Raw genomic sequence first — 69,305 nt, forward strand, 5'->3', positions numbered from 1 at the left:
TTGTTCTTGTGTCTGAGGTTTTCCTTAAAACCTCAGAGCAGACTGTTCTGCTCATATGTAAGAGTGGGGACTAAAAAGATATTTGGAGTCTCTAAGCACATGACTGGGTTTTCACTGAAGGTGGTGTGGCTGAGCCATTTCCTGGGAGAACCTTCCAAGTCAGTGTCCTGGCGTCTTTCCTCCTGGACTGGCCACACTGTCCAGGAACAAGAGAGAAGCCTGTCCGGGGCGCTGCCTGGTTCTAGAAGCTGGATCAGGAAGAAGGCTAGGGCTGTCGATGTTCAGTCTGTCTGTTCAAATGCCCTGTTTTCTGGACATCCCTCCCTGCTCAGGGGGCCCGGGACCCTCCTTCTATTCCCTCTTGTTTCCGCTGGGGTCAGGGGATGGGAAACGGGAATGGTCGGCCTCTTAATGCTTCCAGAAGGACCCGTGGTACCGTCCATTCCAAAGCCAGTTCCCAATCCCAATGCTGACTTAGAGCTACTTTCTTGAGGGCAGGTCTCACCTGTCCATCTGGTTTTCCGGCTTCCAAACTAGAGACGTGCGTCCTTTCCCATATTCCCCACTCCTCGTACACACATGTGTTTTTAAAATTCCTCTTCCCAATCTTGCGTAGGGAAGAAGTAGATGTAGGAGGGAGGAAGCCAAAGTAGATGCATCCCCATCTCTCCCTAGAAGCCATCATTGTCTTGATCATTGACATGGAGGTCCCCGCTGGCCTCAGAAGTCGCACACCTGAGGGGAACATGGATATTCAGGGTGAGGGACGGAGCCGGGATTTATTCCAGGGTTATCTGTCATCCAGGTCCAGCTCCTGGCTCCCAGAGTGGCCTCTCCTCCCCGCCTGAAACTCGGGGCAAGCCAGAGTGCTGGGGTCAACTCCCAGAATCCCAGGGTCAGGGAGGCAGGAGGCAGGCCCAGGCACTGGACAAACAGATCAAAGGTGAGACACGGTGCGGCTCCAGACCGGGCCTGGCCAGGGGGACAGGTTCACAATGAGGTGAGTGGGAGCCCCCCACGGTCTCCCCAGCAGGGGCGAGGGGTCAGAACAGGACCCTCACCTGCCCCTCTGCTGCTGCTCTCAGGCTGCTGGTCTTCCTGGGCTTGCTGTGGGGCTCGGCCGCCACACCCCCGGGCCCACAGTGGCCTGAGCCGGTGTTTGGACGCCTGGTGTCCCCTGGCTTCCCCGGGGAGTATGCCAACAACCAGGAGCGGCGCTGGACGCTGACCGCGCCCCCCGGCTACCATCTGCGCCTCTACTTCACCCACTTCCACCTGGAGCTCTCCTACCTCTGCGAGTATGACTACGTCAAGGTGCCACAAGCATGGGGGAGACTGGGACCTTCTCGAGGGCAGTGGGACGGGGACCTCTGGGAGCAGGGTCTGGCCTCGGAGGGAGGGGAGGCAGGCCTTGCGTCTCGCCCTCTCTTCCTGTGACTCCAACCTACAGCTGAGCTCAGGGACCCAGGTGCTGGCCACGCTGTGCGGGCAGGAGAGCACGGACACGGAGCGCGCCCCTGGGAATGACACCTTCTACTCACCGGCCTCCAGCCTAGACGTGACCTTCCGCTCCGACTACTCCAACGAGAGGCCGTTCACGGGCTTTGAGGCCTTCTATGCAGCAGAGGGTGAGGCAAGAGGAGGCCGGGGTGGGGAGACACGACATGGACCGTCTACCCATGGGAGTGACTCAGTCTTAGGTCAGGCCAACTCTCCCTTCAGTCCCACACCTCCCTGAGGCTGGGTTCCTGCCAAACTAGCGGGCAAGGAGTCCACACCTCTGTCCACCACCAGCCCCAGGGCAAATATCAGTAATGGCCATGACCGTGCCCCCCTCCGGCTGAGCCCGATGGTGTGCGGAGGTGCTGAGCGGGGGACAGGCTAAGCCTGGGATGTACTCCTAGGGCGCCCCCCCGACTCCCATGACGCTAGGGCCCATGACGCTAGGGCCCAGTGAGTCCACCTCTGGATGGGAAGGTCAGCCCCACCCGCCTGAGCCCCACTGAGAACCTGCAGCCTGGTGTTCCCCATGTGTGGTTCTCCCCATGAGTGGTGCTCCCCGTACACGGGCTTCGAGTGGAACACTTGATGTCAGATAGGGGCTCCTGCAGGGACCAGCTGTGTGACCTTGGGCAGGGGGCCGCACCTCTCTGCGCTCCTCAGGAGTCAGCAGCAGGGTTTGCTGGAACACGGGTCACAGCCCTGCTTGTCGGGTGCGACAGCCGGCGGCACCTGCAGGGTAACTTTGAGCAGGACACTTAACCCATCACTCGTTCGAAAAAGGGGGTAGTGACATCTACCTCCAGGCGTTCTGAGGAGGTTATCATGACCCTAGGCCTGTCCAATACTCGGCCGGGCCCCAGCCACCTCCAAAAATGGGGCTCCTCTTGGGTCAGCCTCGTGGCTGTCGGCTCCCAGGCCCCCAGACCGCCTCGTCTCCCGCCCTCTGACCACCTGCCTGACCCGCCCCTTCCCCAGACATTGACGAGTGCCAGGTCGCCCCAGGACAGGCTGCTCCCTGCGACCACCACTGCCACAACCACCTGGGTGGCTTCTACTGCTCCTGCCGCCGGGGCTACGTCCTCCACGAGAACAAGCGCACCTGCTCAGGTGAGCGGGGCCAGGGAAGGTATGGGGCAGACACCGTGCCCAGCCCAGCACCCCCCTGGCCCAGAATACAGCCAGCTCCTAAAAGCCATAAGTGTTCTGCCCAGGGGTTGGAGGGACGGCCCTTGGCCTACTGGGCCCCGTCCCCTCCTGCCATCCGTCCACCCATGCACATCCATACTCCCTTCCCCTCCCCCGTTTCATCCTGGGCTCCCTCTCTCCGGTCTTCAGCCCATCACTTGGATCACCTGTGCTGGGCCCCCACTATGTACCTCCCTGTCTGGGCTCTGGGCGCCTGCTACAGGCATCTTGCCCTCCTGGGGCTCCCAGGTTGGAGGAACGGGGAGCATAGGCCGGGCTCACACAGGCTTCCCAGCATGAAACTTCCCGGCAGGGGCAGGGCGTGCTCAGAGTGGCTGGATCCCCAGCAGGCCGACCCCTTTGGCCTCTACTTCCCGCCTCCTCCGAGCTCCTGCCAGGTGCCAAGTACCCAGATGGGAAACCCAAGGGTGCCCTGGGGAGTGGGCAGCCCCAAGGCTCAGTGCTGCCCCTGCCTCCCCCTGCCCGGCGTCTCTCCCCCAGTGGCTCTCCCTGTCTCTCTGTTCTCTCTTCCAGAGCAGAGCCCCTAGCCTCATCTCTGGCTCCGGTCTGGGTCAGGCCAAGACGGCCACTGCCTGCCACCCCCAGTCCACCCCATCTGCCCCTCCGTGGACCTAACAATAAATCTGCCTCCACCTCCACCTACTGCTTCGTGTCTCTTGGGTGGCACGGTGGGGGGAGGGCAGCGGTGTGCCCCCTGGCCTCCTCCCCTCCCTCCCTCCCCTCATCACAGCCCGGATGAACCCTAGCTGGTGGGAACCCCCTCCATGGGGCCACTGGCCCTTTTGCCAAAAAGCTTGCCCACCACCTCCCATCCATTCTGAAGATGGGGCACTGAGGCCCAGAGAGGGACGAGGGCTTGGCCGGGTTCACACAGGGAGACCGAGCTCTCTCACTCCCCCACCGGCTCCCCAGGGGCTGAGCTGGGAGAATCCTTGGACAGCTCCTGTTCAGGGGACCACTCATGTCCCAGGTGTGCTGGGCTGGAGGAGCCTGACCCAGAGCAGAGAGGCCCAGGGAGACAGCTGTTGATGGGCACGCTGGCCCCCCACATCCGGGGGCCGTTCCCTCTGCCCCGTGGGGAGCAGCGCACGAAGGAAGGCAGGCTGTGCTGGGACCCCTCACTTCTGGAAGCCTCCCAGCTCAAATGTCCTCTGCAGCCTAGGGAGGGGATGGGCCGGTGTCTCCCGGGGCTGATGCGGAAGCTCGCTCTGCAAGGGCACGACCAGCTGGCCTGGCAGGGAAAGAGGGCACCAGACATGCTTTTGATAAGTGTGAACTTGAATTTCCCTCAACTAACCCCCAGGGCAGTGCCCGGACCCAGGGTAGGAGGGAAAGTGGACCAAGGGAGGCCCCTCTGTTCCCCGTGGGGACCCAGGGAAGGCTGGACTACTCCCAGCTGGTGTGGGTGGGAGCCCCGTGGTGGATGAATGTGGGAGTTGTCAGGGTCCAGGCTGGCTGAGGGACCCCCTCTTCTCCTTCCCCCTCGGCAGAATCTAACGTTGCTCGCTTCGTCACCCCCAGAGTCCTGACTCTGGCCCAGGACTCCCCAGGTTCAGGAGCCCCTGGGAGTGTGGGTGGGGCCTGGAGGCTGTGTGCCCAAGTGCCACCTGTTTCAGCCAAAGCCAGGAAGCCCAAGAAACTCTAGATTGTTCCTTCAGCCCTGAGGTGGGGTGTTCCATCTGACTGGGCCAGAGGGCAGTGAGGGCAGCCAGGGAGCGGAGCCCGGCTGCTGGGTCCCCTTCACAGTGACCCGTCCTCTCTTAGCCCTGTGTTCAGGTCAGGTCTTTGCCGACCGGTCGGGAGTGCTCAGCAGCCCTGAATACCCACAGCCGTACCCCAAACTCTCCAGTTGCACCTACGGCATCCACCTGGAGGAAGGATTCAGCATCATCCTGGACTTTGTGGGGTCCTTTGATGTGGAGACGCACCCGGACACCCAGTGCCCCTACGCCTCCCTCAAGGTCTGGTTCCTGGGATCTAGACCTCCTCTGGCTCTGGCATGTCCTGAGGTGACAGGGCGCCTTCTGCTTTCAGATTCAAACAGACAAGGAGGAATATGGCCCATTTTGTGGGACAACGTTGCCCCCTAGGATTGAAACTAAAAGCAATGCCGTGACCATCATCTTTGTCACTGATGAGTCGGGGGACCACACAGGCTGGAAGATCCACTACACCAGCACAGGTGAGGGCGAGTGGGTCTTGGATCCTGACAAGAAGCTCTTCCTGGAGTGCCAAGGAGTTACATAGGATGGGACTCTTCCTGGCGAGGCCCGGGAAGTGTAGGGGAGGAGAAAATTTCCTCAGCCCTCTAGGGTTCCTGGCCGAGGCTGAAAAGTAAACTGACAAAGACAGATCAACAGGAAAAAATCAGGGGCGCCTGGGTGGCTCAGTGGGTTAAAGCCTCTGCCTTCGGCTCAGGTCATGATCCCAGAGTCCTGGGATGGAGCCCCGCATCAGGCTCTCTGCTCGGCAGGGAGCGTGCTTCCCTCCCTCTCTCTCTCTGCCTTCCTCTCTGCCTACTTACGATCTCTGTCTGTCAAATAAATAAATAAAATCTTAAAAAAAAAAAAAAACAGGAGAAAATCATCCACACTTACGTAATGTGAGGTCTACATGGCATGGGAGACTTCAAAAGAAAGGAAAGACCCAGAGGAACAGTTAGGCTTGTGTGGGGGTTTTGTAGAAGAGGAGACAGTCATGGGGGAAAATGACAGGTTAAAGCAAGTGTTGTAAATGGGGGAAACTTAGCAAAGCCTCTTTCTTTGGCTTCTTCTTGGCTCCCTTTGTCCTTGGAGATAAGGATGCTCCTTCCCTCCAGGTATAGGGAGGGCACCTGTCACGTGGCCGTACACAAGGGTCTTCTGACTGTGATGGGGAAGAAGGGTGAGGGAGGGGGTGGAGGTCCAAGGGACCCCTTGTTTCTGTTTTCTCAGACTCCTTCAGCTTAAAATATTCAACATGCCAGGTGCCATATTTAGGGGTCGTGTGTCCTGAACTCCTTCAGAAGACAAACGAGGTTGGAGTGGGGGTGGTCTGTGAGACAGTGGTCCCCAAGGGGAAATGCCACCCCACCCATCCCTATCCCTCTCTTCACCCCTCCTTCCCTCCCTCCCTCCCTTCTTCCATGCACCCATCCACTCAACTGGCCCTCCTTCTATCTGTAGGAGAGGAAAAAACAATTTTCCCTCAGCCCTCCTCAATCCTTGGCTAGGACCAAGAGACAGATTGACAGGAGAAAAACAAGCACGTTTGTTAAGGTGTATGTCTCATGCATGCATGGGAGATTACCCACGGGAGAATGGGAACTTAGAACTCAAGACATCAGTACCATCTTCAGTTAAATACAAAAGAGAGGAGGGCCTGGGGGAAGGCAGTATGGGGAGGTGCTGAGAAAACTACAGTAAACAAAAAATGGTTTGTTATACAGATGAAAGACATGCCTTCTCCAGGGACGAGTTTCTAGTGATTTAGTTGTCTTTATCTGGAAGAGAAGGGGAGACACTCTTAATGGACATTTCTTTTGTGAATATAAAGTTCTCTTACAGAAGGAAAACTTCTACTCTGTTTTCAGAGCTTCTCCTTTGTCTGCTATTTCTTTCTTTTATTTTTTTAAGATTTTATTTACTTATTTGACAGACAGAGATCACAAGTAGGCAGAGAGGCAGGCAGAGAGAGAGGGGGAAGCAGGCTCCCTGCCAAGCAGAAAGCCTGACATGGGGCTCCATCCCAGAACACTGGGATCATGACCTGAGCCGGAGGCAGAGGCTTTGACCCACTGAGCCACCCAGGCACCCCCTTTGTCTGCTATTTCTGAAAATAATCAGCTCAAAATAATCCTCATGCCGAAGAAGCATATTCTGGAGGGCCATATTCTCCCACCCTTCATATCCAACCATCAGAAACAAAATCCCACTGAGTAAACTTGAAGATCTAATCTGCTTTATTAAATGATTCATTAGTTGGGCAGCATCCCATCTACAGGTGGAGGGGAGCTCTGAAGGGAGTTGTACAAAATGGAGGGTTTTCATGGAAGGAAGGTGGAACAAGAAAGATAATAAGCAAAAGGAAAGATTGTTTTAGGTAAGATCACCTTCTCCTAGGGGAAGAGCCTATCTCCCTACTTCTCCTGCCTTGGCTTCCTTCTTCTTTCCATCCATCCATCCATCCATCCATCCATCCATCCATCCATCCATCCTTCCATCTGTCCATCCATCCAACCTTCCTTCCTTCCATCCATCTTTCCTTCCTTCTATCCATCCTTTCTTCCTTCCAAAACCCACCTTTCCTCCCTCCCTTCTTTCCTTCCTTCCATCCTTCTACCCATCCTTCCTTCCATCCATCCATCCTTCCTTCCTTCCATCTATCCTTTCATCCATCCATCCTTCCTCCCACCCTTCCTTCCTTCCTTCCACCCATCCATCCATCCATCCACCCACCCATCCATCCACCCACTTATTCAACCATCCATCCAATCATCCACCCATCCATCCATCCATCCTTCTCAACCATCTATCCAGGAAGCTCAGAGCTCAGGTTTGAATGTTGGACTGCCTAGATTTACGCCCAGGCACAAACCTGTTTCCCGGCTATGTGACACTGAACCTCTCACATAACTTTTCTGAACCTTAATGTCCCAATTATTTCAATTAAGGACAATGTCTCCTTCAAAAGGTGTCCATTCGTGGGCTAATGTAGGGAAAGCATTGGGTGCAAGGTGTGGCATAGCGGAAGTGGTAATTGGATTATAGAGATTGGGGTAGTTTTTTAAATTAAAAAATTGGATTAGAAAAGATTAAGCCTTGGGCCACCTCTGTTAGAAAGGTGGGAAGGGGCAAGACTGGTTGGGAGGAGGGAGCCCAGCGCTATGAGAACAATTTGTCTCCCATTCATTTTTGAAAGTCTTTCATTTTCCTGTAGGTCAAAGTAATAAAACTTGTGCAACTGAAGTGCTGGTTTTAGAGCCACTCAAAGGGGGTCTCAGGTCTTCCAGGCTGGTGGGGGCAGGGCCAGGACAGAATGTTGAGGCTTGTGCGAAGGAGGGAGGGTGCCAGCCAGCGGCCAGGGCTTTCCCTGGAGGTGGGGACTTTGGGCCTGCAGGGGACTGAGAGCTGCTCTGGGACACAGAGTCCAGCACCTGGAGGGAGAAGGGGACTCAGCAGGAGACTGGCGCAGGCTGAGTGGTAGCAGTGGGGGGTGGGCTGAAGGCTTGGGGTGACGTCAGGCCAGGGTTTGGGGGCCGGAGTGGAGGGCGGTCTTCCTGGAGGCCTAAGGCCTAAGGGCGGGGTCACCTGTGCCCACTCTTGCCCAGCGCTCAGCCAAGCACCAGCCAAGTGCTTTACATCTGGTGTTCGGACAGCCCTGGAGGGTGAGTGACTCTTCTCACCTCCCCATCTTACCGGGGAGGAAACAGGCACAGAGAGTTGAAAATAACCGCTGGGAATGCGGTCTAGCTCTCCTCCTCCGGCGGACGCTGTAGCTTGGTTTGCGGCAGCGCAGGGCAGACGCTGCCCTGCAGGGTGTGGTGGCCGCTCTGGCTCCGGGTGTGCCTGCCTTTCTGGGAGCTTCGGCTGAGACCCAGGCCCGGCTACAAACCCTAATTTGTGCAGTAAGCGACCCAGTGCAATCTTGCCTTTGGTTTTAAATCTGAGCAACTCTATCCGACTTGCGGCGAGCTCTGCCCCTGTGTTAAGGGTTCCGTGAGTCAATCAGGACCTTTCGGTGGCTAAATTCAGAGCGGCCTCCTGGAGACAGCGTCAAAACCCCTCGCTCAGCCCGGCCTCCCTCTCCGCCCCGCCCCCAACAGCTCAGCCCTGCCCTGGTCCCGTGGCGCCACCTAATGGCCACATCGCGCCGGTGCAAGCCGAGTACATCCTGAAGGACCGCTTGGCCGTCTTCTGCGAGACCGGTTACGAGCTGCTCCAAGTAAGTTCATCACAGCACCGTGAGTACGGCAGGACCGCGGCCGGTCCGATGCGCAGACGTAGAGCTGTCAGCAAAGAAGTTATATGCGAAAGTGGGGAAAGAGCTGGAGTCAGCACGCTGGTTTCTTTGGGCTGTGACCGAACAAAGCAAAGCAAATTCGGTGGAGAAGAGAGATGGCTATGGAGAATTTTTTTTTCTTAAGAATCGTGCCTTTAAACAAAAAGCTTTAGAAAGGAACACTGAAAAGAAGTTTAAAAATAAAAAATTTTTAAAAAGCTTTAAAAAGGCTTTTGACTGAAAGCTGGCGATTCAAATGGGCTTTTCCCTGTTCACACATCACAGCAGCTCTCGAAAAGCGGCTGAAGCAAGTGAAGGATGCATTTGCCGTCCTCGTGCCACCTGCCCTGTGAGACCGCGCCTTGCATTAGATCAGGCCCGTCCCCCTGGCCACGTGATGACCTTTCCTGGCCACCACTCCTGGGCCCACAACAAAATTAAACGGCCCCGGGAAAGAGTATATTCTGCAAAGTTATAAATAGTGACCTCTGTTAAGGGAGAGGGAGGGTAATTTTTTAAAAATGCTTCGTGTGTTGCTTTAGGGGCACAGGTAAGAGATTAACTCGTCCTCTTTATGTTCTTCAAAATTGTCACTGAATCCCAGCGGTAAAAAGTAATAACATTGAAATAATAGCTAGCTATTCAATCCAGTCCTGTGGAGGGACAAATCAAAAGGAAAAAAAAAAAAAAGAGGCACTTTCCCCACCTTGCAAAATTCCCTGGGCAGGCTCTTTCCCCAGCTCCCGGGACTGCAAACCTCTGTTTCTGATCTGGGGCAGAAAAAAATCATCCTGCTCTCCTTGGACGCATAAAGGCTTCTTTCCGCCAAAGTGATCTTTCATAAACTTTAGAAAAATATTTCTCTGCAAACACCACTAGCGATAAAAACTGAGAGCACACATGTGAAACCTATCAAAGTGCTGTTAATAACCGGCCTGTGGTTTACGGCCCCAGGCTAGAAAAATCCAGGCCCACACGCTCCCTGTCGGAGCAGGTTGGTCTTACCCAGATTCCCACCACCACCCTTTGGCACTTTACATAAAGAACTGGTGGCAAATCGGCAGGAACCTGTGAGATCGGACGTGTTCTTTGACTTAAAGGGAAAGCAAGACATATTCCTAAGCTACGCAGAGGCGCACATGGGATTCCTGCGGTGCCAAATGCATCTTAAAAGAGGAGAGCTATCCCCTAGGGGACAAATCCCGCAGAGCTGTTGGGATGTGTCCTGTCAACGTGGGTGTGGAACCCCGCTCCGGGCACCCACCCCCACCCAGAGGAACCGCTGTAGGAGCACAGCCTTGGGGTGTGGTCTCCTGATGTAAACCAGGCAAGTAATATTTGCTGAATTCTTCTTTAGGGAGCTTTGCCCCTGAAATCCTTTGCTGCGCTCTGTCAGAAAGATGGATCTTGGGACCAGCCGATGCCCACGTGCAGCAGTAAGGCCACGTGACCACAGGTCCTGGGACCGCTTCTGCAGCTTTGCCTGGAGTGCTGCTTCCGAAGCGGTTCTCCTTAGCAGGGCCTGAACTCCTAATCTCCTTCTCTTCCCCAGCCTCTCTGTGCATTTGACGGGGTCAAAATGGAACCGAGCTACCAGCAAAATTATTTCCTTTGGGAGAGTGTGATCTTTTAAAAATATTTTTCCAAGTGTAAAATATTCACTGAGGATGGGAAAGAGAGAACGAAACATTTTAATACCCATAATCCCACTGTCCTCATATCCCTCCCATCACACACCTGTCTCACACGTGCGTAAACACCATCTGGAGGGATGGGTGTAGCTGTGTGTGAACACTCCACACGAGACTGCGGTGAGGGGGAACATTGCCATTTTGCAAGCATCACATCTTATTTTAAATATTTTTTCAATTATAAAATACATGTTAATTAGAAAAAGTAAATTTACAAAAGCATAGTGAGACCCCCCCCTCTCTTGCCCAAATCCCCAAACTACCACTGAGGGTTCGGGGCCCTTTCCTTCATTCCTGTGCTGTATACACTATTTCACCATTATATACTTTTCTAAAATTTATTTTTAAGATTTTTAAAAAATTTATTCATTAGACAGACACAAAGAGAGCACAAGCTGGGGGAGAGCGGAGCAGCCCCTTCCCTCGCCCCTGCCCCTGTTCTTTATGTGGGGCTCCATCCCAGGACCCTGGGATCATGACCTGAGCCAAAGGCAGACACTTAACAGACTATTCTATACTTTTTAACCAAAATGGGATGCTAAGTCTGACGGCACTGTGCTTTTTGCCTCCGTACCGTCGGGATCTCTCTCCACAGCAGTCTGAGTATTAGCAGAGCCGCTCGCTCATCCTTGTTAAGGACAGCACGTCGCGCCCACCGCCGTCTCCCAGATTTTCACTGTGACACACACCGCTGCAGTGAACACTCCTGTAAATGTATTTGCGCATACTTTGTGCAAAGGTTTCTACAGAATTCCTGGGGAATTTAAATATCGTTTCCTAAATTTACATTCCCACCAGTGAGACTGTCAATCCTCAGTTCGAAAGCAGTAGAGCTGGGAGTGAGAGGTCTGGATCTGAGTCTCACTTGGGGTGAGGTAGGTGTGGGCACCTCCTCTACAGAGAGGTGGACAAAACTCTTGCCACGGAACCACGCACACAGCTATAAGGTCGCTGAAAACTACTTAAATGTAACCTGTTAAAATACCCAGAGAAATCCATTGGTTGTTTTAGCTCTACTGTGGGAAGCAGGACTTCTAGACTCAGTCACTTGGGCTCCAAACTGGGCAGGGGTTTCACACGTTCTGACCTCACACAGGTGTGCATTCTGATGCAAAGTCCAGGTATTATGACTTGCGGGTCTCCTACACTTTGATGAAAAGGAGCTCAAGAAGCCAGGTCCTTCTTTGTATGGTTCTTTGACCTTTAAGGCCAACGGAGGACCACTTTCCGGGACCCAGCCCGGGCAGGCCCGTGCAGGCTGGGCCGGCAGCTGCTCTGCGACAGACCCTGAGGTTCAAAGTCAGGTGCTGGGCACCTGTGTGGCTCAGCCCGTTAACTATCTGCCTTCAGCTGTGGTCATGACCCCAGGGTCCCAGGACTGATTCCTACATCCGGCTCCCTGCTTCTCCCACTCCCCGCTGCTTGTGCTCTCAAATAAATGAAATCTTTAAAAAAAAGAAGTCAGGGCGCTGAGGAGTCCAGTGGTTTCAAATTCCCTTCCTTTGTGAAGGGAATCGCAGGGCTCCGACGCAGGGGCCTCACCTCACTCCAGCCGTTTAGTCCAGAACAGGCAGGACGGCGAGGCTTTTAAATCACACTAAGGTGATTCCCTCCCTTTGAGAGAGATGGAGGATGTCCACTGAGGCGGCGGGACGGGGCGGGGGGACGTGGGGAGGGGAGAGACACGGATACGGCTTGGAGCCACAGCACCGCAGCACAACCACCTGTCGGTCTCGTCTTCTTACCGTCCGTCCGTACACCCGGACTCCTCCTCCTCCCGTGTTTCCTAGTTGTTGACTGCGGCCCTCCGGATGACCTGCCCACGGGCCGAGTGCAGTACATCACAGGCCCCGAAGTGACCACGCACAGAGCCGTGATTCAGTACCACTGTAACGAGGTCTTCTACACAATGACCCCTAACGACGGTGAGCAGACTCTGCAAAGTTGGGGGTGCGTGCTATCTGGAAAAGAAGCCCTCCCTCGCGATCTGAAAATAAACTTGAGCCGACATTTTTGGCTAAGGCTACACAAAAGATTAAAAGGCACTTCTCCCGCCCGCTAAGTGAAATATTACCGCTGAAGTGACTTTAATGTCAATTTGCAGGAATCTGAAAACAGATCTTATCTAGTAAATGACTACTACAAACACACAATATATTCCAAATGGTTTAATTTAACAAGTCAAAACCTTATCATTAAGCACTTGAGATCTTGATACATATTCAAGTTACACATCTAAAAGGTTTCCACTTTGCAAGCAAACATGGTTAATGCAGAGACCTCCTATTTATGAAATCATGTAAAACGGTTAGACACCTCTCTTTCCCACTGATGCTCAAGAATCAACATTTTTCAAGGGGGTATTCAAGCAAATGACAACCACCTTATACATGCAGTTCAACATTTTTGCTTTTCCAATGATTTGCAGGTAAATACGTGTGTGAGGCTGATGGATTCTGGACGAGCTCCAAAGGAGAAAAATCACTCCCCGTCTGTGAGCCTGGTAATGGATACATTTATACAAGAGATTCGTAATTGATGGAAAGTAGAACTGGGTGGGAGACAATCAGCAGAGCCTTAGCTGTGGTCGGCTGAATTGCAGCTTCAGCACTTGGCTCTTAAACCAAGTGGTTATTTCCAAATAATCCGTTCTCATTATCCCCCTTCTGGACGGACGGAGAGGCTGCTGGGCGCTGACTGCGTCAGTCACTTGGTTATTTCCGACCTTACAACTAGGCGAGCGTAAAAAATTAAATGATTTAAAAAATTATCTTGAAGCATTTATACATTTATAAACTTGAGTTCTGCTGTGGAGTTACTTTTCTTCCCTGTAAAACTGCTATTAAAACCCAAAGCTAATAACTTCATTATTTCCCTAAGCGATTGTTTTCAATGACATCTAGTTTTTAAACATTAACGCAATTTGCCTTTTAAATAGGACTTTTTTTTTTTTTTTTTACCAGAATTGGCTCTGAGGATATGGTTGAGTACAGTGATTTAAAAAATCAGAAAGGTAGTAATATATTCATTACCCCTTTGTTATTTGACTTAAATTGGTTAAAAAAAAACCAACCCCCACATCTTAGCCGACACAACATCGTAGGTTTTAAAGCCGGCGCCCTGCCACAACGGGGACACGGTCGCTACGCTAATGAGCATATACAGTTAGCCACAGAGAGTAAAATTTAGTTTGGAAGAATCAACTAGACCAAAAATAGTAATTTCTGTTCCTGAAGGTTCCTAGCTACAACTGCAACTTTCTGATTTTTAGAACACTTAAATGTTCAAAGGTGAAAAGAATTTTGCAAACCCTGGGACAGTGACCTTAGTTCCTGCTTTCCCAGCACTACGTGGTAAACACCCCATCATCCCAGTAGGAAAAAAGCAGCAACGAAAAGGTCATTTCCTTTCCCTTTCTGATCACATCACCCACTACATCAGCTCAATTTGTTTGCCCTATTAAGTAATCTTCCAAATTGTGTAGGCCAAATTATTGTAGCCGCACAAATCAGTTTCTAAAAGTTAATCTCCTCTCCCCTCATTCTCTGAAGAGCTAATGCCGAGAGGTTTTATTGGGTCTCCGAACTGTGTTTTAAAAGCACCTGCTGGCCTGGGTGGAAGCCCCACCAACCCGACCTGACTTTGGATGACATCACACATTCCGAGCGGTAACAACTGTGGGAAAACCCACCACCGGGTCTCTGTAAAGGCTGTGTGTGTCCGCTTCTTTCCCCAGTGTGTGGAGTATCAACTCGTACCACGGGAGGTCGAATATACGGAGGGCAGAAGGCACAGCTCGGGGACTTCCCCTGGCAAGTGCTGTTACTAGGCCAGACCACAGCTGCGGGCGTGCTCCTGCGGGACAGCTGGATCCTAACGGCGGCGCACGCTGTGTACGCGCAGAAGGAAGCTGCCTCCTCCTTGGACATCAGACTGGGTACCCTGAAGAGGCTGTCGGCTCATTACACACAAGCCTGGGCTGAGGCCATTTTTACACATGAAGGTTATACTCATGGCGCTGGCTTTGATAACGACATAGCACTGATTAAACTGAAGAACAGAGTTGCAATCAACAGCAACATCCTGCCTATCTGCTTGCCAGGAAAGGAGGCCGAATCCTTTATGAGGACAGATGACCTTGGAACTGCATCAGGATGGGGGTTAACCCAGAGGGGTTTTCTTGCCAGAGATCTAATGTTTGTTGACGTACCAATTGTCGACCATCAGAAATGCTCCGCTGCGTACGAGAAGCTGGCCTTTCCGGGGGGGAGGGTGACAGAGAACATGCTCTGCGCTGGCTTAGATGGCGGGGGCAAGGACAGCTGCAGAGGGGACAGTGGGGGGGCGCTAGTGTTTCTGGATAATGAGACACAGAGATGGTTTGTGGGAGGAATAGTGTCCTGGGGTTCCATCAATTGTGGGGAAGCAAATCAATATGGAGTCTACACCAAAGTTATTAACTACATTCCCTGGATCAAGAACATAATTAGTAATTTTTAATTTGTAGGTCTTCAACGATTCCTTAGTTTTAAAAATCCCTGCAAAAGCTCTTAGTAGCCATGTGGCCTGAGAGCCACGAACTTGGCAGTTGTTGCTCTAACCCCAAACCACTGCCACACCACGAATCAGCCTGCCCTTCCCAGCACTTCTCACTCGTCAGTTTTTCACCCCTTACTCTTTGACTCAAGGGGACACAGATGATTAGGCCGGATCACCTTTGCCAATCCAACAGAAACTCACTGGTTAAATATGCATTTAATTACTTACAAGTCCAGTATCTTTTGTACTGTTTCTCTACATTTCTACAGATTGCCTGTTCATGTTCTCTAATTTTCCATTTGGGGGCTTGTTCTTATTGATTTCTAACAGAGCTTTATATATTATAGCAAAGCTGGTTCACGTATAGCCTTGAATCATGATTTTTTTTTTTTGGTAAATAAACTGGACACATGGATACTTTGGCTTAGGTGCTGACTCCCATGTTTAAAAACCAACAGCACAAATGGTGAGATAGAATTTTTCACTTATCAAACTGGCAGACAAAAAGGAACATGGAATAGCACTATTTCACACTGTTGAAGACAATATACATTTCCTAAAGGACAATTTGGAAATATTTGAAAAGCCCTGACAGCATGCATATAGTCTTTGACCTAGTAATTCCAATGTTAAAAATTTAATTTAGCTGTGATGTTCTGGCACTTGGAAATAACCTGAATAATATTCACATATAGAAAAGAGCTGAATCAAATGTGGCATTTTCTTAAGAAGAAATACGTCAGAATTAAGTGGTGGTTTAACAGATAAATCTATAGTTGGTTTTTTCCTTCTCACAATGAACATGGAAATACTTGGGCACACTTAACAAACAACAGATCACATACCATACAATAGCTAAGTACAGAACTCATACACAGTTAAGAGCTACTCACCTAGTACTCAACAACAAATTATTCTAATTATCATGTACATCTTCTTTTTCCAAAGGACACAATTTAAGCCAATTTAACCTTAAAGAGCTAAGGTCGTTTTCACCGGCTGTTCCTCCTTAAGAAGTTCTAATAGGTTAACATTTAACAAAGGGTTTCATTCTAGCCAAATAACTACCACTCGTGTAAAAATTCACTGTTGACTTTTGGCCCAATTTCTCTTGTGTTCATTAAAGGGGGACCTTCTTGAGACTCACTTTTGAACGGTAACTTTCCATCGCCTTTGTCACATATAAAAAAGAAACTGTATTTTTCCAGTAAGACTCCAGACACTAAACTGTGGTGACAACAAATTTTTTATTCAACTGGTTCAAAAAGTTTTGAGAATGAACGCACTGAGATGACCAAACAGACTTTTAAAAACAAATCTTTGTCAAATAGTTTACTTCTAGACTTCGTTTTCTTTGTTTCTCTTTTTTCTAGGGTAGAATTAAATACCCACAGCTCCTGGTACCACAAACATGTTAGCAGAAGGCTGCTCCACATCGAGAGCCTTCTAAGACTGGTAACTAGATTGACAACAAGTGTAAATAAGGGATCAAAACCATGCCATCGACAAGTGAACTTACCCCTGGGCTCCTTGCAGGCTTGACAGTTTAGTCTTTGGAGGTCCCCGAATACCATTTTAAGTGTTACCATGTTACTGCTGCTGAGTAATAGTGCAAGTGCTAAAATGCAAAATTCAGATGGTACAGGGTTTGGAAATCATGCAATTTAGATGCAGAAAAAAAAATTCAAACAATGCAAGATCCTTTTACAGAGGAAACTGAATAGCGAAACAACGTGGCGATCACAAGTCTAAAGGACGACTTCGTTTCTAAAAGTCTCACACACGTAACTTCAGAATGACAGACCTATTTATCATCATCTGACCAGATAAGGGCATCAGGTAAAACTACCGACACAAAACCGTTCACATTCTTCCATCAGAAAACAAGCTCAACTCTCACTGCAGTTACATAAAAAGTACAACAGAGAATCAGTAATTATTGCTTTTACATACTTCACAATGCATCGTCAGAGTCTAATCTGAGTTTGTAAACGATTTTATTCGACCTTACTCTAGTCCCCCACTTGTGGGGCACAAAGCCCATTTCACTTAACACTTCCAGACAGACAACCCACCCTGCTAGTTCTTAAAGCTATCAGGCTCTGTAATGGATTTCAGGCACAAGATAATTTGTGGTTTCTTCTACTTTATCCCTACTGCAATTAATTCCACTTTTGAAATCCCAAACTAGGAAGGTGCTGATATGCCCTTCTTTTCGACTGCTATGCTTTGCTACAAAGCATTTGAAAATAATTAACAGAGTTCTTCCCACTCCCCCAAATAAGAATATTTTTAGAAGGCATGAGTCCCAATGGAGATTTATACAGGCCATGTAAATAGAACATCACCCAAATGCACAGAGGCACTAGTAAAAAGCCGGAGGGTACTGCTTACCATTTTAGGTGCGGTCACCCAGACTTATTAAAAACTAGATTTAAAAAGAAAAAAACAAAAAAACAAAAAAAAAAACCAAAAACAAAAAAAACTTTCACTTTGGACAATGCAAGAACAAATAGCAATTAAGTCTGGGTATCAGGTGTCAATGCATGACAGGTGATGAATCCATTTGACTTGAGACAACTTTTCAAATAAGTTTATTTGAAGCAAAATAAACTATTGCCAAGAAACTTTATGAAAGTTCCATCTCAAAAGGGTCAAAAAAGGGGAATTAACTGCTATGAATTCTTTGCATTCAGGGCTGCAAAACAAAGACACATATTATTTAAATCAGTTTTATTTAAGAATTTCCAACATTGACAACTCTTATAAAAAGCATCCAAGCACAGGACACAAAACTGCATCAAACAGCATTCTTATGGGTAGCTAACAGACATGAGAACTTCCACCCTTCTCTGCGACACCCCGAGCTCACTGGTGAACTCTGCTTCCAAGTACTCCTGCAAAGCACACCACAAGCTCGTCCATGTTCTCACCCCACCAGCTTCAGTTCACGTGACCACACTTACAGATCAGTAACAGAAGAGAACACACACCATACAGCATTCACAGCAGTTGACAAAGGGGTGGGGGAAGTACAAGTAATCGTTTCACTTAACACATTCAGCTAACGTGGGTCATCTAGGAACAAAACTCACTTAGTCTTCCAACAGATGTGGATGTCCTTTGAATGCAAAAAACATTCGTACATTATTTGCTATCATTGCTCTCTGCACACTCTCTCACCAAAGCCACAGGATTGAGAGACACATCTCGCCAAGTTAAAAAATATCCATTATGCACCACCAAGTCTCTGCACGCGCTCTCTCCTTTTCTCGCTCATACTAGCCTTTCATGCCTCGGCACCACCATCAATCCCACACAAGGTTTCAAAAGTTCAAACAGCCTTCTGGATCCATATCACAGCCTTGCGTTCATAGCGTTGATACGACTCCATGAAATAAAGAGTAGCGGATAAAAATGGGACACCCACCGTCAAAGACGCAGCCTGCGCAGCGTGCTGACGAGTTCTTGAGTGAGAAAGCGTGCAGACAGAAGCATTCCTATGGCGGAACATTTACAGCACTACTTTCAATGAAGTGCTTCTTCCATAAACATTTGAAATGAGATGAACTGCAGAGATTAAATGAAGGCTTCATATTGTACTTTTGCATGTGAAGGGAAACAAGTGTTAAAAAAACAAGAACAAAAACAAAAAGAACCAAACACTGTGACACCATCGTCTCCAAGAAGGAGATTTTCCTAAGGGAAAAATCCATATGGCGGGGTTCAAATTAAATCAAGGAGAAAAGAATGTAGTTCTAACCAATGGTTTCCATTTGAACATGCAAAGAATTCACTTGACAAGTCCAGGGATAAAAGATTACAGGAGAAACCTTTTGATATCAATTGTAGTGTGTTGGTTTTTACCCATCAGGCAAACAGCAGTTCACTTTCAAACACTCAATATTTCAACCCTTTATGTAACAAAACTTATAAAATTCCTTTAGCTTTTCCTCTTTTTCTAAAGAAAAATGTCAAAAATACTGCTGAATATACTCCACACTGAACAAACCAATTTTGAAAATTCTTAGTACATATGTATCTTACAATATACTTACCATGTGTTTAGAAAAATCTGAATTCCCACCAGTCTCTACCGCCCCCTCTCTACATCCCCCAGCCAGAAGACTTGGAATCCATACTTGAGCCAAACCCTCCATTAAAACCGCTGCCCGACCCTGCGTTCGATGCGGATCCCCAACCAATGGCTGCGCCGGAATTAGAACCGCTATAGGAGTTATTTCCAGAACCAAAGGCCTGATTTGGCTCCCTCTGCATGTTGCCTTGGCTTTGGTTGTTCCCTGACGGGCCCGACTGGTTCTGCTGACTGGCCAGCATGCCCATCATGCCCCAGCTGCTCTGTAGCGCTGCCTGGGCCGCAGCCATCATCGCTGGATTAATGCTGAAAGCACCGAAGTTCATCCCTCCGCCCATATTACTTCCTTGATTGTTCCCCAGGCCAGCCCCACCCCCTCTACTGTTACCAAACCCACCCTGATTCCCAAAGCCACCTGGATTACCACCGAATCTTCCACTTCTTTCTAACTGTCTATTGCTATTGTGCTTAGGTTCAGCATTGGATATGTGTACGCTGATTCCTTTAATGATCAAGTCCTCTCCGCAAAGAGACTGGGCAACCTGTAAGAAATAAGGGGCGTAGATAAGGGAGATTAAACCACTGACTCACGCGTCAAGGTAGCAATAACACTTAGATTTCAAGCCACTGTCTAAGCGGGCGGACAAATAAGCAACGACCGCTCATTTCACTCAAACCCACAAAACCGCCTTTAGCTCTGGGAAGGCAGCAGGGATCTGCCAGCTTATTCTCAAAAAAACAGAGCTCTCCGAGTTAACTGCCTCACACTGAAAAAGTACCGCAAGGGTTTATCATGACCATCTAGACCCACCTATCCCATAGCTCAGCTAAGGACGGCAACTGGCGGCGTGGGAGAAGTTCAAGACAATTACCTAACAGAGTTGGGACAAAATTATTAAAGAGAAAAATACCTGATCGTCTGCAAACGTAACAAAGGCAAAGGCCCTGAACGGTTTGGGAATGAAGACGTCTACCACTTCCCCGTACTGGCAGAAGAACTGGCGCAGCTCGTCGGCGGTCATGTCCTCCGTGCAGCGCCCGACGAACACCTTCCTGCTTCTCAGAGGCTCATCCGGGCTTTGCTGGGCGAGTCGAAAGAAAAGAAAACTATGAGAAATATTCTACGAGCCAAGAAAAGAGGATCTAACAAAAGTTACCTGCCTTTTCTCTTAGTCATTAACGAAGTAGGTACCTTCTCAGTTTTCTGCACCAGCACATCTTTTGAAAACTTCGGTGAGGAAAAACATTTTATTTTTTAAAAAAACCTAATTTTTAAGTTTTCTCTGCACCCAGCACGGGGCTTGAATTCACAACTCTCAGATCAAGAGTCACACACTCTACCAACTGAGCCTGCCAGTGGCCCCCACATTTTAAAGTTTGAAGTTCACGACTATCTATTTGGATTAAGGAAAGCCAATGACAGAAATGCCCTGGCAAAGACGCTGACTCTCCTAGTCAGTCCTGCTTGTCCGAAACCAGTCAGGCCTTCATGATAAGATTAAGGTATTCTGACTGTCCTTGCGTTTTAATGTGTATCTACGTAAGAAACTGTTCACTCACTAAAAATAACAAGAAAAAGAATAAAACAAAAAACTTTTAGTTTAGAGGGATGATAAACCAAAGATTTCAAACAAAATATTCAGCACACATGCAGGTACTAAGGCTTTAACAAGGCAAAAGGTTTCAGGAATCCACCAGCCACCACCTTTTCCAAGTGCATTTTATGTGTCATTTTACAATGTCTTCTAAGGGAGTTTGTCAGCAAAAAGTCCCAAAGCACAGGGAAAAAAGAGCAAAGTACCTTAGAATTAGGAAGTTTACAGTCACACCACCGTCCATCTATCATATGCCGCTGTGACATTACTTTAACCTGGGTTTCATATTCCGTAAAACGAACAAAGCCAAACCCCTTTGAATGACCAGTTTTAATATCCTTCTTGACCTAGGGAGAAAAAAAAACCCCAAAAACCAATGAAATTGACTAGACCCCCCCCCCCAAATCAGTTCCTTGGTAATTTGAATGGATTCACTTTGACGGGAGTTGCTCAATTAAAATTTAAACCAAGTCGTTCAAGTGTCTGCCTTCAGCTCAGGTCATGATGGAATTGAGCCCCAGGTTGGGCTCCCTACTCAGCAGGAGGCCTGTTTCTTCCTCTCCCACTCCCCCTGCTTGTGTTCCCTATCAAATGACTAAATAAAATCTTAAAAAATAAATAAATAAATAAAACAAAGTAAAACTTACACCAAATTATTCTTGAGGTAAAAAAGAGGAGGATAAACATTGAATCTAGACCATATTAACAGTTAATCATGTCACAAAACAGAATTTTAACAAAATGTTTTAGAATGCAAAGATATATTAGATCTAATATTTACAAATCCTAAGTGGGAAAAGCAGAAAAAAAGTATTTTTCTTTTTAGAGTTTATTTTAGTAATCTCGCTACCCAATGTGGGGTTCCATCTCACAACCCTGAGATCAAGAGTCACATGCTCCCCCAAATGAACCAGCCAAGTCCCCCCACCTTTAAAAATAAGTGCTTTTTGGTCTCCCAGCAATGTAAGTTACAAAGAAATAGGCTATGGGCACCTGGGTGGCTCAGTCAGTTAAACACCTGTCTTCAGCCCAGGTTATAATCTCAGGGTTGTGGTATCAAGCCCTGCATTGGGCTCCCTGCTCAGTGGGGAGTCTGCTTCTCCCTCTCCCCTTGCCCCTACCCCCACTCTTGTGCATGCTCTGTCTCGAAAAATTAAAATCTTAAAAAAAAGAAAAACAGGCCCTTGAGCCTTTATGCAGCAGGATTTTATAACATCAAAGGCAAAAATATAGGCTATATGCATAATGGGAAATAGTATAACCCAAGTTTGGTTTTTGTTTAAGTAGGCTCTAGGCCCAACATGGGGCTTGAACTCACAACCCTGAGATCAAGAGTTGTGTACTCTATCCACTGAGCCCGCCAGGCATCGCAACCCGTATTTCTTTTCGGCCTCCCTTATGTATGCATGTAATAAACACAAAAATACTGTCTGCTGGGCACGAAGGGCAGGCAGTGTCACCAAACGATAGGAATTCTGGATGTTCATTCATGGGAAGAGAAAAATCGTTCTATGAAATCAAAGTTTACCTGAACCATGAGAACTTCTCCAAAGGTACTAAAATATTCTTTTAGATCCTGTTCAGTCGTTTTCCATGGAAGACCCAACACTATTAAATCAGACGTTTTCTGGACAGCTCTTTTCACTTTCACTGCTGATGAAGCATCTGTCTCATCCATTTTTCTTTTGTTATCTAAACAAAATGAGCAAAAACCTTTCAGAACTCCTCACTTAACATGTCTTAAAACACATCAGCTCCTACACCTAACAACAATAAGCAAAAAGATTCTAAGAATAAGATATTGAAAACTTTCGCAGAGTGACGTCAGCTCTCCCAGACAGACGGAGGAACTGGGGAAGTGGCTGAGGGGCTTTGCTGGTGCGAAGGCACCTCTGGTTTTGTGTGATCTTAAGATTATGATGGTTTGTTCTCCCCACTCAAAAGGCACAGCAAAACAAAAATAATCCTACTTCACTCTGACTCTAAAAACATAGTAAGGGGGAAAAAACAGGCTAAAAAGGCATGCTACACTTTGTGCCTATTAGAGTTGCTTAATTACTTTAATGCCTACAACTTTAAAAAGTTATATACCAAAAAACGATCCAACTTTTATCTCCAGCTGTGTATTCAAGGGTGACTTCAATTTTCTTTTTCTTTCTTTTCTAAGCATTCAACCATGAACTCATGTTGATTTTGTATTAAAAAAAAAGTCTTAGGTTATTTTTAAAAAACAGTATTCAGAAAGGAAGTGGAAGAACTGAATGAATTTTAAGAAATAGACTATCTTTAATTTTACAGATTTTTTCATTTTCATTTTTTTTTTTTTTTTTTTTTTTTTTTTTTTGAGAGAGAGTGAACGCACACGCGCACAGTGGGAGAGTGAGAGGGAGAAGCAGACTCCCCACTGACCAGAGAGCCTGATGCTGGGCTCCATCCCAGGGCCTGGAGATCACAACTTGAGCTGAAGGCAGACGCCCAACAGATTGAGCCACCCAGGCAACCCTAGACTTTATTTTTTAGAGCAGTTTTAAGTCCAGAGCAAAGTGGAAAGGAAGGCAGAGATCTCCCACACCTCCCCTTTTACCTCCACAGGTGCACAACTTCCCCCATGATCATGATATTCCTGCCCCATCCATGACGGTACATTTGTTACAACTGATGAACCCACACAGACCTATCTGGATCTAAACAACATTTCAGATTTGGGTAACAGCATACTAAAGAAAAACTAACTTGATACTGTTAAAAATGTTCTCAAAGTGAAAGGCAAAGTCTTGTATACTAATCAAACAGGAAACTTTTTGCAACACCGAGTTATAATAAAAGTAACACTGCAAAAGTAACTAAAGCAAATTCTTACTACCAAAATGTACCTGTTTCCTCCACAAACTTAATGCTTTTTTTTTTTTAGATCTAGAACACCAGTGTTAAGTGGCAATGAGAATAAGACCAAAACCCCAAATTAAAAGTGCACTAATTCAAGATTTGGATTCCTGCAACTGATTATCCTTTAAGGAGGGAAAAATCAGATTAACTGAACCAATGATATAAGCTTGCAAGGACAAAAACCAGAACTAAGTATCGGGCACTTTGAAAGAATCTATTGACAAAAGACTGATCTTCACAAAACAGTCTTAGTTTTCTTTAAATTCAGCATTAACTTGGCATATTTGTCCAGATAATTAAATACATAGCTTTCTCTTTAGAAAAACATTCTCTATCTCCACTTTTCACTAATTTAGACTAGAGACGTTCCAAACCAGTCTATTAGTAAAGTTTAAATAAATACTGGGGTTACAGGAGAGGTTTCACCGTGACATGAGGCGCTGCACCAACTCAGAGGAGACACAAACACCACAGTTTAGAACTGCAAAAGCAAATGGCAACAAACCTTTGGGATAGTTGACAACATACACCAGGTTCCCCCAGCCAGCATCGGGGGCATGCAGAATTCCTTCCACTAGCCGGACACCTCTCATACACTGCGACACTGGATTCCGGTAGCGCAGCCCACAAGCGCCGGGAAACTGGGCTGTAACCGTGGACAGCAGCACTGTCCCGTCGTCTTCTGATGGTATTTCAATGGGCTCGTCATTCTCATCTTCAGTTACCCGAATATACTCGGACATCTTTTCTTATCTTTCTTAAAGGGAAAAGACATGTTAATGACATACACTCAGGTGGAAGACCGTTTCCTTAAAAATCACCCGAACACACACCACACACTACCGCGCCAACGTTCTAGGACTTCTAGAAGAACTTTAGGGTTCGGGTTCTTAGAGGTGTGGGTGATCACTGAAACGAGGCCAAGGCAAGGACAGTGCCTTGTGAGTTCATTCCCGCGATAGACACGTGCCCAGTGCCCGCCATGCATCAGATGCTGCAAAGGGAACCCGTCAGTCCCACGGAGCACGCTGGTGACAAGGGGCGTGGCGGGGAGGAAGGGGAGCAGAGATGACAGCAAACAAGCTATTCATTTATTACAGCTGTGCTATATGCCACTAGAAAGAAGTCAATCATCCTGGGGGGCCGAGGAGAACCTACGCTGAGACATGTGTGGGGATCAGAGCACACGTCCCTAAGAACGCGATGCAGAAGCCGTGTCGAGGAGGAACGCAAACAGTGAGCAGGAGGAGAGAGCAGGAAAAAAGTTCCTCCCTGTTCCTCATTGGGGGACTTCCGGGGGGAGCTCCCCAAACTTGAGCCAAGGACAGCGACGACAGGTCCTTAGCGACGCGGGCCGCCACCTCCCAGAAGCCAGTGCGTGGGGGCCGAGGGAGGAGTTTTTAAGCGCGGCCCGAGGTACAGACGCGGGGACCCAGGGCCTAGGCTGCTGGGGTCCCCCGGCGTGCCGGATGCTGGAGGCCCAGGGCACGGCTCGGGCCGGAGGCCAGGCCAAAGCTCCGCCTCGGGCTGCACGGCACCGCGGGCCAATTGTCCCTGCTCCGGCGCCGGCTGCCACCCCGCGCCGGGCCCTAACGACGCGCCCGCGCGAGGCCGCTCAGGCAGGACGAGGCAGGCCCGGCCCCACGGCTCCCTTCCCGGGGCGAGGGCGGAACCCGCTGCGTCCGCCTCGGGCCGCGCAGCGCGGGAGCCGAGACGCCCAGGGTGTCCTCAGTGAGAAGCGTTCGCGACTCACCCGCTAGGCCGCTGCTAGGAAGCCCGACAGGGAAACCGAAGCAGCGAGGGATCCAGGAGCAGCCCAGCTACCGCTTCGCTCCCACAAAATGGCGCTAGGGCCGCCTCCTCCCCCCGCCGGCCGTCGTCTTCTCCCACCGGCTCCGCGTCAGGAGGGGAAGGACGCCGCACGGAGGCACAATGACCTTCTCCCAGAGAGGCAGCGCTCCCTGCTGAGAGACTGAGCAAACGGGGAGGACTTAACGCTATAATATGACCAAAAACCTGGGCGAGAAAACCCAAAAACTGAAAAAACAAGGAAGCCTAGACTGTTGGCTCCCCCCACGTAGCGTAGCAGATGGCTTCGCCGGACCAACCGTCGGCCCCCGGTCCCGGCCCGAGCTCGCGCACTCTGAAAATACGCGAGACTAGCTCAGGGGCAGGACTAGGAGGGACGGGGCGGGACCAGGTGAGGTGGGGCGGGGAGGGGCGGGGCGGGGCCAGAAGGGGGCGGTGCCAGACGGGGGCGGGGAGCCGGGTCCCGGGTCTTCCTGACTTTGGAGAGGCAGGAGAGAGCCGGAGAGGCAGGAGAGAGCCGGAAAGTCGTGCAACCTTTGTTTAAAAAGCCAGCCGGGTGCATCCTCTCCCCACTCCCCTAGGCAAGCTCCACACCTGGAGAGAATGACTTTATTTCAAACAAACAAATGATAGCGCCTACCATCTACCTCTATAGTCTCGTGTACGGAAGGTACTATTGATAAAATTCGCATGTACAGGTGAGGAGAAAACTGAGGCGCACAGAGGTTAAGTATCTTGCATGAGGTCACCCAGGCAGTAAATGGCGAACCTGGGATTTGAACCCTAACTCTAATGGTAACATACTCCAGCTCCAGGCCTCTAATAATAACACCGTGCTTTTCCTGTAATAGGACAGGCCCTGCCCAACCCCACAGGGCCAGTCAATGGTGGGACTGGGATTTGAACCCAGGCAGTCTGACTCCGGAGTGGAGGAGCTCCACGGCCTCCCCGGACAGCCTCCTAGGGAATAAACACTAAGACGGGCAAGGGCAAGTCCGGGTGGGTGCTGTTTCTGCTAACCAGATAACGGCTGAGTCAATTTTCAGAGATAAGGGAAGAGAGCGTGGAGGAAGACAGATTGCGGATCCTTTACCAGCCTCGGGGCGGCCCAGCACACAGAGGACAGCAGAGTTTGGGCACATGGGCCCCGATGGTCACTAACATTTTGAAGCACCGGATGAATCATGGAGGCCTGGGTCATCTGAACTCATCCACTCAGCCATTTTGGGGGGAGAAGCTCGTTTTATGGGGTGCCTGGGTGGCTCAGTGGGTTGAAGCCTCTGCCTTTGGCTCAGGTAGTGATCCCAGGCTCCTGGGATGGAGCCCTCATCGGGCTCTCTGCTCTGCAGGGAGCCTGCTTCCCTTATTCTCTCTCTGCCTGCCTCTCTGCCTACCTGTGATCTCTGTCTATCAAATAAATAAAATCTTAAAAAAAAAATAAAAAATTTAAAATTAAAAAAAAAGTTCGTTTTATTATCTCTCCACTCTGCAAAAGAAACAGGCTCAGAGGCCGTGAGAGTCACCTGAGGTCAAACAGATCCCCAAATGCGTCACCCAGCTATAAATTCCTCTTCCAGGTCTATCTATCCCTGAAGCTGTGTTCCTGGGCCACATGTTCTCTGTGCCATGATTGAGACTGAGGCATTTGGTGTGGGCAGCTCTGTGGGCCTTGGAGACCAGCCATAGGTGGGAGGAGCAGGGTATGCAGAAACTGGAGAAAAATCAAACAGGGACAAAACCACAAAAGCTGTCCCTTCCCCCAGAAGTTTCAGGCCAGCAAACACAGTGTTGAAGAGAACAAACACTCCTTTAGGAAGAGAATTAATGATAAGGTCAGAGGGAGGCTGAACAGTGGAGTCCTCCTGCTCTAGCTGGAGCTCATCTCTGGGTTTCAGCCCTGCAGTCATGATTGGTAAACGTTCTGCTTCCTTAAAATGTGTTTTGTAAGTTCTCCTGGTTTGTTTGTTTCTTTGTTCATAGCCCTTATACGTTAAGCTTGAGGATTGTTAGAAAGCCAAACATATCTGTTCTTACCCATCTCTTCTCTCCTGAGCATTTATTTATTTATTTATTATTTTAAAAGATTTATTTATTTGACACAGAGAAAGAGATCACAAGTAGGCAGAGAGGCAGGCAGAGAGAGAGAGGGGAGCAGGCCCCCTGCGGAGCAGAGAGCCCGATATGGGGCTTCATGCCAGGACTCTGAGATCCTGACCTGAGCCAAAGGCGGAGGCTTAACCCACTGAGTCAACCAGGCGCCCCTCTTCTGAGCATTTATTAAGTGCTTTCTGAAGACAATAGGTCAGAAAAGATAGACGGAGCTCTCACGCCTCATCCAGCATTGTGCCAAAACTACAATGTAAAAGACGCACAAGAAAAATGAAGGCCAGGGGCGCCTGGGTGGCTCAGTGGGTTAAAGCCTCTGCCTTCGGCTCAGGTCATGATCCCAGGGTCCTGGGATCGAGCCCCTTGTCAGGCTCTCTGCTCAGTGGAGAGCCTGCTCCCCCACCCCACACCGATGCCTGCCTCTCTGCCTACTTGTGCTCTCTCTCTCTCTCTCTGTCAAATAAATAATTTAAAAATCTTAAAAAAAAAAAAAAAAGAAAAGAAAAATGAAGGCCAGCCACCATGGGCATGGAGTGGTCCAGAATCCAGGGACAGAGCGTTAATTTAGAAGATGATCCCGGGAGACCTAAATAAAGCACATGGGTGCCAGTGCTAGGAAGATGCTGAGGGACTAAGGGGCTCCCTAATAGCTCTTTGGGGTGGTGGCTTCCCGTATAAGGATGAGGATTCTCAACTGGAAGGAAAGGACACTGGGCAGGGAACCAGAGTACCTGGGAACGGGCCCCAGTTCTCACCCCACTTACTAGTCCACGCCGCCTCACCTCCCCTTCCCCCCTCAGATTTCCAGCTCTGCCAGCTCCAGAAAGTGTACAGAATGGAACTCTAAATGCATTCTTGAACACTACAAGAAATACCAAGATAATGAAAGTATTTAAATAAGAGTAACTTCAAGATTTACTTTTCTCTTAGTCCCTGTGTTTTTTGGTTCCACCGACATTAGAAGCTGCCTCTCCAACTGGTCTAGGTCTGACTTAGATTTCTCTAAAAAATTTTTTTAAAGATTTTGTTTATTTATTTGACAGAGACCACAAGTAGGCAGAGAGGCAGAGAGAGGAAGGGAAGCAGGCTCCCTGCTGAGCAGAGAGCCAGATGCAGCGCTCGATCCCAGGACCCTGAGATCATGACCTGAGCCAAAGGCAGAAGCTTTAACCTACTGAGCCACCCAGACACCCCTCCCTTAGTCATTTTAAATCTAGAAGAATCTCCCCCTCCAGGATACTGACTTTTTAAAGACATCTGACTTTAAAATAAAGATATTTTTAAAATATCTAAAATGTTGTACACTTTAGATTCATTTGGTTGGTTCCTCCTGGCATTATTTAGCTCATTCCTCTCTCCCCTATTTTTCCTGCGTACAGAAAGTTAGGTTTAAAGACATGATCACTTTAGGTTAGACACAATGGTGAGAACACTTTGTGAGTAAAGGCATGTCTGTTTCATTGCATCCGGTCAGGGACACATAATGCCTGGTTGCCTCGCTCTCAGTGATGCTAAGTTAGATTTTTGGTTAAGACTGTGACCACCAGGGGCGCCTGGGTGGCTCAGTGGCTTAAAGCCTCTGCCTTCACCTGGGGTCACGATCTCGGGGTCCTGGAATCGAGCCCCACATCGGGCTCTCTGCTCAGTGGGGAGTCTGCTTCCCTTCCTCTCTCTGCCTGCCTCTCTGCCTACTTGAGATCTCTGTCTGTCAAATAAATAAATAAAATCTTAAAAAAAAAAAAAAAAGGACTGTGACCACCAGATCTCTCCAGAAAAAGCGTATTTTCCCTCTCTGCAATTTGCAAGTAATCTCTGGGTGATACTTGGGCACAGGCCAATATCCCATTGGCCTACAAACTTTCACTTAATGGATTTGCATCCACTGACAATATTTGCCTGGTTCAGTACCTTCACTGGGGTTGCAAAATGGCAAATTTTAAAATGCTATCATTCCCTCTACATTCCTGTGTAAAGAAGAGCTTTCCTTCACCAGCTGGGGATGAACTACAATTCCTTCTAAATACTTACTTTTTATCAATTTTCAGAATAGGTTGACGTAATAATTACCTCCAGTGTTAACACAAGAATTTTGTTTTCTCTCTCTCCTTTTTCTTTAAATTAAAAAAACATTTATCAAGTAGGCTCCAAACCCAGTATGGAGCCTAACACGGGGCTTGAACTCATGACCCTGATATCCAGACCTGAGCTGAGATCAAGAGTCAGATGCTTAACTGAATGAGCCACCCAGGTGCCCCAAAGATTTTATTTAAGTAATCTCTACACCCAACATGGGGCTTGAATTTACAATCCTGAGGTCAAGAGTTGGATGGCTCAGTTGGTTAAGCCACTGCCTTCGGCTCAGGTCATGATCCCAGAGTGCTGGGATCGAGTCCCACATCGGGCTCCCAGCTCCGCTGTGAGTCTGCTTCTCCCTCTGACCTCCCCTCACATGTTCCCTCTCACTCTCTCTCTCTTTCTCAAATAAATAAATGAAATCTTAAAAAAAAGAGAGAGAGAGTTGGATGCTTCATTGACTGAGTTAGCCAGACACCACCCCCCTCTCTTTTTTTGATAGTCATTATGAACTCTTGGATTTTATTTATTCAATGATTTACAATAGGTTACAGTCATTAGTGTTTTTAATGATCAAATTGTCCTAACGGTGGCCTGGGGAGCCCTTTAAACTAGCTTTGGGTCATTTTAATGTGTCCCTATTAGTCTCTGACCATGTTCTTGCTTTCTGGCACAAAAAGTTCACCTTATACCTTCCCTGCACCAGCCCTGGAATCTGCCATTCCTCTAAAGAGCTCTGATTCCTTTTAGTAAGGAAAGGCATTTAGAAACTAGAATTTGGGCATTAGTTGTACTCATTGCTACTAAGGTTATCACAGCATTTTTGAAAAGTAAAAACACATAATACCAAGGCAAGGTATTTTTATCTCATCACGATTTACTTTCTTTAAATTTCAGTGCTTCAGAACCTGCCAAAGTTATGATACGTTTCCTAGTTTGGCCTAGGTCTTCTTTTTTTTTTAATTATTTTTTTAAACAACCAATTAGTGCAAAAATACCAATAACAAAAAACTGCAGTCCCTTATTCTCCTCATATATATACTTACATATATTTAAATAATAAATCTATTCTGCAAGATTTTGATTCATTCATTTTAGAGATTATCTGTTGATTACTTATTATGAGTGAAGGCTTTCATCTCAAACATTCCTGTATCATGTCCTCCATCATCTTAATATATCACAATGTTTAGTTAAGTACACACTCAATGTTTTCATTATTTTTTTAATTTATTTATTTGACAGACAGAGATCACAAGTAGGCAGAGAGGCAGGCAGAGAGAGAGGAAGGGAAGCAGGTTCCCTGCTGAGCAGAGATCCGGATGTGGATCTCGATCCCAGGACCCCGGGATCATGACCTGAGCCGAAGGCAGAGGCTTTAACCCACTGAGCCACCCAGGCACTCCTCAATGTTTTCATTATTATAACTAAGTAAATTTTATTCAATACTGACCCAAGAAGTATCCTTTCTTGTGCAACTTTTTCTTTTTCCTGGAGTTAATAATTGCCTTGTTTTTCCACTTGATTTGTTCTCCTTGAACATCCAAATCTACATCCTCAAAAAGCTGTATGAACCTCTCAAAGTTTTCCTTAAGTCAACTCTGTCAACAGTCAATGTCCTTCATGTTTGAAAATGGCTTTATTCAATGATCACACTTGACTGACAGTCGGGTTGCATATAGAATTTTAGGTTGAAAATCATTTTTTTCTCAACACTTTGAAGACATATTCCCATTACCCTCTAGCTTCTCTTGCTGCTTTTGAGAAATCTAATTGCTTTCTTGGTCATTCGTATAATCTGCATGTTCTACCTGAAACATTCATGATCTTTTCCTTATCACTCGCAGCCTGGAATTGAAGATGATGACTTCATTTTCCCGGAGATCTTTTTTTTGTTGTTGCTCATTGTCCCAGGCATATGATAATCTTTTCATTCTAGATGTCCTTGTTCTTCAGCTCCAGAAAAGTTTGTTGTGGTATTACTTTAACAATCACTTCTCTACTCTTTTCTTGATTGTCTTTTTATGAGCTAGCTGTTGCTGTCATGAGCCACCATTAAAAAAAAAAAAAAAAACAACTTTCTTCTGTTGTGCAAATTTTCCTTTTCATTCTACTTTCTGTGGAACTTCTCCAACTTTACCTTCAATCTTTCTATTGGCTTTTAAAAAAATCTATATTTTTATTTTCCCAGAGATCTTTCTTATTTGTTGATTTCTTTTTCTTTTTTTTTTAAGATTTTATTTATTTATTTGACAGGCAGAGATCACAAGTAGGCAGAGAGGCAGGCAGAGAGAGAGAGGAGAAAGCAGACTCCCCGCGGAGCAGAGAGTCCGATGTGGGGCTCGATCCTCGATCCCAGGACCTCGGGACCATGACCTGAGCCGAAGGCAGAGGCTTTAATCCACTGAGCCACCCAGGCGCCCCTTATTTGTTGATTTCTCCTCAATTATAGCCACAATTCTTTTTGCACAGAAGTAATATTTTATTTAACTCTCTGAGGAGATTAATGATAGTTTCCTTGATTTTTTTGCACACAACATCATGTCTGTTCCATCAGGATAATTATTTTCTGTTTGTTTATTGTGGTTTTGTCTTTCATGTTAGAGGTTTTCTGAACAGAATTTTTGCTCAGAATCCACAGCCCACCTCCTGGGACTTTTCGGAGTATTTCACAGGGGGTTTTTGTTCTGACTCCTTTTGTTACTTTTCCTGGGGCAGAAATTGTGGGTCCAGAGTGGTAACATACTAATTTATTTGAGTAGTTATATGCGAGGCTCTGTTTTGAATAATTCTTACCTCAAACCTATGAGGCAAGTACAACTATTATTAGCACTTCCCAGCCAAGGAAACTGAAGCACAGAGAGACCATGTAACCTGGCCAAGGTCACACAGCCTGTACATGGCAGAGCTGGTGTTCTTGACTCCAGAACCTGTCCTCTTAGTCACCTCTAATCAATCAGTTGATCTAATCAATCAATCAATCAATCAATCATCCTGCCTTATTTGGAACCCTGGGGAAAAACTGCTTTTATTTGCGTATAGCTGACACAGAATGTTACATGAGTTTCAGGTATACAACATAGTGATTCAACAACTCTACATTTTCCTGTGCTCACCACGAGTGTGACTACCATCTTCACCATGCAGCACTATTAAAATACCATTGACTATATTCCCTGTGCTGTGCCTTTCATCCCCATGACTTATTCATTCCATCACTGGAAGCCTGGGTCTCCCACTCCCCTTCACCCATTTCGTCCACCCCTTCGCCAAACATGTCTTTTTCTATTCTTTATAGAAAACAATCACAACATTGTCAGATTTATTGACCATTTACTAAGTGCCACTGTTCCAAGCACTTTACATGGATGGGTTCGTGTAATTCTCACAATAGCTCTATGAAGTAGGTACTGTATTTGGTTGCATTGTACAATGAACCTTTGAGAGGTTAACTTGTTCAAGATCCCCAGATAGTGACGGCAGCACCGGGATTTCAAATCAAGGCTTTCCAGCTTCAGAGCCTTCCTTTCTTTGACTCTGTCTTTGTCTTTGTCTTTTCCTTTCTGGGCCTTGGAAGTGGTGTTGAGTTTACCGCCCCCCCGCACTTCATGACCCACCATCCTCTTCCATTTGAGCCAAGTCTCTCTTATTTCACTATTTCCCCCGCTTATTCCTAATCCCTATCCATTCCCATCTTCCCCCAGGACCCTCACTCAAGTATTTGCTATCTGTCCTTAAGTTTGCCCCTGGCTCTGCAAAGCAGGCACGGTTGTTCAGTGAATGTGCTCAGCAAAACCAGACATTTATGCCGTGCTTGCCATGTGCCAGGTGGTATCCCCGACCCAGGGTCAACAAACAACAGCCCATTGCCCGATTTTGTACGACACACAAGCTAAAATCGGTTTTTACATACTTAGTTGAAACAAAATCAAAAGAAGAATATTTCGTGATATGTGAAATTCGAATTTCAGTGTCCATCAGGTTTAGGGGTACACGGTCACGTTCACCCATTTATATATTGTCCTCATGCTGCATCAGCTTTATGGCACGAGACCTCAAATATTTACTATCTGGTCCTTTACAGGAAAATGATTGCTGAGCCCTGCTCTAGATGTTGGAGTACAGTAGTGAACATATGTTTTTAATTTATATAAAAAAAGTGACGGTCTAATGGGGTGGAGGGGTGCGTATATTCATCACCCCATCTGGGACTTTTTTTTTTTTAAGATTTTATTTATTTATTTGTCAGAGAGAGAGAGAGAGAGCACACACAAGCAGGCAGAGTGGCAGGCAGAGGCAGAGAGAGAAGCAGACTCCCCTCGGAGCAAGGAGCCCAGTGTAGGACTTGATCCCAGGACCCTGGGATAATGACCCTAGCCAAAGGCAGTGGCTCAACCAACTGAGCCACCCAGGCATCCCCCCATCTGGAACTTTTAGAGAGTGAAAGAGACCTGGGACAGCTTAGTGCAAACTATCTGTCTGTCCCTGGAAAACTAGGATGTGTGGTCGACTCTGAATTGTCATTGTGCCTGAGATCACCAGCTTTGTTTGTCGTGTTTTTAGAATTTGTCATGTTATGAATGCACATCTAGAACAGGGCTCAACAAACTAGGGCCAGATCTGGGCCACCACAGTTTCTGTACAGCCAAGTTGTACAGTTTCTGTGGAATCAAAGATTTTCAAATGGTTAGGGAGAGAAAAGATCAAAAGAAGAATAATATTTTGTGACACAGGCAAATAATATGAAATTCAAATTTCAATGTCCATAGTTTCATTAAAACAGCACCGCCCACTCATTTGCATATCATCTAAGGCTGCCACAGAGACCCTATGGTCCCAAAAGTCTAAAATATTTACTCTCTGTTTTGTTTTGTTTTTTTAAGATTATATGTTTTAATTTATTTTAGAGAGAGTGTGAGTGAGTGGGGGGTGATGAGCAGAGGGGAAGGGAGAGAGAATCTGAAGTAGACTTGTGCTGAGCTCAGAGCCTGATGTGGGGCTCCACCCCACAACCCTGAGATCATGACCTGAGCTGAAATCAGGAGTCAGATGCTTAACTGACTGAGCCACCGAGGTATCCCATACTATCTGGCCTTTTATTTTTTCTTTCTTTCTTTCTTTCTTTCTTTCTTTCTTTCTTTCTTTCTTTCTTTCCATGGGAGTGACTCAGTCTTAGGTCAGGCCAACTCTCCCTTCAGTCCCACACCTCCCTGAGGCTGGGTTCCTGCCAAACTAGCGGGCAAGGAGTCCACACCTCTGTCCACCACCAGCCCCAGGGCAAATATCAGTAATGGCCATGACCGTGCCCCCCTCCGGCTGAGCCCGATGGTGTGCGGAGGTGCTGAGCGGGGGACAGGCTAAGCCTGGGATGTACTCCTAGGGCGCCCCCCCGACTCCCATGACGCTAGGGCCCATGACGCTAGGGCCCAGTGAGTCCACCTCTGGATGGGAAGGTCAGCCCCACCCGCCTGAGCCCCACTGAGAACCTGCAGCCTGGTGTTCCCCATGTGTGGTTCTCCCCATGAGTGGTGCTCCCCGTACACGGGCTTCGAGTGGAACACTTGATGTCAGATAGGGGCTCCTGCAGGGACCAGCTGTGTGACCTTGGGCAGGGGGCCGCACCTCTCTGCGCTCCTCAGGAGTCAGCAGCAGGGTTTGCTGGAACACGGGTCACAGCCCTGCTTGTCGGGTGCGACAGCCGGCGGCACCTGCAGGGTAACTTTGAGCAGGACACTTAACCCATCACTCGTTCGAAAAAGGGGGTAGTGACATCTACCTCCAGGCGTTCTGAGGAGGTTATCATGACCCTAGGCCTGTCCAATACTCGGCCGGGCCCCAGCCACCTCCAAAAATGGGGCTCCTCTTGGGTCAGCCTCGTGGCTGTCGGCTCCCAGGCCCCCAGACCGCCTCGTCTCCCGCCCTCTGACCACCTGCCTGACCCGCCCCTTCCCCAGACATTGACGAGTGCCAGGTCGCCCCAGGACAGGCTGCTCCCTGCGACCACCACTGCCACAACCACCTGGGTGGCTTCTACTGCTCCTGCCGCCGGGGCTACGTCCTCCACGAGAACAAGCGCACCTGCTCAGGTGAGCGGGGCCAGGGAAGGTATGGGGCAGACACCGTGCCCAGCCCAGCACCCCCCTGGCCCAGAATACAGCCAGCTCCTAAAAGCCATAAGTGTTCTGCCCAGGGGTTGGAGGGACGGCCCTTGGCCTACTGGGCCCCGTCCCCTCCTGCCATCCGTCCACCCATGCACATCCATACTCCCTTCCCCTCCCCCGTTTCATCCTGGGCTCCCTCTCTCCGGTCTTCAGCCCATCACTTGGATCACCTGTGCTGGGCCCCCACTATGTACCTCCCTGTCTGGGCTCTGGGCGCCTGCTACAGGCATCTTGCCCTCCTGGGGCTCCCAGGTTGGAGGAACGGGGAGCATAGGCCGGGCTCACACAGGCTTCCCAGCATGAAACTTCCCGGCAGGGGCAGGGCGTGCTCAGAGTGGCTGGATCCCCAGCAGGCCGACCCCTTTGGCCTCTACTTCCCGCCTCCTCCGAGCTCCTGCCAGGTGCCAAGTACCCAGATGGGAAACCCAAGGGTGCCCTGGGGAGTGGGCAGCCCCAAGGCTCAGTGCTGCCCCTGCCTCCCCCTGCCCGGCGTCTCTCCCCCAGTGGCTCTCCCTGTCTCTCTGTTCTCTCTTCCAGAGCAGAGCCCCTAGCCTCATCTCTGGCTCCGGTCTGGGTCAGGCCAAGACGGCCACTGCCTGCCACCCCCAGTCCACCCCATCTGCCCCTCCGTGGACCTAACAATAAATCTGCCTCCACCTCCACCTACTGCTTCGTGTCTCTTGGGTGGCACGGTGGGGGGAGGGCAGCGGTGTGCCCCCTGGCCTCCTCCCCTCCCTCCCTCCCCTCATCACAGCCCGGATGAACCCTAGCTGGTGGGAACCCCCTCCATGGGGCCACTGGCCCTTTTGCCAAAAAGCTTGCCCACCACCTCCCATCCATTCTGAAGATGGGGCACTGAGGCCCAGAGAGGGACGAGGGCTTGGCCGGGTTCACACAGGGAGACCGAGCTCTCTCACTCCCCCACCGGCTCCCCAGGGGCTGAGCTGGGAGAATCCTTGGACAGCTCCTGTTCAGGGGACCACTCATGTCCCAGGTGTGCTGGGCTGGAGGAGCCTGACCCAGAGCAGAGAGGCCCAGGGAGACAGCTGTTGATGGGCACGCTGGCCCCCCACATCCGGGGGCCGTTCCCTCTGCCCCGTGGGGAGCAGCGCACGAAGGAAGGCAGGCTGTGCTGGGACCCCTCACTTCTGGAAGCCTCCCAGCTCAAATGTCCTCTGCAGCCTGGGGAGGGGATGGGCCGGTGTCTCCCGGGGCTGATGCGGAAGCTCGCTCTGCAAGGGCACGACCAGCTGGCCTGGCAGGGAAAGAGGGCACCAGACATGCTTTTGATAAGTGTGAACTTGAATTTCCCTCAACTAACCCCCAGGGCAGTGCCCGGACCCAGGGTAGGAGGGAAAGTGGACCAAGGGAGGCCCCTCTGTTCCCCGTGGGGACCCAGGGAAGGCTGGACTACTCCCAGCTGGTGTGGGTGGGAGCCCCGTGGTGGATGAATGTGGGAGTTGTCAGGGTCCAGGCTGGCTGAGGGACCCCCTCTTCTCCTTCCCCCTCGGCAGAATCTAACGTTGCTCGCTTCGTCACCCCCAGAGTCCTGACTCTGGCCCAGGACTCCCCAGGTTCAGGAGCCCCTGGGAGTGTGGGTGGGGCCTGGAGGCTGTGTGCCCAAGTGCCACCTGTTTCAGCCAAAGCCAGGAAGCCCAAGAAACTCTAGATTGTTCCTTCAGCCCTGAGGTGGGGTGTTCCATCTGACTGGGCCAGAGGGCAGTGAGGGCAGCCAGGGAGCGGAGCCCGGCTGCTGGGTCCCCTTCACAGTGACCCGTCCTCTCTTAGCCCTGTGTTCAGGTCAGGTCTTTGCCGACCGGTCGGGAGTGCTCAGCAGCCCTGAATACCCACAGCCGTACCCCAAACTCTCCAGTTGCACCTACGGCATCCACCTGGAGGAAGGATTCAGCATCATCCTGGACTTTGTGGGGTCCTTTGATGTGGAGACGCACCCGGACACCCAGTGCCCCTACGACTCCCTCAAGGTCTGGTTCCTGGGATCTAGACCTCCTCTGGCTCTGGCATGTCCTGAGGTGACAGGGCGCCTTCTGCTTTCAGATTCAAACAGACAAGGAGGAATATGGCCCATTTTGTGGGACAACGTTGCCCCCTAGGATTGAAACTAAAAGCAATGCCGTGACCATCATCTTTGTCACTGATGAGTCGGGGGACCACACAGGCTGGAAGATCCACTACACCAGCACAGGTGAGGGCGAGTGGGTCTTGGATCCTGACAAGAAGCTCTTCCTGGAGTGCCAAGGAGTTACATAGGATGGGACTCTTCCTGGCGAGGCCCGGGAAGTGTAGGGGAGGAGAAAATTTCCTCAGCCCTCTAGGGTTCCTGGCCGAGGCTGAAAAGTAAACTGACAAAGACAGATCAACAGGAAAAAATCAGGGGCGCCTGGGTGGCTCAGTGGGTTAAAGCCTCTGCCTTCGGCTCAGGTCATGATCCCAGAGTCCTGGGATGGAGCCCCGCATCAGGCTCTCTGCTCGGCAGGGAGCGTGCTTCCCTCCCTCTCTCTCTCTGCCTTCCTCTCTGCCTACTTACGATCTCTGTCTGTCAAATAAATAAATAAAATCTTAAAAAAAAAAAAAAACAGGAGAAAATCATCCACACTTACGTAATGTGAGGTCTACATGGCATGGGAGACTTCAAAAGAAAGGAAAGACCCAGAGGAACAGTTAGGCTTGTGTGGGGGTTTTGTAGAAGAGGAGACAGTCATGGGGGAAAATGACAGGTTAAAGCAAGTGTTGTAAATGGGGGAAACTTAGCAAAGCCTCTTTCTTTGGCTTCTTCTTGGCTCCCTTTGTCCTTGGAGATAAGGATGCTCCTTCCCTCCAGGTATAGGGAGGGCACCTGTCACGTGGCCGTACACAAGGGTCTTCTGACTGTGATGGGGAAGAAGGGTGAGGGAGGGGGTGGAGGTCCAAGGGACCCCTTGTTTCTGTTTTCTCAGACTCCTTCAGCTTAAAATATTCAACATGCCAGGTGCCATATTTAGGGGTCGTGTGTCCTGAACTCCTTCAGAAGACAAACGAGGTTGGAGTGGGGGTGGTCTGTGAGACAGTGGTCCCCAAGGGGAAATGCCACCCCACCCATCCCTATCCCTCTCTTCACCCCTCCTTCCCTCCCTCCCTCCCTTCTTCCATGCACCCATCCACTCAACTGGCCCTCCTTCTATCTGTAGGAGAGGAAAAAACAATTTTCCCTCAGCCCTCCTCAATCCTTGGCTAGGACCAAGAGACAGATTGACAGGAGAAAAACAAGCACGTTTGTTAAGGTGTATGTCTCATGCATGCATGGGAGATTACCCACGGGAGAATGGGAACTTAGAACTCAAGACATCAGTACCATCTTCAGTTAAATACAAAAGAGAGGAGGGCCTGGGGGAAGGCAGTATGGGGAGGTGCTGAGAAAACTACAGTAAACAAAAAATGGTTTGTTATACAGATGAAAGACATGCCTTCTCCAGGGACGAGTTTCTAGTGATTTAGTTGTCTTTATCTGGAAGAGAAGGGGAGACACTCTTAATGGACATTTCTTTTGTGAATATAAAGTTCTCTTACAGAAGGAAAACTTCTACTCTGTTTTCAGAGCTTCTCCTTTGTCTGCTATTTCTTTCTTTTATTTTTTTAAGATTTTATTTACTTATTTGACAGACAGAGATCACAAGTAGGCAGAGAGGCAGGCAGAGAGAGAGGGGGAAGCAGGCTCCCTGCCAAGCAGAAAGCCTGACATGGGGCTCCATCCCAGAACACTGGGATCATGACCTGAGCCGGAGGCAGAGGCTTTGACCCACTGAGCCACCCAGGCACCCCCTTTGTCTGCTATTTCTGAAAATAATCAGCTCAAAATAATCCTCATGCCGAAGAAGCATATTCTGGAGGGCCATATTCTCCCACCCTTCATATCCAACCATCAGAAACAAAATCCCACTGAGTAAACTTGAAGATCTAATCTGCTTTATTAAATGATTCATTAGTTGGGCAGCATCCCATCTACAGGTGGAGGGGAGCTCTGAAGGGAGTTGTACAAAATGGAGGGTTTTCATGGAAGGAAGGTGGAACAAGAAAGATAATAAGCAAAAGGAAAGATTGTTTTAGGTAAGATCACCTTCTCCTAGGGGAAGAGCCTATCTCCCTACTTCTCCTGCCTTGGCTTCCTTCTTCTTTCCATCCATCCATCCATCCATCCATCCATCCATCCATCCATCCATCCTTCCATCTGTCCATCCATCCAACCTTCCTTCCTTCCATCCATCTTTCCTTCCTTCTATCCATCCTTTCTTCCTTCCAAAACCCACCTTTCCTCCCTCCCTTCTTTCCTTCCTTCCATCCTTCTACCCATCCTTCCTTCCATCCATCCATCCTTCCTTCCTTCCATCTATCCTTTCATCCATCCATCCTTCCTCCCACCCTTCCTTCCTTCCTTCCACCCATCCATCCATCCATCCATCCGCCCATCCATCCATCCACCCACCCATCCATCCACCCACTTATTCAACCATCCATCCAATCATCCACCCATCCATCCATCCATCCTTCTCAACCATCTATCCAGGAAGCTCAGAGCTCAGGTTTGAATGTTGGACTGCCTAGATTTACGCCCAGGCACAAACCTGTTTCCCGGCTATGTGACACTGAACCTCTCACATAACTTTTCTGAACCTTAATGTCCCAATTATTTCAATTAAGGACAATGTCTCCTTCAAAAGGTGTCCATTCGTGGGCTAATGTAGGGAAAGCATTGGGTGCAAGGTGTGGCATAGCGGAAGTGGTAATTGGATTATAGAGATTGGGGTAGTTTTTTAAATTAAAAAATTGGATTAGAAAAGATTAAGCCTTGGGCCACCTCTGTTAGAAAGGTGGGAAGGGGCAAGACTGGTTGGGAGGAGGGAGCCCAGCGCTATGAGAACAATTTGTCTCCCATTCATTTTTGAAAGTCTTTCATTTTCCTGTAGGTCAAAGTAATAAAACTTGTGCAACTGAAGTGCTGGTTTTAGAGCCACTCAAAGGGGGTCTCAGGTCTTCCAGGCTGGTGGGGGCAGGGCCAGGACAGAATGTTGAGGCTTGTGCGAAGGAGGGAGGGTGCCAGCCAGCGGCCAGGGCTTTCCCTGGAGGTGGGGACTTTGGGCCTGCAGGGGACTGAGAGCTGCTCTGGGACACAGAGTCCAGCACCTGGAGGGAGAAGGGGACTCAGCAGGAGACTGGCGCAGGCTGAGTGGTAGCAGTGGGGGGTGGGCTGAAGGCTTGGGGTGACGTCAGGCCAGGGTTTGGGGGCCGGAGTGGAGGGCGGTCTTCCTGGAGGCCTAAGGCCTAAGGGCGGGGTCACCTGTGCCCACTCTTGCCCAGCGCTCAGCCAAGCACCAGCCAAGTGCTTTACATCTGGTGTTCGGACAGCCCTGGAGGGTGAGTGACTCTTCTCACCTCCCCATCTTACCGGGGAGGAAACAGGCACAGAGAGTTGAAAATAACCGCTGGGAATGCGGTCTAGCTCTCCTCCTCCGGCGGACGCTGTAGCTTGGTTTGCGGCAGCGCAGGGCAGACGCTGCCCTGCAGGGTGTGGTGGCCGCTCTGGCTCCGGGTGTGCCTGCCTTTCTGGGAGCTTCGGCTGAGACCCAGGCCCGGCTACAAACCCTAATTTGTGCAGTAAGCGACCCAGTGCAATCTTGCCTTTGGTTTTAAATCTGAGCAACTCTATCCGACTTGCGGCGAGCTCTGCCCCTGTGTTAAGGGTTCCGTGAGTCAATCAGGACCTTTCGGTGGCTAAATTCAGAGCGGCCTCCTGGAGACAGCGTCAAAACCCCTCGCTCAGCCCGGCCTCCCTCTCCGCCCCGCCCCCAACAGCTCAGCCCTGCCCTGGTCCCGTGGCGCCACCTAATGGCCACATCGCGCCGGTGCAAGCCGAGTACATCCTGAAGGACCGCTTGGCCGTCTTCTGCGAGACCGGTTACGAGCTGCTCCAAGTAAGTTCATCACAGCACCGTGAGTACGGCAGGACCGCGGCCGGTCCGATGCGCAGACGTAGAGCTGTCAGCAAAGAAGTTATATGCGAAAGTGGGGAAAGAGCTGGAGTCAGCACGCTGGTTTCTTTGGGCTGTGACCGAACAAAGCAAAGCAAATTCGGTGGAGAAGAGAGATGGCTATGGAGAATTTTTTTTTCTTAAGAATCGTGCCTTTAAACAAAAAGCTTTAGAAAGGAACACTGAAAAGAAGTTTAAAAATAAAAAATTTTTAAAAAGCTTTAAAAAGGCTTTTGACTGAAAGCTGGCGATTCAAATGGGCTTTTCCCTGTTCACACATCACAGCAGCTCTCGAAAAGCGGCTGAAGCAAGTGAAGGATGCATTTGCCGTCCTCGTGCCACCTGCCCTGTGAGACCGCGCCTTGCATTAGATCAGGCCCGTCCCCCTGGCCACGTGATGACCTTTCCTGGCCACCACTCCTGGGCCCACAACAAAATTAAACGGCCCCGGGAAAGAGTATATTCTGCAAAGTTATAAATAGTGACCTCTGTTAAGGGAGAGGGAGGGTAATTTTTTAAAAATGCTTCGTGTGTTGCTTTAGGGGCACAGGTAAGAGATTAACTCGTCCTCTTTATGTTCTTCAAAATTGTCACTGAATCCCAGCGGTAAAAAGTAATAACATTGAAATAATAGCTAGCTATTCAATCCAGTCCTGTGGAGGGACAAATCAAAAGGAAAAAAAAAAAAAGAGGCACTTTCCCCACCTTGCAAAATTCCCTGGGCAGGCTCTTTCCCCAGCTCCCGGGACTGCAAACCTCTGTTTCTGATCTGGGGCAGAAAAAAATCATCCTGCTCTCCTTGGACGCATAAAGGCTTCTTTCCGCCAAAGTGATCTTTCATAAACTTTAGAAAAATATTTCTCTGCAAACACCACTAGCGATAAAAACTGAGAGCACACATGTGAAACCTATCAAAGTGCTGTTAATAACCGGCCTGTGGTTTACGGCCCCAGGCTAGAAAAATCCAGGCCCACACGCTCCCTGTCGGAGCAGGTTGGTCTTACCCAGATTCCCACCACCACCCTTTGGCACTTTACATAAAGAACTGGTGGCAAATCGGCAGGAACCTGTGAGATCGGACGTGTTCTTTGACTTAAAGGGAAAGCAAGACATATTCCTAAGCTACGCAGAGGCGCACATGGGATTCCTGCGGTGCCAAATGCATCTTAAAAGAGGAGAGCTATCCCCTAGGGGACAAATCCCGCAGAGCTGTTGGGATGTGTCCTGTCAACGTGGGTGTGGAACCCCGCTCCGGGCACCCACCCCCACCCAGAGGAACCGCTGTAGGAGCACAGCCTTGGGGTGTGGTCTCCTGATGTAAACCAGGCAAGTAATATTTGCTGAATTCTTCTTTAGGGAGCTTTGCCCCTGAAATCCTTTGCTGCGCTCTGTCAGAAAGATGGATCTTGGGACCAGCCGATGCCCACGTGCAGCAGTAAGGCCACGTGACCACAGGTCCTGGGACCGCTTCTGCAGCTTTGCCTGGAGTGCTGCTTCCGAAGCGGTTCTCCTTAGCAGGGCCTGAACTCCTAATCTCCTTCTCTTCCCCAGCCTCTCTGTGCATTTGACGGGGTCAAAATGGAACCGAGCTACCAGCAAAATTATTTCCTTTGGGAGAGTGTGATCTTTTAAAAATATTTTTCCAAGTGTAAAATATTCACTGAGGATGGGAAAGAGAGAACGAAACATTTTAATACCCATAATCCCACTGTCCTCATATCCCTCCCATCACACACCTGTCTCACACGTGCGTAAACACCATCTGGAGGGATGGGTGTAGCTGTGTGTGAACACTCCACACGAGACTGCGGTGAGGGGGAACATTGCCATTTTGCAAGCATCACATCTTATTTTAAATATTTTTTCAATTATAAAATACATGTTAATTAGAAAAAGTAAATTTACAAAAGCATAGTGAGACCCCCCCCTCTCTTGCCCAAATCCCCAAACTACCACTGAGGGTTCGGGGCCCTTTCCTTCATTCCTGTGCTGTATACACTATTTCACCATTATATACTTTTCTAAAATTTATTTTTAAGATTTTTAAAAAATTTATTCATTAGACAGACACAAAGAGAGCACAAGCTGGGGGAGAGCGGAGCAGCCCCTTCCCTCGCCCCTGCCCCTGTTCTTTATGTGGGGCTCCATCCCAGGACCCTGGGATCATGACCTGAGCCAAAGGCAGACACTTAACAGACTATTCTATACTTTTTAACCAAAATGGGATGCTAAGTCTGACGGCACTGTGCTTTTTGCCTCCGTACCGTCGGGATCTCTCTCCACAGCAGTCTGAGTATTAGCAGAGCCGCTCGCTCATCCTTGTTAAGGACAGCACGTCGCGCCCACCGCCGTCTCCCAGATTTTCACTGTGACACACACCGCTGCAGTGAACACTCCTGTAAATGTATTTGCGCATACTTTGTGCAAAGGTTTCTACAGAATTCCTGGGGAATTTAAATATCGTTTCCTAAATTTACATTCCCACCAGTGAGACTGTCAATCCTCAGTTCGAAAGCAGTAGAGCTGGGAGTGAGAGGTCTGGATCTGAGTCTCACTTGGGGTGAGGTAGGTGTGGGCACCTCCTCTACAGAGAGGTGGACAAAACTCTTGCCACGGAACCACGCACACAGCTATAAGGTCGCTGAAAACTACTTAAATGTAACCTGTTAAAATACCCAGAGAAATCCATTGGTTGTTTTAGCTCTACTGTGGGAAGCAGGACTTCTAGACTCAGTCACTTGGGCTCCAAACTGGGCAGGGGTTTCACACGTTCTGACCTCACACAGGTGTGCATTCTGATGCAAAGTCCAGGTATTATGACTTGCGGGTCTCCTACACTTTGATGAAAAGGAGCTCAAGAAGCCAGGTCCTTCTTTGTATGGTTCTTTGACCTTTAAGGCCAACGGAGGACCACTTTCCGGGACCCAGCCCGGGCAGGCCCGTGCAGGCTGGGCCGGCAGCTGCTCTGCGACAGACCCTGAGGTTCAAAGTCAGGTGCTGGGCACCTGTGTGGCTCAGCCCGTTAACTATCTGCCTTCAGCTGTGGTCATGACCCCAGGGTCCCAGGACTGATTCCTACATCCGGCTCCCTGCTTCTCCCACTCCCCGCTGCTTGTGCTCTCAAATAAATGAAATCTTTAAAAAAAAGAAGTCAGGGCGCTGAGGAGTCCAGTGGTTTCAAATTCCCTTCCTTTGTGAAGGGAATCGCAGGGCTCCGACGCAGGGGCCTCACCTCACTCCAGCCGTTTAGTCCAGAACAGGCAGGACGGCGAGGCTTTTAAATCACACTAAGGTGATTCCCTCCCTTTGAGAGAGATGGAGGATGTCCACTGAGGCGGCGGGACGGGGCGGGGGGACGTGGGGAGGGGAGAGACACGGATACGGCTTGGAGCCACAGCACCGCAGCACAACCACCTGTCGGTCTCGTCTTCTTACCGTCCGTCCGTACACCCGGACTCCTCCTCCTCCCGTGTTTCCTAGTTGTTGACTGCGGCCCTCCGGATGACCTGCCCACGGGCCGAGTGCAGTACATCACAGGCCCCGAAGTGACCACGCACAGAGCCGTGATTCAGTACCACTGTAACGAGGTCTTCTACACAATGACCCCTAACGACGGTGAGCAGACTCTGCAAAGTTGGGGGTGCGTGCTATCTGGAAAAGAAGCCCTCCCTCGCGATCTGAAAATAAACTTGAGCCGACATTTTTGGCTAAGGCTACACAAAAGATTAAAAGGCACTTCTCCCGCCCGCTAAGTGAAATATTACCGCTGAAGTGACTTTAATGTCAATTTGCAGGAATCTGAAAACAGATCTTATCTAGTAAATGACTACTACAAACACACAATATATTCCAAATGGTTTAATTTAACAAGTCAAAACCTTATCATTAAGCACTTGAGATCTTGATACATATTCAAGTTACACATCTAAAAGGTTTCCACTTTGCAAGCAAACATGGTTAATGCAGAGACCTCCTATTTATGAAATCATGTAAAACGGTTAGACACCTCTCTTTCCCACTGATGCTCAAGAATCAACATTTTTCAAGGGGGTATTCAAGCAAATGACAACCACCTTATACATGCAGTTCAACATTTTTGCTTTTCCAATGATTTGCAGGTAAATACGTGTGTGAGGCTGATGGATTCTGGACGAGCTCCAAAGGAGAAAAATCACTCCCCGTCTGTGAGCCTGGTAATGGATACATTTATACAAGAGATTCGTAATTGATGGAAAGTAGAACTGGGTGGGAGACAATCAGCAGAGCCTTAGCTGTGGTCGGCTGAATTGCAGCTTCAGCACTTGGCTCTTAAACCAAGTGGTTATTTCCAAATAATCCGTTCTCATTATCCCCCTTCTGGACGGACGGAGAGGCTGCTGGGCGCTGACTGCGTCAGTCACTTGGTTATTTCCGACCTTACAACTAGGCGAGCGTAAAAAATTAAATGATTTAAAAAATTATCTTGAAGCATTTATACATTTATAAACTTGAGTTCTGCTGTGGAGTTACTTTTCTTCCCTGTAAAACTGCTATTAAAACCCAAAGCTAATAACTTCATTATTTCCCTAAGCGATTGTTTTCAATGACATCTAGTTTTTAAACATTAACGCAATTTGCCTTTTAAATAGGACTTTTTTTTTTTTTTTTTACCAGAATTGGCTCTGAGGATATGGTTGAGTACAGTGATTTAAAAAATCAGAAAGGTAGTAATATATTCATTACCCCTTTGTTATTTGACTTAAATTGGTTAAAAAAAAACCAACCCCCACATCTTAGCCGACACAACATCGTAGGTTTTAAAGCCGGCGCCCTGCCACAACGGGGACACGGTCGCTACGCTAATGAGCATATACAGTTAGCCACAGAGAGTAAAATTTAGTTTGGAAGAATCAACTAGACCAAAAATAGTAATTTCTGTTCCTGAAGGTTCCTAGCTACAACTGCAACTTTCTGATTTTTAGAACACTTAAATGTTCAAAGGTGAAAAGAATTTTGCAAACCCTGGGACAGTGACCTTAGTTCCTGCTTTCCCAGCACTACGTGGTAAACACCCCATCATCCCAGTAGGAAAAAAGCAGCAACGAAAAGGTCATTTCCTTTCCCTTTCTGATCACATCACCCACTACATCAGCTCAATTTGTTTGCCCTATTAAGTAATCTTCCAAATTGTGTAGGCCAAATTATTGTAGCCGCACAAATCAGTTTCTAAAAGTTAATCTCCTCTCCCCTCATTCTCTGAAGAGCTAATGCCGAGAGGTTTTATTGGGTCTCCGAACTGTGTTTTAAAAGCACCTGCTGGCCTGGGTGGAAGCCCCACCAACCCGACCTGACTTTGGATGACATCACACATTCCGAGCGGTAACAACTGTGGGAAAACCCACCACCGGGTCTCTGTAAAGGCTGTGTGTGTCCGCTTCTTTCCCCAGTGTGTGGAGTATCAACTCGTACCACGGGAGGTCGAATATACGGAGGGCAGAAGGCACAGCTCGGGGACTTCCCCTGGCAAGTGCTGTTACTAGGCCAGACCACAGCTGCGGGCGTGCTCCTGCGGGACAGCTGGATCCTAACGGCGGCGCACGCTGTGTACGCGCAGAAGGAAGCTGCCTCCTCCTTGGACATCAGACTGGGTACCCTGAAGAGGCTGTCGGCTCATTACACACAAGCCTGGGCTGAGGCCATTTTTACACATGAAGGTTATACTCATGGCGCTGGCTTTGATAACGACATAGCACTGATTAAACTGAAGAACAGAGTTGCAATCAACAGCAACATCCTGCCTATCTGCTTGCCAGGAAAGGAGGCCGAATCCTTTATGAGGACAGATGACCTTGGAACTGCATCAGGATGGGGGTTAACCCAGAGGGGTTTTCTTGCCAGAGATCTAATGTTTGTTGACGTACCAATTGTCGACCATCAGAAATGCTCCGCTGCGTACGAGAAGCTGGCCTTTCCGGGGGGGAGGGTGACAGAGAACATGCTCTGCGCTGGCTTAGATGGCGGGGGCAAGGACAGCTGCAGAGGGGACAGTGGGGGGGCGCTAGTGTTTCTGGATAATGAGACACAGAGATGGTTTGTGGGAGGAATAGTGTCCTGGGGTTCCATCAATTGTGGGGAAGCAAATCAATATGGAGTCTACACCAAAGTTATTAACTACATTCCCTGGATCAAGAACATAATTAGTAATTTTTAATTTGTAGGTCTTCAACGATTCCTTAGTTTTAAAAATCCCTGCAAAAGCTCTTAGTAGCCATGTGGCCTGAGAGCCACGAACTTGGCAGTTGTTGCTCTAACCCCAAACCACTGCCACACCACGAATCAGCCTGCCCTTCCCAGCACTTCTCACTCGTCAGTTTTTCACCCCTTACTCTTTGACTCAAGGGGACACAGATGATTAGGCCGGATCACCTTTGCCAATCCAACAGAAACTCACTGGTTAAATATGCATTTAATTACTTACAAGTCCAGTATCTTTTGTACTGTTTCTCTACATTTCTACAGATTGCCTGTTCATGTTCTCTAATTTTCCATTTGGGGGCTTGTTCTTATTGATTTCTAACAGAGCTTTATATATTATAGCAAAGCTGGTTCACGTATAGCCTTGAATCATGATTTTTTTTTTTTTGGTAAATAAACTGGACACATGGATACTTTGGCTTAGGTGCTGACTCCCATGTTTAAAAACCAACAGCACAAATGGTGAGATAGAATTTTTCACTTATCAAACTGGCAGACAAAAAGGAACATGGAATAGCACTATTTCACACTGTTGAAGACAATATACATTTCCTAAAGGACAATTTGGAAATATTTGAAAAGCCCTGACAGCATGCATATAGTCTTTGACCTAGTAATTCCAATGTTAAAAATTTAATTTAGCTGTGATGTTCTGGCACTTGGAAATAACCTGAATAATATTCACATATAGAAAAGAGCTGAATCAAATGTGGCATTTTCTTAAGAAGAAATACGTCAGAATTAAGTGGTGGTTTAACAGATAAATCTATAGTTGGTTTTTTCCTTCTCACAATGAACATGGAAATACTTGGGCACACTTAACAAACAACAGATCACATACCATACAATAGCTAAGTACAGAACTCATACACAGTTAAGAGCTACTCACCTAGTACTCAACAACAAATTATTCTAATTATCATGTACATCTTCTTTTTCCAAAGGACACAATTTAAGCCAATTTAACCTTAAAGAGCTAAGGTCGTTTTCACCGGCTGTTCCTCCTTAAGAAGTTCTAATAGGTTAACATTTAACAAAGGGTTTCATTCTAGCCAAATAACTACCACTCGTGTAAAAATTCACTGTTGACTTTTGGCCCAATTTCTCTTGTGTTCATTAAAGGGGGACCTTCTTGAGACTCACTTTTGAACGGTAACTTTCCATCGCCTTTGTCACATATAAAAAAGAAACTGTATTTTTCCAGTAAGACTCCAGACACTAAACTGTGGTGACAACAAATTTTTTATTCAACTGGTTCAAAAAGTTTTGAGAATGAACGCACTGAGATGACCAAACAGACTTTTAAAAACAAATCTTTGTCAAATAGTTTACTTCTAGACTTCGTTTTCTTTGTTTCTCTTTTTTCTAGGGTAGAATTAAATACCCACAGCTCCTGGTACCACAAACATGTTAGCAGAAGGCTGCTCCACATCGAGAGCCTTCTAAGACTGGTAACTAGATTGACAACAAGTGTAAATAAGGGATCAAAACCATGCCATCGACAAGTGAACTTACCCCTGGGCTCCTTGCAGGCTTGACAGTTTAGTCTTTGGAGGTCCCCGAATACCATTTTAAGTGTTACCATGTTACTGCTGCTGAGTAATAGTGCAAGTGCTAAAATGCAAAATTCAGATGGTACAGGGTTTGGAAATCATGCAATTTAGATGCAGAAAAAAAAATTCAAACAATGCAAGATCCTTTTACAGAGGAAACTGAATAGCGAAACAACGTGGCGATCACAAGTCTAAAGGACGACTTCGTTTCTAAAAGTCTCACACACGTAACTTCAGAATGACAGACCTATTTATCATCATCTGACCAGATAAGGGCATCAGGTAAAACTACCGACACAAAACCGTTCACATTCTTCCATCAGAAAACAAGCTCAACTCTCACTGCAGTTACATAAAAAGTACAACAGAGAATCAGTAATTATTGCTTTTACATACTTCACAATGCATCGTCAGAGTCTAATCTGAGTTTGTAAACGATTTTATTCGACCTTACTCTAGTCCCCCACTTGTGGGGCACAAAGCCCATTTCACTTAACACTTCCAGACAGACAACCCACCCTGCTAGTTCTTAAAGCTATCAGGCTCTGTAATGGATTTCAGGCACAAGATAATTTGTGGTTTCTTCTACTTTATCCCTACTGCAATTAATTCCACTTTTGAAATCCCAAACTAGGAAGGTGCTGATATGCCCTTCTTTTCGACTGCTATGCTTTGCTACAAAGCATTTGAAAATAATTAACAGAGTTCTTCCCACTCCCCCAAATAAGAATATTTTTAGAAGGCATGAGTCCCAATGGAGATTTATACAGGCCATGTAAATAGAACATCACCCAAATGCACAGAGGCACTAGTAAAAAGCCGGAGGGTACTGCTTACCATTTTAGGTGCGGTCACCCAGACTTATTAAAAACTAGATTTAAAAAGAAAAAAACAAAAAAACAAAAAAAAAAACCAAAAACAAAAAAAACTTTCACTTTGGACAATGCAAGAACAAATAGCAATTAAGTCTGGGTATCAGGTGTCAATGCATGACAGGTGATGAATCCATTTGACTTGAGACAACTTTTCAAATAAGTTTATTTGAAGCAAAATAAACTATTGCCAAGAAACTTTATGAAAGTTCCATCTCAAAAGGGTCAAAAAAGGGGAATTAACTGCTATGAATTCTTTGCATTCAGGGCTGCAAAACAAAGACACATATTATTTAAATCAGTTTTATTTAAGAATTTCCAACATTGACAACTCTTATAAAAAGCATCCAAGCACAGGACACAAAACTGCATCAAACAGCATTCTTATGGGTAGCTAACAGACATGAGAACTTCCACCCTTCTCTGCGACACCCCGAGCTCACTGGTGAACTCTGCTTCCAAGTACTCCTGCAAAGCACACCACAAGCTCGTCCATGTTCTCACCCCACCAGCTTCAGTTCACGTGACCACACTTACAGATCAGTAACAGAAGAGAACACACACCATACAGCATTCACAGCAGTTGACAAAGGGGTGGGGGAAGTACAAGTAATCGTTTCACTTAACACATTCAGCTAACGTGGGTCATCTAGGAACAAAACTCACTTAGTCTTCCAACAGATGTGGATGTCCTTTGAATGCAAAAAACATTCGTACATTATTTGCTATCATTGCTCTCTGCACACTCTCTCACCAAAGCCACAGGATTGAGAGACACATCTCGCCAAGTTAAAAAATATCCATTATGCACCACCAAGTCTCTGCACGCGCTCTCTCCTTTTCTCGCTCATACTAGCCTTTCATGCCTCGGCACCACCATCAATCCCACACAAGGTTTCAAAAGTTCAAACAGCCTTCTGGATCCATATCACAGCCTTGCGTTCATAGCGTTGATACGACTCCATGAAATAAAGAGTAGCGGATAAAAATGGGACACCCACCGTCAAAGACGCAGCCTGCGCAGCGTGCTGACGAGTTCTTGAGTGAGAAAGCGTGCAGACAGAAGCATTCCTATGGCGGAACATTTACAGCACTACTTTCAATGAAGTGCTTCTTCCATAAACATTTGAAATGAGATGAACTGCAGAGATTAAATGAAGGCTTCATATTGTACTTTTGCATGTGAAGGGAAACAAGTGTTAAAAAAACAAGAACAAAAACAAAAAGAACCAAACACTGTGACACCATCGTCTCCAAGAAGGAGATTTTCCTAAGGGAAAAATCCATATGGCGGGGTTCAAATTAAATCAAGGAGAAAAGAATGTAGTTCTAACCAATGGTTTCCATTTGAACATGCAAAGAATTCACTTGACAAGTCCAGGGATAAAAGATTACAGGAGAAACCTTTTGATATCAATTGTAGTGTGTTGGTTTTTACCCATCAGGCAAACAGCAGTTCACTTTCAAACACTCAATATTTCAACCCTTTATGTAACAAAACTTATAAAATTCCTTTAGCTTTTCCTCTTTTTCTAAAGAAAAATGTCAAAAATACTGCTGAATATACTCCACACTGAACAAACCAATTTTGAAAATTCTTAGTACATATGTATCTTACAATATACTTACCATGTGTTTAGAAAAATCTGAATTCCCACCAGTCTCTACCGCCCCCTCTCTACATCCCCCAGCCAGAAGACTTGGAATCCATACTTGAGCCAAACCCTCCATTAAAACCGCTGCCCGACCCTGCGTTCGATGCGGATCCCCAACCAATGGCTGCGCCGGAATTAGAACCGCTATAGGAGTTATTTCCAGAACCAAAGGCCTGATTTGGCTCCCTCTGCATGTTGCCTTGGCTTTGGTTGTTCCCTGACGGGCCCGACTGGTTCTGCTGACTGGCCAGCATGCCCATCATGCCCCAGCTGCTCTGTAGCGCTGCCTGGGCCGCAGCCATCATCGCTGGATTAATGCTGAAAGCACCGAAGTTCATCCCTCCGCCCATATTACTTCCTTGATTGTTCCCCAGGCCAGCCCCACCCCCTCTACTGTTACCAAACCCACCCTGATTCCCAAAGCCACCTGGATTACCACCGAATCTTCCACTTCTTTCTAACTGTCTATTGCTATTGTGCTTAGGTTCAGCATTGGATATGTGTACGCTGATTCCTTTAATGATCAAGTCCTCTCCGCAAAGAGACTGGGCAACCTGTAAGAAATAAGGGGCGTAGATAAGGGAGATTAAACCACTGACTCACGCGTCAAGGTAGCAATAACACTTAGATTTCAAGCCACTGTCTAAGCGGGCGGACAAATAAGCAACGACCGCTCATTTCACTCAAACCCACAAAACCGCCTTTAGCTCTGGGAAGGCAGCAGGGATCTGCCAGCTTATTCTCAAAAAAACAGAGCTCTCCGAGTTAACTGCCTCACACTGAAAAAGTACCGCAAGGGTTTATCATGACCATCTAGACCCACCTATCCCATAGCTCAGCTAAGGACGGCAACTGGCGGCGTGGGAGAAGTTCAAGACAATTACCTAACAGAGTTGGGACAAAATTATTAAAGAGAAAAATACCTGATCGTCTGCAAACGTAACAAAGGCAAAGGCCCTGAACGGTTTGGGAATGAAGACGTCTACCACTTCCCCGTACTGGCAGAAGAACTGGCGCAGCTCGTCGGCGGTCATGTCCTCCGTGCAGCGCCCGACGAACACCTTCCTGCTTCTCAGAGGCTCATCCGGGCTTTGCTGGGCGAGTCGAAAGAAAAGAAAACTATGAGAAATATTCTACGAGCCAAGAAAAGAGGATCTAACAAAAGTTACCTGCCTTTTCTCTTAGTCATTAACGAAGTAGGTACCTTCTCAGTTTTCTGCACCAGCACATCTTTTGAAAACTTCGGTGAGGAAAAACATTTTATTTTTTAAAAAAACCTAATTTTTAAGTTTTCTCTGCACCCAGCACGGGGCTTGAATTCACAACTCTCAGATCAAGAGTCACACACTCTACCAACTGAGCCTGCCAGTGGCCCCCACATTTTAAAGTTTGAAGTTCACGACTATCTATTTGGATTAAGGAAAGCCAATGACAGAAATGCCCTGGCAAAGACGCTGACTCTCCTAGTCAGTCCTGCTTGTCCGAAACCAGTCAGGCCTTCATGATAAGATTAAGGTATTCTGACTGTCCTTGCGTTTTAATGTGTATCTACGTAAGAAACTGTTCACTCACTAAAAATAACAAGAAAAAGAATAAAACAAAAAACTTTTAGTTTAGAGGGATGATAAACCAAAGATTTCAAACAAAATATTCAGCACACATGCAGGTACTAAGGCTTTAACAAGGCAAAAGGTTTCAGGAATCCACCAGCCACCACCTTTTCCAAGTGCATTTTATGTGTCATTTTACAATGTCTTCTAAGGGAGTTTGTCAGCAAAAAGTCCCAAAGCACAGGGAAAAAAGAGCAAAGTACCTTAGAATTAGGAAGTTTACAGTCACACCACCGTCCATCTATCATATGCCGCTGTGACATTACTTTAACCTGGGTTTCATATTCCGTAAAACGAACAAAGCCAAACCCCTTTGAATGACCAGTTTTAATATCCTTCTTGACCTAGGGAGAAAAAAAAACCCCAAAAACCAATGAAATTGACTAGACCCCCCCCCCCAAATCAGTTCCTTGGTAATTTGAATGGATTCACTTTGACGGGAGTTGCTCAATTAAAATTTAAACCAAGTCGTTCAAGTGTCTGCCTTCAGCTCAGGTCATGATGGAATTGAGCCCCAGGTTGGGCTCCCTACTCAGCAGGAGGCCTGTTTCTTCCTCTCCCACTCCCCCTGCTTGTGTTCCCTATCAAATGACTAAATAAAATCTTAAAAAATAAATAAATAAATAAAACAAAGTAAAACTTACACCAAATTATTCTTGAGGTAAAAAAGAGGAGGATAAACATTGAATCTAGACCATATTAACAGTTAATCATGTCACAAAACAGAATTTTAACAAAATGTTTTAGAATGCAAAGATATATTAGATCTAATATTTACAAATCCTAAGTGGGAAAAGCAGAAAAAAAGTATTTTTCTTTTTAGAGTTTATTTTAGTAATCTCGCTACCCAATGTGGGGTTCCATCTCACAACCCTGAGATCAAGAGTCACATGCTCCCCCAAATGAACCAGCCAAGTCCCCCCACCTTTAAAAATAAGTGCTTTTTGGTCTCCCAGCAATGTAAGTTACAAAGAAATAGGCTATGGGCACCTGGGTGGCTCAGTCAGTTAAACACCTGTCTTCAGCCCAGGTTATAATCTCAGGGTTGTGGTATCAAGCCCTGCATTGGGCTCCCTGCTCAGTGGGGAGTCTGCTTCTCCCTCTCCCCTTGCCCCTACCCCCACTCTTGTGCATGCTCTGTCTCGAAAAATTAAAATCTTAAAAAAAAGAAAAACAGGCCCTTGAGCCTTTATGCAGCAGGATTTTATAACATCAAAGGCAAAAATATAGGCTATATGCATAATGGGAAATAGTATAACCCAAGTTTGGTTTTTGTTTAAGTAGGCTCTAGGCCCAACATGGGGCTTGAACTCACAACCCTGAGATCAAGAGTTGTGTACTCTATCCACTGAGCCCGCCAGGCATCGCAACCCGTATTTCTTTTCGGCCTCCCTTATGTATGCATGTAATAAACACAAAAATACTGTCTGCTGGGCACGAAGGGCAGGCAGTGTCACCAAACGATAGGAATTCTGGATGTTCATTCATGGGAAGAGAAAAATCGTTCTATGAAATCAAAGTTTACCTGAACCATGAGAACTTCTCCAAAGGTACTAAAATATTCTTTTAGATCCTGTTCAGTCGTTTTCCATGGAAGACCCAACACTATTAAATCAGACGTTTTCTGGACAGCTCTTTTCACTTTCACTGCTGATGAAGCATCTGTCTCATCCATTTTTCTTTTGTTATCTAAACAAAATGAGCAAAAACCTTTCAGAACTCCTCACTTAACATGTCTTAAAACACATCAGCTCCTACACCTAACAACAATAAGCAAAAAGATTCTAAGAATAAGATATTGAAAACTTTCGCAGAGTGACGTCAGCTCTCCCAGACAGACGGAGGAACTGGGGAAGTGGCTGAGGGGCTTTGCTGGTGCGAAGGCACCTCTGGTTTTGTGTGATCTTAAGATTATGATGGTTTGTTCTCCCCACTCAAAAGGCACAGCAAAACAAAAATAATCCTACTTCACTCTGACTCTAAAAACATAGTAAGGGGGAAAAAACAGGCTAAAAAGGCATGCTACACTTTGTGCCTATTAGAGTTGCTTAATTACTTTAATGCCTACAACTTTAAAAAGTTATATACCAAAAAACGATCCAACTTTTATCTCCAGCTGTGTATTCAAGGGTGACTTCAATTTTCTTTTTCTTTCTTTTCTAAGCATTCAACCATGAACTCATGTTGATTTTGTATTAAAAAAAAAGTCTTAGGTTATTTTTAAAAAACAGTATTCAGAAAGGAAGTGGAAGAACTGAATGAATTTTAAGAAATAGACTATCTTTAATTTTACAGATTTTTTCATTTTCATTTTTTTTTTTTTTTTTTTTTTTTTTTTTTTTTTTTTTTTTTTTGAGAGAGAGTGAACGCACACGCGCACAGTGGGAGAGTGAGAGGGAGAAGCAGACTCCCCACTGACCAGAGAGCCTGATGCTGGGCTCCATCCCAGGGCCTGGAGATCACAACTTGAGCTGAAGGCAGACGCCCAACAGATTGAGCCACCCAGGCAACCCTAGACTTTATTTTTTAGAGCAGTTTTAAGTCCAGAGCAAAGTGGAAAGGAAGGCAGAGATCTCCCACACCTCCCCTTTTACCTCCACAGGTGCACAACTTCCCCCATGATCATGATATTCCTGCCCCATCCATGACGGTACATTTGTTACAACTGATGAACCCACACAGACCTATCTGGATCTAAACAACATTTCAGATTCGGGTAACAGCATACTAAAGAAAAACTAACTTGATACTGTTAAAAATGTTCTCAAAGTGAAAGGCAAAGTCTTGTATACTAATCAAACAGGAAACTTTTTGCAACACCGAGTTATAATAAAAGTAACACTGCAAAAGTAACTAAAGCAAATTCTTACTACCAAAATGTACCTGTTTCCTCCACAAACTTAATGCTTTTTTTTTTTTAGATCTAGAACACCAGTGTTAAGTGGCAATGAGAATAAGACCAAAACCCCAAATTAAAAGTGCACTAATTCAAGATTTGGATTCCTGCAACTGATTATCCTTTAAGGAGGGAAAAATCAGATTAACTGAACCAATGATATAAGCTTGCAAGGACAAAAACCAGAACTAAGTATCGGGCACTTTGAAAGAATCTATTGACAAAAGACTGATCTTCACAAAACAGTCTTAGTTTTCTTTAAATTCAGCATTAACTTGGCATATTTGTCCAGATAATTAAATACATAGCTTTCTCTTTAGAAAAACATTCTCTATCTCCACTTTTCACTAATTTAGACTAGAGACGTTCCAAACCAGTCTATTAGTAAAGTTTAAATAAATACTGGGGTTACAGGAGAGGTTTCACCGTGACATGAGGCGCTGCACCAACTCAGAGGAGACACAAACACCACAGTTTAGAACTGCAAAAGCAAATGGCAACAAACCTTTGGGATAGTTGACAACATACACCAGGTTCCCCCAGCCAGCATCGGGGGCATGCAGAATTCCTTCCACTAGCCGGACACCTCTCATACACTGCGACACTGGATTCCGGTAGCGCAGCCCACAAGCGCCGGGAAACTGGGCTGTAACCGTGGACAGCAGCACTGTCCCGTCGTCTTCTGATGGTATTTCAATGGGCTCGTCATTCTCATCTTCAGTTACCCGAATATACTCGGACATCTTTTCTTATCTTTCTTAAAGGGAAAAGACATGTTAATGACATACACTCAGGTGGAAGACCGTTTCCTTAAAAATCACCCGAACACACACCACACACTACCGCGCCAACGTTCTAGGACTTCTAGAAGAACTTTAGGGTTCGGGTTCTTAGAGGTGTGGGTGATCACTGAAACGAGGCCAAGGCAAGGACAGTGCCTTGTGAGTTCATTCCCGCGATAGACACGTGCCCAGTGCCCGCCATGCATCAGATGCTGCAAAGGGAACCCGTCAGTCCCACGGAGCACGCTGGTGACAAGGGGCGTGGCGGGGAGGAAGGGGAGCAGAGATGACAGCAAACAAGCTATTCATTTATTACAGCTGTGCTATATGCCACTAGAAAGAAGTCAATCATCCTGGGGGGCCGAGGAGAACCTACGCTGAGACATGTGTGGGGATCAGAGCACACGTCCCTAAGAACGCGATGCAGAAGCCGTGTCGAGGAGGAACGCAAACAGTGAGCAGGAGGAGAGAGCAGGAAAAAAGTTCCTCCCTGTTCCTCATTGGGGGACTTCCGGGGGGAGCTCCCCAAACTTGAGCCAAGGACAGCGACGACAGGTCCTTAGCGACGCGGGCCGCCACCTCCCAGAAGCCAGTGCGTGGGGGCCGAGGGAGGAGTTTTTAAGCGCGGCCCGAGGTACAGACGCGGGGACCCAGGGCCTAGGCTGCTGGGGTCCCCCGGCGTGCCGGATGCTGGAGGCCCAGGGCACGGCTCGGGCCGGAGGCCAGGCCAAAGCTCCGCCTCGGGCTGCACGGCACCGCGGGCCAATTGTCCCTGCTCCGGCGCCGGCTGCCACCCCGCGCCGGGCCCTAACGACGCGCCCGCGCGAGGCCGCTCAGGCAGGACGAGGCAGGCCCGGCCCCACGGCTCCCTTCCCGGGGCGAGGGCGGAACCCGCTGCGTCCGCCTCGGGCCGCGCAGCGCGGGAGCCGAGACGCCCAGGGTGTCCTCAGTGAGAAGCGTTCGCGACTCACCCGCTAGGCCGCTGCTAGGAAGCCCGACAGGGAAACCGAAGCAGCGAGGGATCCAGGAGCAGCCCAGCTACCGCTTCGCTCCCACAAAATGGCGCTAGGGCCGCCTCCTCCCCCCGCCGGCCGTCGTCTTCTCCCACCGGCTCCGCGTCAGGAGGGGAAGGACGCCGCACGGAGGCACAATGACCTTCTCCCAGAGAGGCAGCGCTCCCTGCTGAGAGACTGAGCAAACGGGGAGGACTTAACGCTATAATATGACCAAAAACCTGGGCGAGAAAACCCAAAAACTGAAAAAACAAGGAAGCCTAGACTGTTGGCTCCCCCCACGTAGCGTAGCAGATGGCTTCGCCGGACTAACCGTCGGCCCCCGGTCCCGGCCCGAGCTCGCGCACTCTGAAAATACGCGAGACTAGCTCAGGGGCAGGACTAGGAGGGACGGGGCGGGACCAGGTGAGGTGGGGCGGGGAGGGGCGGGGCGGGGCCAGAAGGGGGCGGTGCCAGACGGGGGCGGGGAGCCGGGTCCCGGGTCTTCCTGACTTTGGAGAGGCAGGAGAGAGCCGGAGAGGCAGGAGAGAGCCGGAAAGTCGTGCAACCTTTGTTTAAAAAGCCAGCCGGGTGCATCCTCTCCCCACTCCCCTAGGCAAGCTCCACACCTGGAGAGAATGACTTTATTTCAAACAAACAAATGATAGCGCCTACCATCTACCTCGATAGTCTCGTGTACGGAAGGTACTATTGATAAAATTCGCATGTACAGGTGAGGAGAAAACTGAGGCACACAGAGGTTAAGTATCTTGCATGAGGTCACCCAGGCAGTAAATGGCGAACCTGGGATTTGAACCCTAACTCTAATGGTAACATACTCCAGCTCCAGGCCTCTAATAATAACACCGTGCTTTTCCTGTAATAGGACAGGCCCTGCCCAACCCCACAGGGCCAGTCAATGGTGGGACTGGGATTTGAACCCAGGCAGTCTGACTCCGGAGTGGAGGAGCTCCACGGCCTCCCCGGACAGCCTCCTAGGGAATAAACACTAAGACGGGCAAGGGCAAGTCCGGGTGGGTGCTGTTTCTGCTAACCAGATAACGGCTGAGTCAATTTTCAGAGATAAGGGAAGAGAGCGTGGAGGAAGACAGATTGCGGATCCTTTACCAGCCTCGGGGCGGCCCAGCACACAGAGGACAGCAGAGTTTGGGCACATGGGCCCCGATGGTCACTAACATTTTGAAGCACCGGATGAATCATGGAGGCCTGGGTCATCTGAACTCATCCACTCAGCCATTTTGGGGGGAGAAGCTCGTTTTATGGGGTGCCTGGGTGGCTCAGTGGGTTGAAGCCTCTGCCTTTGGCTCAGGTAGTGATCCCAGGCTCCTGGGATGGAGCCCTCATCGGGCTCTCTGCTCTGCAGGGAGCCTGCTTCCCTTATTCTCTCTCTGCCTGCCTCTCTGCCTACCTGTGATCTCTGTCTATCAAATAAATAAAATCTTAAAAAAAAAATAAAAAATTTAAAATTAAAAAAAAAGTTCGTTTTATTATCTCTCCACTCTGCAAAAGAAACAGGCTCAGAGGCCGTGAGAGTCACCTGAGGTCAAACAGATCCCCAAATGCGTCACCCAGCTATAAATTCCTCTTCCAGGTCTATCTATCCCTGAAGCTGTGTTCCTGGGCCACATGTTCTCTGTGCCATGATTGAGACTGAGGCATTTGGTGTGGGCAGCTCTGTGGGCCTTGGAGACCAGCCATAGGTGGGAGGAGCAGGGTATGCAGAAACTGGAGAAAAATCAAACAGGGACAAAACCACAAAAGCTGTCCCTTCCCCCAGAAGTTTCAGGCCAGCAAACACAGTGTTGAAGAGAACAAACACTCCTTTAGGAAGAGAATTAATGATAAGGTCAGAGGGAGGCTGAACAGTGGAGTCCTCCTGCTCTAGCTGGAGCTCATCTCTGGGTTTCAGCCCTGCAGTCATGATTGGTAAACGTTCTGCTTCCTTAAAATGTGTTTTGTAAGTTCTCCTGGTTTGTTTGTTTCTTTGTTCATAGCCCTTATACGTTAAGCTTGAGGATTGTTAGAAAGCCAAACATATCTGTTCTTACCCATCTCTTCTCTCCTGAGCATTTATTTATTTATTTATTATTTTAAAAGATTTATTTATTTGACACAGAGAAAGAGATCACAAGTAGGCAGAGAGGCAGGCAGAGAGAGAGAGGGGAGCAGGCCCCCTGCGGAGCAGAGAGCCCGATATGGGGCTTCATGCCAGGACTCTGAGATCCTGACCTGAGCCAAAGGCGGAGGCTTAACCCACTGAGTCAACCAGGCGCCCCTCTTCTGAGCATTTATTAAGTGCTTTCTGAAGACAATAGGTCAGAAAAGATAGACGGAGCTCTCACGCCTCATCCAGCATTGTGCCAAAACTACAATGTAAAAGACGCACAAGAAAAATGAAGGCCAGGGGCGCCTGGGTGGCTCAGTGGGTTAAAGCCTCTGCCTTCGGCTCAGGTCATGATCCCAGGGTCCTGGGATCGAGCCCCTTGTCAGGCTCTCTGCTCAGTGGAGAGCCTGCTCCCCCACCCCACACCGATGCCTGCCTCTCTGCCTACTTGTGCTCTCTCTCTCTCTCTCTGTCAAATAAATAATTTAAAAATCTTAAAAAAAAAAAAAAAGAAAAGAAAAATGAAGGCCAGCCACCATGGGCATGGAGTGGTCCAGAATCCAGGGACAGAGCGTTAATTTAGAAGATGATCCCGGGAGACCTAAATAAAGCACATGGGTGCCAGTGCTAGGAAGATGCTGAGGGACTAAGGGGCTCCCTAATAGCTCTTTGGGGTGGTGGCTTCCCGTATAAGGATGAGGATTCTCAACTGGAAGGAAAGGACACTGGGCAGGGAACCAGAGTACCTGGGAACGGGCCCCAGTTCTCACCCCACTTACTAGTCCACGCCGCCTCACCTCCCCTTCCCCCCTCAGATTTCCAGCTCTGCCAGCTCCAGAAAGTGTACAGAATGGAACTCTAAATGCATTCTTGAACACTACAAGAAATACCAAGATAATGAAAGTATTTAAATAAGAGTAACTTCAAGATTTACTTTTCTCTTAGTCCCTGTGTTTTTTGGTTCCACCGACATTAGAAGCTGCCTCTCCAACTGGTCTAGGTCTGACTTAGATTTCTCTAAAAAATTTTTTTAAAGATTTTGTTTATTTATTTGACAGAGACCACAAGTAGGCAGAGAGGCAGAGAGAGGAAGGGAAGCAGGCTCCCTGCTGAGCAGAGAGCCAGATGCAGCGCTTGATCCCAGGACCCTGAGATCATGACCTGAGCCAAAGGCAGAAGCTTTAACCTACTGAGCCACCCAGACACCCCTCCCTTAGTCATTTTAAATCTAGAAGAATCTCCCCCTCCAGGATACTGACTTTTTAAAGACATCTGACTTTAAAATAAAGATATTTTTAAAATATCTAAAATGTTGTACACTTTAGATTCATTTGGTTGGTTCCTCCTGGCATTATTTAGCTCATTCCTCTCTCCCCTATTTTTCCTGCGTACAGAAAGTTAGGTTTAAAGACATGATCACTTTAGGTTAGACACAATGGTGAGAACACTTTGTGAGTAAAGGCATGTCTGTTTCATTGCATCCGGTCAGGGACACATAATGCCTGGTTGCCTCGCTCTCAGTGATGCTAAGTTAGATTTTTGGTTAAGACTGTGACCACCAGGGGCGCCTGGGTGGCTCAGTGGCTTAAAGCCTCTGCCTTCACCTGGGGTCACGATCTCGGGGTCCTGGAATCGAGCCCCACATCGGGCTCTCTGCTCAGTGGGGAGTCTGCTTCCCTTCCTCTCTCTGCCTGCCTCTCTGCCTACTTGAGATCTCTGTCTGTCAAATAAATAAATAAAATCTTAAAAAAAAAAAAAAAGGACTGTGACCACCAGATCTCTCCAGAAAAAGCGTATTTTCCCTCTCTGCAATTTGCAAGTAATCTCTGGGTGATACTTGGGCACAGGCCAATATCCCATTGGCCTACAAACTTTCACTTAATGGATTTGCATCCACTGACAATATTTGCCTGGTTCAGTACCTTCACTGGGGTTGCAAAATGGCAAATTTTAAAATGCTATCATTCCCTCTACATTCCTGTGTAAAGAAGAGCTTTCCTTCACCAGCTGGGGATGAACTACAATTCCTTCTAAATACTTACTTTTTATCAATTTTCAGAATAGGTTGACGTAATAATTACCTCCAGTGTTAACACAAGAATTTTGTTTTCTCTCTCTCCTTTTTCTTTAAATTAAAAAAACATTTATCAAGTAGGCTCCAAACCCAGTATGGAGCCTAACACGGGGCTTGAACTCATGACCCTGATATCCAGACCTGAGCTGAGATCAAGAGTCAGATGCTTAACTGAATGAGCCACCCAGGTGCCCCAAAGATTTTATTTAAGTAATCTCTACACCCAACATGGGGCTTGAATTTACAATCCTGAGGTCAAGAGTTGGATGGCTCAGTTGGTTAAGCCACTGCCTTCGGCTCAGGTCATGATCCCAGAGTGCTGGGATCGAGTCCCACATCGGGCTCCCAGCTCCGCTGTGAGTCTGCTTCTCCCTCTGACCTCCCCTCACATGTTCCCTCTCACTCTCTCTCTCTTTCTCAAATAAATAAATGAAATCTTAAAAAAAAGAGAGAGAGAGTTGGATGCTTCATTGACTGAGTTAGCCAGACACCACCCCCCTCTCTTTTTTTGATAGTCATTATGAACTCTTGGATTTTATTTATTCAATGATTTACAATAGGTTACAGTCATTAGTGTTTTTAATGATCAAATTGTCCTAACGGTGGCCTGGGGAGCCCTTTAAACTAGCTTTGGGTCATTTTAATGTGTCCCTATTAGTCTCTGACCATGTTCTTGCTTTCTGGCACAAAAAGTTCACCTTATACCTTCCCTGCACCAGCCCTGGAATCTGCCATTCCTCTAAAGAGCTCTGATTCCTTTTAGTAAGGAAAGGCATTTAGAAACTAGAATTTGGGCATTAGTTGTACTCATTGCTACTAAGGTTATCACAGCATTTTTGAAAAGTAAAAACACATAATACCAAGGCAAGGTATTTTTATCTCATCACGATTTACTTTCTTTAAATTTCAGTGCTTCAGAACCTGCCAAAGTTATGATACGTTTCCTAGTTTGGCCTAGGTCTTCTTTTTTTTTTAATTATTTTTTTAAACAACCAATTAGTGCAAAAATACCAATAACAAAAAACTGCAGTCCCTTATTCTCCTCATATATATACTTACATATATTTAAATAATAAATCTATTCTGCAAGATTTTGATTCATTCATTTTAGAGATTATCTGTTGATTACTTATTATGAGTGAAGGCTTTCATCTCAAACATTCCTGTATCATGTCCTCCATCATCTTAATATATCACAATGTTTAGTTAAGTACACACTCAATGTTTTCATTATTTTTTTAATTTATTTATTTGACAGACAGAGATCACAAGTAGGCAGAGAGGCAGGCAGAGAGAGAGGAAGGGAAGCAGGTTCCCTGCTGAGCAGAGATCCGGATGTGGATCTCGATCCCAGGACCCCGGGATCATGACCTGAGCCGAAGGCAGAGGCTTTAACCCACTGAGCCACCCAGGCACTCCTCAATGTTTTCATTATTATAACTAAGTAAATTTTATTCAATACTGACCCAAGAAGTATCCTTTCTTGTGCAACTTTTTCTTTTTCCTGGAGTTAATAATTGCCTTGTTTTTCCACTTGATTTGTTCTCCTTGAACATCCAAATCTACATCCTCAAAAAGCTGTATGAACCTCTCAAAGTTTTCCTTAAGTCAACTCTGTCAACAGTCAATGTCCTTCATGTTTGAAAATGGCTTTATTCAATGATCACACTTGACTGACAGTCGGGTTGCATATAGAATTTTAGGTTGAAAATCATTTTTTTCTCAACACTTTGAAGACATATTCCCATTACCCTCTAGCTTCTCTTGCTGCTTTTGAGAAATCTAATTGCTTTCTTGGTCATTCGTATAATCTGCATGTTCTACCTGAAACATTCATGATCTTTTCCTTATCACTCGCAGCCTGGAATTGAAGATGATGACTTCATTTTCCCGGAGATCTTTTTTTTGTTGTTGCTCATTGTCCCAGGCATATGATAATCTTTTCATTCTAGATGTCCTTGTTCTTCAGCTCCAGAAAAGTTTGTTGTGGTATTACTTTAACAATCACTTCTCTACTCTTTTCTTGATTGTCTTTTTATGAGCTAGCTGTTGCTGTCATGAGCCACCATTAAAAAAAAAAAAAAAAACAACTTTCTTCTGTTGTGCAAATTTTCCTTTTCATTCTACTTTCTGTGGAACTTCTCCAACTTTACCTTCAATCTTTCTATTGGCTTTTAAAAAAATCTATATTTTTATTTTCCCAGAGATCTTTCTTATTTGTTGATTTCTTTTTCTTTTTTTTTTTAAGATTTTATTTATTTATTTGACAGGCAGAGATCACAAGTAGGCAGAGAGGCAGGCAGAGAGAGAGAGGAGAAAGCAGACTCCCCGCGGAGCAGAGAGTCCGATGTGGGGCTCGATCCTCGATCCCAGGACCTCGGGACCATGACCTGAGCCGAAGGCAGAGGCTTTAATCCACTGAGCCACCCAGGCGCCCCTTATTTGTTGATTTCTCCTCAATTATAGCCACAATTCTTTTTGCACAGAAGTAATATTTTATTTAACTCTCTGAGGAGATTAATGATAGTTTCCTTGATTTTTTTGCACACAACATCATGTCTGTTCCATCAGGATAATTATTTTCTGTTTGTTTATTGTGGTTTTGTCTTTCATGTTAGAGGTTTTCTGAACAGAATTTTTGCTCAGAATCCACAGCCCACCTCCTGGGACTTTTCGGAGTATTTCACAGGGGGTTTTTGTTCTGACTCCTTTTGTTACTTTTCCTGGGGCAGAAATTGTGGGTCCAGAGTGGTAACATACTAATTTATTTGAGTAGTTATATGCGAGGCTCTGTTTTGAATAATTCTTACCTCAAACCTATGAGGCAAGTACAACTATTATTAGCACTTCCCAGCCAAGGAAACTGAAGCACAGAGAGACCATGTAACCTGGCCAAGGTCACACAGCCTGTACATGGCAGAGCTGGTGTTCTTGACTCCAGAACCTGTCCTCTTAGTCACCTCTAATCAATCAGTTGATCTAATCAATCAATCAATCAATCAATCATCCTGCCTTATTTGGAACCCTGGGGAAAAACTGCTTTTATTTGCGTATAGCTGACACAGAATGTTACATGAGTTTCAGGTATACAACATAGTGATTCAACAACTCTACATTTTCCTGTGCTCACCACGAGTGTGACTACCATCTTCACCATGCAGCACTATTAAAATACCATTGACTATATTCCCTGTGCTGTGCCTTTCATCCCCATGACTTATTCATTCCATCACTGGAAGCCTGGGTCTCCCACTCCCCTTCACCCATTTCGTCCACCCCTTCGCCAAACATGTCTTTTTCTATTCTTTATAGAAAACAATCACAACATTGTCAGATTTATTGACCATTTACTAAGTGCCACTGTTCCAAGCACTTTACATGGATGGGTTCGTGTAATTCTCACAATAGCTCTATGAAGTAGGTACTGTATTTGGTTGCATTGTACAATGAACCTTTGAGAGGTTAACTTGTTCAAGATCCCCAGATAGTGACGGCAGCACCGGGATTTCAAATCAAGGCTTTCCAGCTTCAGAGCCTTCCTTTCTTTGACTCTGTCTTTGTCTTTGTCTTTTCCTTTCTGGGCCTTGGAAGTGGTGTTGAGTTTACCGCCCCCCCGCACTTCATGACCCACCATCCTCTTCCATTTGAGCCAAGTCTCTCTTATTTCACTATTTCCCCCGCTTATTCCTAATCCCTATCCATTCCCATCTTCCCCCAGGACCCTCACTCAAGTATTTGCTATCTGTCCTTAAGTTTGCCCCTGGCTCTGCAAAGCAGGCACGGTTGTTCAGTGAATGTGCTCAGCAAAACCAGACATTTATGCCGTGCTTGCCATGTGCCAGGTGGTATCCCCGACCCAGGGTCAACAAACAACAGCCCATTGCCCGATTTTGTACGACACACAAGCTAAAATCGGTTTTTACATACTTAGTTGAAACAAAATCAAAAGAAGAATATTTCGTGATATGTGAAATTCGAATTTCAGTGTCCATCAGGTTTAGGGGTACACGGTCACGTTCACCCATTTATATATTGTCCTCATGCTGCATCAGCTTTATGGCACGAGACCTCAAATATTTACTATCTGGTCCTTTACAGGAAAATGATTGCTGAGCCCTGCTCTAGATGTTGGAGTACAGTAGTGAACATATGTTTTTAATTTATATAAAAAAAGTGACGGTCTAATGGGGTGGAGGGGTGCGTATATTCATCACCCCATCTGGGACTTTTTTTTTTTTAAGATTTTATTTATTTATTTGTCAGAGAGAGAGAGAGAGAGCACACACAAGCAGGCAGAGTGGCAGGCAGAGGCAGAGAGAGAAGCAGACTCCCCTCGGAGCAAGGAGCCCAGTGTAGGACTTGATCCCAGGACCCTGGGATAATGACCCTAGCCAAAGGCAGTGGCTCAACCAACTGAGCCACCCAGGCATCCCCCCATCTGGAACTTTTAGAGAGTGAAAGAGACCTGGGACAGCTTAGTGCAAACTATCTGTCTGTCCCTGGAAAACTAGGATGTGTGGTCGACTCTGAATTGTCATTGTGCCTGAGATCACCAGCTTTGTTTGTCGTGTTTTTAGAATTTGTCATGTTATGAATGCACATCTAGAACAGGGCTCAACAAACTAGGGCCAGATCTGGGCCACCACAGTTTCTGTACAGCCAAGTTGTACAGTTTCTGTGGAATCAAAGATTTTCAAATGGTTAGGGAGAGAAAAGATCAAAAGAAGAATAATATTTTGTGACACAGGCAAATAATATGAAATTCAAATTTCAATGTCCATAGTTTCATTAAAACAGCACCGCCCACTCATTTGCATATCATCTAAGGCTGCCACAGAGACCCTATGGTCCCAAAAGTCTAAAATATTTACTCTCTGTTTTGTTTTGTTTTTTTAAGATTATATGTTTTAATTTATTTTAGAGAGAGTGTGAGTGAGTGGGGGGTGATGAGCAGAGGGGAAGGGAGAGAGAATCTGAAGTAGACTTGTGCTGAGCTCAGAGCCTGATGTGGGGCTCCACCCCACAACCCTGAGATCATGACCTGAGCTGAAATCAGGAGTCAGATGCTTAACTGACTGAGCCACCGAGGTATCCCATACTATCTGGCCTTTTATTTTTTCTTTCTTTCTTTCTTTCTTTCTTTCTTTCTTTCTTTCTTTCTTTCTTTTTTTAAAAGATTGTATTTATTTCTCTGAGAGAGAGAGGGAGTGAGCCCAAGCCAGGGGGAGAGGCAGAGGCACAGGGAGAAGCGGACTCCCCGTGGAGCAGGGAGCCTGACCTGGGGGCTCCATCCCAGAACTCTGAAATTGTGACCTGAGCTGAAGGCAGACACTTACTGATTGTGTCACCCTCGGGCACCCCACTATCTGGCCTTTTATAAAAAGGTGTGCTGAGCTGTGCTCTGGGTGACCACTTCCTTTTTTAAAATAATTTTTTATTTTATTTTATTTTTTTAAAGATTTTATTTATTTATTTGACAGAGATCACAAGTAGGCAGAGAGGCAGGCAATGGTAGGGGAAGCAGGCTCCCCGCTGAGAAAAGAGCCCCATATAGGGCTTGATCCTAAGACCGTGAGACCATGACCTGACCCAAAGGCAGAGGCCCAACCCACTGAGCCACCCAGGTGTCCCTTAAATAACTTTTTAAAAAGATTATTTATTTATTTATTTATTTGAGAGAGAGTGTGTTTGCGGTGGCAGGGGGGTGGCGGGAGGACGGGCAGAGGGAGATGGAAAGGGAGGGAGAGAATCTCAAGCAGACTCCACAGGAGTGCGGACCCTGAGGCAGGGCTTGATCTCGCCACCCCAGGCTCGTGACCTGAACCAAAAATCAATTGTCCGACGCTCAACCAACTGCGCCACCCAGGCACCCCTGGGTGACCGCATCTGACTACTGTGATGTTCTATGGTGTGACTCCCTCGTTTTAACTGCTCATTCCCCTGCAAATGTCCAGCTTGCCCCTGGTTTACCTGTCATGAGCCAGAGGAAGGACCCCTCTGAGCCACATCGTAGTGAGACAGCTGGCTCAGGCAGCGGAAACACGCTTAACTTTCCTTCATTCTGTGTGGTCACCATTTCCGAGATTTTTCCCTTTTTTTTTTTTTCCCACTATTTGAACATTCCATCAGGCAGTGCTGAGAGCTTTCCTCTCCGCATACCATTCGCAAATGCATCATTTATTCAACAAATATTGATCGAGCACTTGACTTACAGAGAGGTCGATTATCCTGGGCACTGGGGACACAACCAATGAGCAGAGAAAAGTCCTTGCCCGCTGGGAGCTTCCAGAAGGTGGTGCTGTGTTCATGGAACCCTTACTGGACTTGGGTGTCCTTCCCAGTACCTGGTGTCAGCAGCGGTTGGAACTCTCACAACAATCCTGCGAAGTAGGTAATGTCATCTACGTTTGCCAGAGAAGACTGGCTCTGCCAGGCAGGGGTGTGTGTGTGTGTGTGTGTGTGTGTGTGTGTGTGTGTGTGTGAGCTCCACCCCCGACCCGTTGTGGCTTCTGGATTCTCAGCATCTCGATCTCTCCTGCCTGTCTGCAGTGTTGCCACCACTCTACCCTCTCATCTCCACCCTCTTAATTTTTGCCATTTTGATGAGTGTAAAATGCTCTCTCCTAATGTGGTTGTAATTTGCATTTCTCCGATCTTTAGTGAATTTGAATATTTCTAGAATCTGGGCTCTTGACTCTTAATTTGCTTCTTGAAATCTAACTAGCCCATTTTCCAAACAAGGGGAAATAAAGAAGTTTTCGCAGAGAAACTCACATTTAGGAGTCACTGCTGGGTTATAAGATGTTTTCGTTCCCTGCACGGCCTCTCTGGGAAGGCACCAGATG

The 69,305-nt window shown here is 47.3% G+C and overlaps 4 protein-coding genes across 8 annotated transcripts; 2 read left to right on the forward strand and 2 right to left on the reverse strand.

The window, feature by feature from the left end:
- Positions 1-930: 930 nt before the first annotated feature.
- Positions 931-15,242, forward strand: LOC111154710 (mannan binding lectin serine peptidase 2). Its single transcript, XM_022514563.1, has 11 exons — positions 931-1,000; positions 1,086-1,314; positions 1,451-1,628; positions 2,479-2,610; positions 4,474-4,670; positions 4,744-4,891; positions 8,513-8,631; positions 10,046-10,124; positions 12,170-12,304; positions 12,808-12,882; positions 14,116-15,242. Exons 1-11 carry the CDS (start codon positions 996-998, stop codon positions 14,877-14,879), a joined length of 2,061 nt encoding a protein of 686 aa, XP_022370271.1. The 5' UTR covers positions 931-995; the 3' UTR covers positions 14,880-15,242.
- Positions 15,243-16,146: 904 nt separating this feature from the next.
- Positions 16,147-25,348, reverse strand: LOC111154719 (TAR DNA binding protein). 3 transcript variants are annotated; one of them, XM_022514584.1, is made up of 8 exons: positions 25,249-25,348; positions 24,001-24,252; positions 22,138-22,301; positions 20,816-20,956; positions 19,926-20,096; positions 19,430-19,556; positions 18,349-18,418; positions 16,147-17,815 (listed from the first exon to the last, which is right to left on the reverse strand). In XM_022514584.1, the coding sequence occupies exons 2-7, from the start codon at positions 24,236-24,238 to the stop codon at positions 18,351-18,353; spliced, it is 909 nt and encodes a 302-aa protein (XP_022370292.1). In that variant the 5' UTR covers positions 24,239-24,252; positions 25,249-25,348; the 3' UTR covers positions 16,147-17,815; positions 18,349-18,350. The 3 variants fall into 3 exon arrangements, with proteins under 3 accessions (XP_022370292.1, XP_022370291.1, XP_022370290.1); XM_022514583.1 differs by having other exon boundaries at positions 16,147-19,556; positions 24,001-24,248; positions 25,249-25,347; XM_022514582.1 differs by having other exon boundaries at positions 16,147-19,556; positions 25,249-25,347.
- A 9,548-nt stretch (positions 25,349-34,896) lies between these two features.
- On the forward strand, positions 34,897-49,049 carry LOC111154837 (mannan-binding lectin serine protease 2-like). The gene is made up of 9 exons (XM_022514765.1): positions 34,897-34,912; positions 35,438-35,569; positions 37,433-37,629; positions 37,703-37,850; positions 41,492-41,610; positions 43,024-43,102; positions 45,148-45,282; positions 45,786-45,860; positions 47,094-49,049. Exons 1-9 carry the CDS (start codon positions 34,897-34,899, stop codon positions 47,855-47,857), a joined length of 1,665 nt encoding a protein of 554 aa, XP_022370473.1. The 3' UTR covers positions 47,858-49,049.
- Positions 49,050-49,125: 76 nt separating this feature from the next.
- LOC111154646 (TAR DNA-binding protein 43) lies at positions 49,126-58,340 on the reverse strand. 3 transcript variants are annotated; one of them, XM_022514412.1, is made up of 8 exons: positions 58,241-58,340; positions 56,993-57,244; positions 55,117-55,280; positions 53,795-53,935; positions 52,905-53,075; positions 52,409-52,535; positions 51,328-51,397; positions 49,126-50,794 (listed from the first exon to the last, which is right to left on the reverse strand). In XM_022514412.1, exons 2-7 carry the CDS (start codon positions 57,228-57,230, stop codon positions 51,330-51,332), a joined length of 909 nt encoding a protein of 302 aa, XP_022370120.1. In that variant the 5' UTR covers positions 57,231-57,244; positions 58,241-58,340; the 3' UTR covers positions 49,126-50,794; positions 51,328-51,329. The 3 variants fall into 3 exon arrangements, with proteins under 3 accessions (XP_022370120.1, XP_022370119.1, XP_022370118.1); XM_022514411.1 differs by having other exon boundaries at positions 49,126-52,535; positions 56,993-57,240; positions 58,241-58,339; XM_022514410.1 differs by having other exon boundaries at positions 49,126-52,535; positions 58,241-58,339.
- Between the last annotated feature and the right edge of the window lie 10,965 nt (positions 58,341-69,305).

This window comes from Enhydra lutris, unplaced genomic scaffold, assembly GCF_002288905.1.
Source record: "Enhydra lutris kenyoni isolate GAN:26980312 unplaced genomic scaffold, ASM228890v2 scaffoldscaffold38, whole genome shotgun sequence".
Taxonomy (NCBI): Eukaryota; Metazoa; Chordata; class Mammalia; order Carnivora; family Mustelidae; genus Enhydra; species Enhydra lutris.

What these genes read in the sequence shown, in the direction of transcription:
- LOC111154837 (XM_022514765.1), top strand. An exon ending in GAACAAGCGCACCTGCTCAG is followed by an intron (nt 35,570 to 37,432) that starts GTGAGCGGGGCC and finishes GTCCTCTCTTAG; the next exon opens with CCCTGTGTTCAGGTCAGGTC. An exon ending in GCCGATGCCCACGTGCAGCA is followed by an intron (nt 43,103 to 45,147) that starts GTAAGGCCACGT and finishes CGTGTTTCCTAG; the next exon opens with TTGTTGACTGCGGCCCTCCG.
- LOC111154719 (XM_022514583.1), bottom strand. Translation starts at nt 24,238, where the DNA reads ATGTCCGAGTATATTCGGGTAACTGAAGATGAGAATGACGAGCCCATT. An exon ending in GAGAAGTTCTCATGGTTCAG is followed by an intron (nt 20,957 to 22,137) that starts GTAAACTTTGAT and finishes TTTTCTCCCTAG; the next exon opens with GTCAAGAAGGATATTAAAAC. An exon ending in GTAAACTTCCTAATTCTAAG is followed by an intron (nt 20,097 to 20,815) that starts GTACTTTGCTCT and finishes CGACTCGCCCAG; the next exon opens with CAAAGCCCGGATGAGCCTCT.
- LOC111154646 (XM_022514411.1), bottom strand. Translation starts at nt 57,230, where the DNA reads ATGTCCGAGTATATTCGGGTAACTGAAGATGAGAATGACGAGCCCATT. An exon ending in TGTTGTCAACTATCCCAAAG is followed by an intron (nt 55,281 to 56,992) that starts GTTTGTTGCCAT and finishes CATTTTGTTTAG; the next exon opens with ATAACAAAAGAAAAATGGAT. An exon ending in TTACGTTTGCAGACGATCAG is followed by an intron (nt 52,536 to 52,904) that starts GTATTTTTCTCT and finishes TATTTCTTACAG; the next exon opens with GTTGCCCAGTCTCTTTGCGG.
- LOC111154710 (XM_022514563.1), top strand. An exon ending in GCGAGTATGACTACGTCAAG is followed by an intron (nt 1,315 to 1,450) that starts GTGCCACAAGCA and finishes TCCAACCTACAG; the next exon opens with CTGAGCTCAGGGACCCAGGT. An exon ending in ACTCCCCGTCTGTGAGCCTG is followed by an intron (nt 12,883 to 14,115) that starts GTAATGGATACA and finishes TTCTTTCCCCAG; the next exon opens with TGTGTGGAGTATCAACTCGT.